The following is a 56,513-nucleotide window of genomic DNA, read 5'->3' as shown; positions in this document are numbered from 1 at the left end:
GGGTCATATTCTTTCAGAAAAAAATTCAATTTTTAGATAAATTCAAATTATTAAATTCTTGTTCTTCTGTCATTTAGGAATATTTTTGTGTATTTTTGAAGTTGCCACTTGGTGGTGCCAAACAACAAGTCAAAGCAATCTGCTAAAATATGAGTATAGGGACAACTAAGATGTATTCATATGCTTTGAAATTCAGGCATCAAATACCTGTATTTCTCATCTCAAACAGCTGTGTGTTTGGAGAGTTATATAACAAAGAGAAACAGCTTTTCTGCTATCTGGAGGAGATCCTGTTTTCTGTGCCCAGCAATGAGTTTTTATTGAAAAAATAGGAAAAAATCTACAGTAGTTTTACTAAAGAAAATTGTACAATGTAAATAATGCTCATAGTTTTAATGGAAGCTGCTATTCAAAATACATGATGAGGCTTAACATGAAAGCTATACTGCTTTTATGAAACGTGAAATGTTTATAATGAAAGCTATAAAAGGTTTCCAATAAAATGGTCTTAAGTATGCCCATCAGCCTTTTCTCTGGGTTTTCCATTGTTTTTCCTAATATTCTGACATTATGATTTCCTAATGTTCTGACAATATTCAGAATTTATTTAGGCTGTCTTATTCTGTGGCATGTGCAGCCTCAACAAACGGACACAATTGGGCCTGTTGGATTGATTTCTTGTTTCTGGCTGCCCAAACAGAGAGGCTATACTTCATACATGTCAAGCTCAAGGCCTGTGAGCCATATCCAGCCATGATGTGTTTAGATCTGGCCCACAAGCAGACTAGTAGGAGGAGGTAATTGAGTAGTTACCTCCTCACTTCTTCCGGTGTCTTATCAGTGGCAGCAGCGCTAGCAGATGGGCAGTGGGAGCCTCTCCAATGCATGGAGCTGTGTGCCAACGGTAAATGCAGGAGTGGGCAGGCATGGCCAAAGAGCCCTCTGCCTGAGAGCAAGTGGCTGGCAAGGGAAGGAAAGAGAAAAGATGGATGGTGCTCGGGTCATGTGTGTCTTCAGTTCTCACTCCTCCCTGCCTCTCCGCCTATCTGTCCTCTTCCTTCGTCTGTGCTGCACTTTCCCACAAGTAGCTGCTTGCCTCAGACTTTTCCCCCCAAAATGTGAGGAAATGTTCGATGGGGCTCTCGCATGCCGGGCCTGAGCCAAAGCTAGTCAAGACACCTGAGTCACACGCTGCTGAAATGCACACGCTTCCTTCAAAGCTACTGCTGCCCCTCCAGGTGAGAGATCTGCTGGCCCTTTGAGGGCAATCATAATGCTAATGCGGGTCTCAATGGAATTGAGTTTGATACCCCTGCTATACTTGAAGTAGAGAGTGGATTAATCTAATACAGGGGTGGACAATTAATTTTCCCAAGAGGACACGTGAGAAATGGACTGTAGTGGAGGTCCGAATCACACATGCACACAAATAGTTGTGTTCAAAATAAAAGCAATGCAGTTGTATTTCTGCATGGTGTACACTTATTTATATTTGATTTCTAATTGCCGATTGACCTCATGTGGGCCAGATAGGGACAGCCAAAGGGCTAGATATAAAATGTCCAGGTCTGGTCTAGTGTTTGGGGATATTTTTGCTACCAAAATGGAAAGCCTTCAATTTTTACCATCCCTTCCTGCCATATCACTTATTAGGTGGGTTCATCTTCACAAGTCTGGGAAGACTGCAGGAAATTTGAATCCAATGGATAGGTAACTGGTTATATTCTCTCTGTTGCCCAAGCAAACAGATTGGACTAAACCTTCTGTGCACGTTTTATAATGTTTCCCTATCTGTATTGCTGTATGTTTAGTTATAATTGAAGTCAAAAGAATTTTAAAAAATCAGAACCAGAAATCTTAACCTAATATATTGGCAGCTGTTAACAGGCTGCTGGATAACTGTTGAGTTTTTCCAATAATAATAATAATAATAATAATAATAATAATAATAATAATAATAGTAGTAGTAGCAGTAGTAGTAGTAGTAGTAGTAGTAGTAGTAGTAGTAGGAACTGCTTCCATCCTGCGACGATATCTGTAATATCATCAAACATCCACATCCTTGGTAAGGACTCGATAGGTAGACAAAAATGCCAAATCCAGTCTGAACATCTGGCTGACTGTGCGATGATTAATAATAATAATAGTAGTAGTAGTAGTAGTAGTAGTAGTACTAGTAGTAGTAGTAGTAGTAAAGTTGGAAGGGACCTTAGAGGTCATCTAGCCCAACCCCCTGCTCAGGCAGGACACTCCATACCATTTCAGACAAATGGCTGTCCAGTCTATTCTTAAAAATTTCCAGTGTTGGAGCATTCACAACTTCTGGAGGCAGGTTGTTCCACTGGTTAATTGTTCTAACTGTCAGGAAGTTTCTCCTTAGTTCTAGGTTGCTTCTCTCCTTGATTAGTTTCCATCCATTGTTTCTTGTCCTGCCTTCAGGCGCTTTGGAGAATAGCTTGACTCCCTCTTCTTTGTGGCAGCCCCTGAGATATTGGAATACTGTTATCATGTCCCCCCCCCCCGTCCTTCTCTTCATTAGACTAGACATACCCAATTCCAGCAACCGTTCCTTATATGTTGTAGCCTTCAGTCCTCTAATCAAATAGGCATCTGATGCATGAATTAGACATTAATGTCGTGGCTTGACAGTCGCCACAATCTAAAACCCAACTGTCTGCTTACTGCTGCAGTAATAGTAATGCATCACATGCACATTCTCCCNGGGTCATATTCTTTCAGAAAAAAATTCAATTTTTAGATAAATTCAAATTATTAAATTCTTGTTCTTCTGTCATTTAGGAATATTTTTGTGTATTTTTGAAGTTGCCACTTGGTGGTGCCAAACAACAAGTCAAAGCAATCTGCTAAAATATGAGTATAGGGACAACTAAGATGTATTCATATGCTTTGAAATTCAGGCAGCAAATACCTGTATTTCTCATCTCAAACAGCTGTGTGTTTGGAGAGTTATATAACAAAGAGAAACAGCTTTTCTGCTATCTGGAGGAGATCCTGTTTTCTGTGCCCAGCAATGAGTTTTTATTGAAAAAATAGGAAAAAATCTACAGTAGTTTTACTAAAGAAAATTGTACAACGTAAATAATGCTCATAGTTTTAATGGAAGCTGCTATTCAAAATACATGATGAGGCTTAACATGAAAGCTATACTGCTTTTATGAAACGTGAAATGTTTATAATGAAAGCTATAAAAGGTTTCCAATAAAATGGTCTTAAGTATGCCCGTCAGCCTTTTCTCTGGGTTTTCCATTGCTTTTCCTAATATTCTGACATGATTTCCTAATGTTCTGACAATATTCAGAATTTATTTAGGCTGTCTTATTCTGTGGACACAATTGGGCCTGTTGGATTGATTTCTTGTTTCTGGCTGCCCAAACAGAGAGGCTATACTTCATACATGTCAAGCTCAAGGCCTGTGAGCCATATCCGGCATGTGATGTGTTTAGATCTGGCCCACAAGCAGACTAGTAGGAGGAGGTAATTGAGTAGTTACCTCCTCACTTCTTCCGGTGTCTTATCAGTGGCAGCAGCGCTAGCCTCTCCAATGCATGGAGCTGTGTGCCAACGGTAAACGCAGGAGTGGGCAGGCATGGCCAAAGAGCCCTCTGCCTGAGAGCAAGTGGCTGGCAAGGGAAGGAAAGAGAAAAGATGGATGGTGCTCGGGTCATGTGTGTCTTCAGTTCTCACCCCTCCCTGCCTCTCCGCCTATCTGTCCTCTTCCTTCGTCTGTGCTGCACTTTCCCACAAGTAGCTGCTTGCCTCAGACTTTTCCCCCCAAAATGTGAGGAAATGTTGGATGGGGCTCTCGCATGCTGGGCCTGAGCCAAAGCTAGTCAAGACACCTGAGTCACACGCTGCTGAAATGCACACGCTTCCTTCAAAGCTACTGCTGCCCCTCCAGGTGAGAGATCTGCTGGCCCTTTGAGGGCAATCATAATGCTAATGCGGGTCTCAATGGAATTGAGTTTGATACCCCTGCTATACTTGAAGTAGAGAGTGGATTAATCTAATACAGGGGTGGACAATTAATTTTCCCAAGAGGCCACGTGAGAAATGGACTAATGGAGGTCCGAACCACACATGCACACAAATAGTTGTGTTCAAAATAAAAGCAATGCAGTTGTATTTCTGCATGGTGTACGCTTATTTATATTTGATTTCTAATTGCCGATTGACCTCATGTGGGCCAGATAGGGACAGCCAAAGGGCTAGATATAAAATGTCCAGGTCTGGTCTAGTGTTTGGGGATATTTTTGCTCCCAAAATGGAAAGCCTTCAATTTTTACCATCCCTTCCTGCCATATCACTTATTAGGTGGGTTCATCTTCACAAGTCTGGGAAGACTGCAGGAAATTTGAATCCAATGGATAGGTAACTGGTTATATTCTCTCTGTTGCCCAAGCAAAAAGATTGGACTAAACCTTCTGTGCACGTTTTATAATGTTTCCCTATCTGTATTGCTGTATGTTTAGTTATAATTGAAGTCAAAAGAATTTTAAAAAATCAGAACCAGAAATCTTAACCTAATATATTGGCAGCTGTTAACAGGCTGCTGGATAACTGTTGAGTTTTTCCAATAATAATAATAATAATAATAATAATAATAATAATAATGATGATAGTAGTAGTAGTAGTAGTAGTAGTAGTAGGAACTGCTTCCATCCTGCGACGATATCTGTAATATCATCAAACATCCACATCCTTGGTAAGGACTCGATAGGTAGAGAAAAATGCCAAATCCAGTCTGAACATCTGGCTGACTGTGCGATGATTAATAGTAGTAGTAGTAGTAGTAGTAGTAGTAGTAGTAGTAGTAGTAGTAAAGTTGGAAGGGACCTTAGAGGTCATCTAGTCCAACCCCCTGCTCAGGCAGGACACTCCATACCATTTCAGACAAATGGCTGTCCAGTCTATTCTTAAAAATTTCCAGTGTTGGAGCATTCACAACTTCTGGAGGCAGGTTGTTCCACTGGTTAATTGTTCTAACTGTCAGGAAGTTTCTCCTTAGTTCTAGGTTGCTTCTCTCCTTGATTAGTTTCCATCCATTGCTTCTTGTCCTGCCTTCAGGCGCTTTGGAGAATAGCTTGACTCCCTCTTCTTTGTGGCAGCCCCTGAGATATTGGAACACTGCTATCATGTCCCCCCTNGTCCTTCTCTTCATTAGACTAGACATACCCAATTCCAGCAACCGTTCCTTATATGTTGTAGCCTTCAGTCCTCTAATCAAATAGGCATCTGATGCATGAATTAGACATTAATGTCGTGGCTTGACAGTCGCCACAATCTAAAACCCAACTGTCTGCTTACTGCTGCAGTAATAGTAATGCATCACATGCACATTCTCCCACCCTCATGACAACCACCAGTTGATTGGAAAGAATGTTTTAACAATGCTACACATTTTCTGCATTATTAGAGGGGCAGGAAAGAAAGGAAGAACTAGTAGTAAGCAGTAAGCAAACATCCTCTAGTTCTCGCACATAAAACTACTGACAATAAATTTGAAGTTGTCAGTCTGTACATGACAAGAAAGGATAACAAATGTTTCCATATAAAAGAAAGCCACGGAGTTGAAAACAGGACACACGATAAATTGATATGCTTTGCCTGGTCTAAGATCCCAACTTTTTTCAACCACACCCTCAAATTACTATTTTTTCCAAAATTGATAGAATGTCAAAATTACCTTTCTATGAATTTTTCCCTTTGTGCTACTTCAAGTACTCATAAGAGTTGGTTAAATCATTGCTGATGTGGTTCATTCAAATATATATATTTTCCATCCTGATAATCACTGTCATAACTTATGTATTTATGTTTTGTTTTAAATATGTTGTGCGCCGCCCTGAGTCCCGCTGGGAGAAGGGCGGCATATAAATTAAATTTATTATTATTATTATTATTATGTCTTCAGTTTACATCTATCTTTGAAAATCAGACAATCTGAGCATATCCTAGTGTGACTTGGCATCTAAACAGGATCTAAAACAGTGGGGAGAGGAAATTTCTCTGGGTTTGGAGTCACAATTTGCATCAACCCCTCTATTACCGACCAGATGAATAGGAGTGGATCATTGTTTTAAAAAGCTTTTTTCAGTGAAATGCTAGATTTTTATGCCTGTAAAAATCTATTATCCATCAATCAAAATTTTAAAATATAGGATACAATGGAACACAGCTGCATCTAAGAGTTAATACAACTTTATTTTGAGGCTTTAAAAAAATGAAAAAAGTTAGTGCACTATAAAAGGCCCTTACAGAAAGGCTAACCAACTTAATTTATAACATGGAAGAGAGGGGAAATGCTACTTTAACATGTTTTAATTAACTATAGACATAACATTTTTGACAGACATGTAAGCTTGTGTCCCTGTTCTCTTTCCATCAGAAGAAAAGAATGATACCCTTCCTAATTGAACCAAAAGAACATTAATTGGTATTTATAATTTACTCTTATAAATATTACATTTACTTAAGTTTGCTTTCTATTCCTGGGAAGATTATTTAGTCATGATGAGATCAGAATTGCATGTAGCAATGGTGTATTCCCTATATGCTCTTAAAATGCCCAAATAACCATTAATACATCCTTTTCAATCTAAAGAGTCTACTGACAGAGTCCCTAAAGTTTCTGGGTTAATATAGTGCTGTTTAGCAAACGTTTAAGTAGCAGTGCTGGCTGCGGAGGATCAGAGACGAAGTCTCACACATTTAAAGAGCATTTAGAAACAGCTGTCCTATAACAAGTATCAAACCATTCTGAGATATCAGTTTAGGTCCAAATCTGTCTATATCACAACTGGAATTGTGACCATTACTTCATGTATTGAAAAAAAACATTCCTAGCCATTATTTCATTTTTCACTAAAAAGGTTTGGAGGCAAGATTTACCCTAATATATTACCAAATGAAAACGACAGGGAGAATATCTTGAGGACTGGTCTGTAATCCACAGAATGGTATGTGATGTTTATCATTTAGATGTGACTATGTATTGTTGTTTTTGCCTCAGTTGTCCTGCTGCTACTAGTGGAGTTAAATGAACAATGGCAGGAGGGTTGACCCTCTCTCCTTTCTTGGTCTGCTGGCTTGTCTGGTTTGCAAAAAAACCCAAAGAAACGAGGTTAACTGTATTTAATGCTTTGTCTTTTTCAGGCACTTTGCTGGTATACAGGCTTTTGGACTGATTGCTCTAATGATCCATCAGAAAATTGCTGAACTACAAATCCCAGTACCCCAAAATGGCCACATTGGGCTTGTAGCTTTGTAGCACTTACTTATTTTTTAAACATTGTCCTAGATAAAATATTCTTGCTGGAACTGAATGGCCTTAATTTGGGTGGGAATTTAAGAAAAAATGTAGCATTTTATCTTTAGAAGCTGCATGAGAATCAAGATAGCTGACTTGTATACCTATTCTATGAATTTTATATATTATATAGTAGGATTAGATGATCCTTGTGATCTCTTCCAACCGCATGATTCTAAGAGTGCTGACACTGCATTAAGATTTAAATCCAAGTAACAAATAGCTGAAAAACTGGGCAAAAGCTGGGTTAGAGGGCCCAGATGAAATATAGACAAATTTTGAGTGACTGAAGATTGCCTTTTACATTTAAGGAGGGCATGGGATCACAATGGGCAGAACAATTGTGTGAACCATACAATGGAACCACAACATGTATATAGGAAGGGTCAAGATTTTCTGTCCCCCCCCCACAAATGTTTTAGGATGTGCACTAAAGTTTTGTGCGTTTTGTGCTGCTTAATGGTGGGAACTCCACTGTTTTTCATTAAGATTTTGTTCCATTTCAGCTGCAAGGGGCCAAGTCCCAGGCCAGATATTCTTCTTTAAAAATAACTACCCTTTTTTAAAAAAGGAAAGAAAGAGTATCTGAAGTGATCAACAATGCCCTGATCCTTCAGTCTGGTTCAGCAGGCCAGACAGAATGATAGTGGCAAGATAGAACTTGAGGATCATTGCTTAGCTATCTGTTTATATGGGATGAGAAAAGCTACAATACAGGAAGAATCTAGTTATTGAGCTTATTAAATTATAAGCCTAAATGAACAACTGTGCATTTTTCCCCCATTTGCAGGGCAGCAGATTTACCTGTTTTAAGCAATCTGGAGAAAAGAGGTCTTCCATCACCTTTTGCTACCCTTTGCATTCAGATAAACTATTTTTTTGTAGAGGAAATTTTCAAAGACGACCAGGATTAAAACAATGCAGAAAGCATCCACTGACCCAATTGCTTGCTGGCCTATCCCAGTAGACACATAATCTATCCATGTTTTCTTCTTAATGATAATGCACACCAGGTGGACATAATCCATTCATTTTTCTTTGGAAATCAAAGAGATTGTATTGGTTGAGAATGCTTTTACATTTTGTACAGAGAATGCAACAGAGAATCAAAAATCACTAGATAGCAAGTGACCTCACAGTGCTTTTTCGATTCAAACTACAAACAGGATTAGAAAAGATTTTAGCTTGACTATGTACAATAATTGTCAATGTAATTTCCTACATCCATTACATTAGCCAGTCTTTTGTCTACCAATGTTGTATCTGGGGAAGAAAGAACATGGAAAGGAGGACTAAGAGGACTAGAATCATAAAGCAAAGCAAGCTTAGGTCAAACATAAAATTGGTTCCCATAAAGAATTATGCTTAACCTTGGGTACTTGTAACATTGATATACTCTTTTCTAGCCAATTTCCAACAACCTGAATTTTTGCTGTCTCTTCCCAACTACATATAATAATAAACTGTTCTTTACAGTACAAAGTTAATAGTTTGTCATTAACTGTACCAAGCATCTATTGATCCTAAGAGCCATCAATGGTCTTTTACCAAATGACCATCACAGCTAATATTTCTTTATAATAGTTGCAGACTTAAATATTTTTAATGATTGCCATCTATCCCTTGCAAGAAAAGGAATTACTCCTTGCACATACTAGTGAATTCTACTTATAAAATGGCCCTAATGAATTTATCTTGATTTGAATGTCCCATTGTTCCATTTCCTGGTTCACATAGTGCACACACAGACCAAGTTGTAGATATATTGGTTATATTCTTAAGAACTACTTTATTTAAAGGTACCAATAAGTGGAAAACTCCCAAAGCAAAAATATTATTTCCTCTTATTCTGTGTCTGTGATATATTGGATATAGTCAGTTATACGTATTTAAAAATTGATTTTTCATTTTGAAGTCTATTACGGTCTAAGGCAGAGTTGCAATTCGGCTCTATTTTTTTATTTTTTTATTGAAAACTTCTAAGAAAATGTGGTGCTGCCCCCTCTAGCAGACCTGCAAAAACCTCTTTCCCATAGGCACTGGATTTAACCCAATTATCAGCAACCTTGACATTTTACCAATAAAAATTATACCTACAAAGTGAACTTAACCTTTCCCTATTTGGAGTGCCTTTTATACAGTAAAGAGCATACTCTTTCCTGTTAATGGTCAAGTGGCTTAAAAAATAAGCAGGCATAAAGGGTGACAATCTGGGCCTTAAGTAGCTCTGCAAGATTGTAGGCCACAAGTCCTTATGGTGGGAAGAGAGACCCAGCATCTAGCCTCAAGGTTCCTTAGCAAGGTATCTGCCTTATCTTGAAAGCAGTGTGCAATTTTATCTGCTAAGCTCCATGAGCTAAAGTAAAAGCCTGCCCTTTCGGTAGCAGCACCTGAGTGAAAACTACATTGATCTTAAAGATTATTATTTTGGTCATCTTCTTCCTCGTTGTCTTTGGTTTGTGTCACCGTCAAGTTCTCCTGCATTTTGTTATGTTCTTGTCGTGCCCTAAAATGTATATAAGAGAAACCAAAGTCCATGATCAGGTAGCAATAAAGTCCAGCAGTTCCCCAAAAGCTTACCATCTGCATTGGGGGGGGGGGGGTGCCTTCGAGTTAGTCTGGACCAGTCCCTTCAGTTTCTTGGCAAAACTTCAGAAGTGATTTGCCCGTGCCTTCTTCCTAGTACTCCCAAGCTGGCTTTATGCCTAAGGCAGGACTACAACTCACAGTCTCCTGGTTTCTAGCCTGGTATCTTAACCAGTATTCCAAACTTCTGCATTAGCCAAGATACAATCAGTTCTCCTTTTATTAGGCTTGTTATGATTCCAGTTATAAAGGCTATATACCATCCATTTCAAGAACATATTGCTTGTTACAAATCTCTGTTAACTGAATTTCTTAAGCCACCAATCAATACTTAAAGATCCAACCTATAACACTGTAACTTCCATACATTATGCAATAAAAAATTCACTATGCTGGAAAGTGGATAAAAAAGCAGGAATGGTTAAAAATAACAATAACCACACAATGTATTGCTGGCTATGCTATGTTTGTAAGAATGGTCTCAGAAAGTCAAGAAATGGAATTATGGGAGACCTCGACTTATGACCAAAATTGAAACCAGAACCTCTGTCACTAAGTAACGCATTAAATGAGTTGTGCCCAATTTTATGACCTTTTTCACCCTAGTTGTTAAGCAAATCGCATTAAGCAAATCTGACTTCTCCCATTGACTTTGTTTGTCAGAAGTTCCCCTGGGAAATTCATAAGTGGTGATTATATGACCCTGGGATGCTGCAACCATTGTAATACGTTCCAGTTGCCAAGCATCCAAATGTTGATTGTGTGACCTCAGAGACTCTGACATAAGTGTGAGGACTGGTTGTACGTTAATTCTATCGGCACTGTTGTAACTTTTAATGGTTAAACAAACTGCTGTAAGTCAAGGACTACCTATATATTGGGGGAAATAGCTACTGTTTGAAAATCTGTCTTTGTTATTGCTCAATTTCTACTATCTAACTATAGCAGATACAATTTCTTTCTGGAAGGAGAACAAGGCAGAAAAAAGGAAAATAAACCCATTTCATATTTTTGTCAGAAAGATATTCAAAATTTAAATTCAGTGGGCTTGCCTACCTTAGTGAAATAGTTTGAGCAACTGCCAAGTGAGAGTGTACAGCAATGCCAGGCTTCAAATGCTTTTCTATGGATTTTGTGCCAAAATCACTACCTAATTATCTGAGGAACAGTAATCAGATTTCCTTAGTTCTAAGTAATCTTATTGATGTGCTAAGCTTAAAGTTTATATTTTCAGGTCAGTGCTTACTTTTCTCTGTTGAAAATCATGAAGTCCCTTTGTATTGACTCCAGGTTTTTCTGCAGCTGGCAGGCCTTATATTAAGAAAGAAAAAAGATCAGTTAATGAGAATTCATCATTGTAGTATTTGATGCAAGAAGACACTAAACTTATCAAGAAAGACATTTCACAGGAATTCAAACAATTGATCCATACACTAAATTATTAGCTGATTCAGTGGTGCATCTCTCTTAACAGAAACTAAATTCGTCTACCAACCTGGATCAAATGCATCAAATTTGATCAAGCATTATTTCTAGGTTATTTTCCTCAGTAGTTCACAATCCAATTTTTAGCATTCAACCTGATTTCTCTAGATCTTGGTTTACCTGAACAGAGGGCTCTAGTAGTAATAGACTAAGGATAATGCCCTTCCTCAATACATCTTGCTTTGTGAAAATAACTGACTTAGTAGCAGTGATAATGAAGATAGTATCTCTTGGAAGCAGCTAGAGTCAAAATCTATGAGCACTGATTCTATTCTTTCTCTCCTTCTTAATATCTAATCTTTCTGGCTTTGTTGGCATCCAGTATTGGGGTAGAAAGGGGGAGAAAGGAGATACAAATCTGAAACAAGAAAGTTCTATTTCTTGATTTCTTTCTTTTTCACAAAAAAGGATGTGTTTTCCCTGCTTTGCTACAGTTTTCAGCCCCGCTCTGCAAAGCTAATAAACCTAGAAAAAATTGCCAACATCACTGTACACTTATTATTTCTACTATCCCCAGGGTTTTCCTTTCTATTCACCTCACCAAATCTAAAGGTCGCTAAAAAAATAGAAAATTCTATTCTATTCTATTCTGTTCTGTTCTGTTCTGTTCTGTTCTGTTCTGTTCTGTTCTATTCTATGCTGTCACAATCTTAATGTAAGGTATTGCTCATAGAATTTAAAATAATCTAAATCTGGTATTTAAAAAAAATCTAAAACTGGTATATCTATGGCCATTCCTCAATTTTGCAAAGGTTTCAAAAGGTGCTCTAATATTTTAAAAAATATTATAAATATACTGTAGCACCAGTTAATCATTTAAATGCCAAGAATGAGAAAGCACAGAGGGTTATAGACTGCACATTTTGGCTGCTGTCCTATTCATTTGGGACATTGCCATTAAAGTCAGTGTGATTTAGATGTGAGATTTCTGTCTTTTAGATCAATATACCTAATGAAACTGGAAGATATTAAAATGCCGGCACCCTCACATCAGCCAAAAGCATCCTTTGGATAATTCAACCATTCAACTCTATTGTACCTCACCTCTGAGGATTCATTTTTGTTGCTTTCCTTCTCCTTCTTAGCCAAGCGCTTCTTCTTTTTATGAAGTGGCTTGGACTCCAGGATCATTTCCTCAAGTTCAAAAGTTGGGTCACAGTTTAACTTCCCTTTCTAGGGAGGAAGGCAGACACAGAGAGAAATTGTTACCCTTTCCCCCAAATAAACTAAACTAAAAGAAAGACATTTGCATGGACAAAGCTCTTCAATCATACCATAGACACGAGCCAAAACAGTTTTCCCAATTAAAACTATTAGGACTCTCTGGAATTTCAAAATAGATTAATATAAAGGAGAGCTTGAATTGGACAGCTAGGGTCAATAATTATAAGAGTATAAAAGCCTTTAACTCCACAAATACAAAATCCCTCATGCTCCAGTAAAGAAAGCACACTTTAGGTCAGTGGTGGCGAACCTATGGCATGCGTGCCAGAGGTGGCACTTGAAGCTCTCTCTGTGGACACACATGCCATTGCCCCAGCCTCGCCTCCCCCGCGATCCCCTCCTCACCAGCAGCCCCCCTGGAGAGTCGCCCCTGAGCATGGCCCACACAGAGCAGAGCAGCCAAGGACATGGCAGCCAGGCAGTGTAGACAAGACTCTGCCCTCATGCTGCGGGGCACGGGCAGAGGGCGTGGCCGCCATGGTGCTGCTGGGCTGCCTGAGCGATCTGCGGTGGGCCCTGCGGGCAGGTGGGGTGGGGGCAGGGCGGGGCAGGGGCAGGGCAAGGGGTGGGGCCAGTTTTTGGACACTCGGTCTCTAAAAGTTTCGCCATCACTGCTTTAGGTTCTCTCATCAAGCCATCTAGTGGGACCCCAAGAACATGTTTTCTTGAAGGCAACTCTCCTCCCCCCCAAAATATATGCCTGGCTCCTGCAGGCCTGGAATCCCAATTGACTGAGTTGCTATATATTACCGTGTTTCCACAAAAGTAAGACCTACCCCGGAAATAAGTCCTAGCTTGATTTTGGGGGGTAGGCCTAATATAAGCCCTATCCCACAAATAAGCCCTAGTTTTGGGGAAAGGCACACACTTAAAAATCAAGCTAGGGTGGGGGTGGATGGGGTGGAGCTGCCCCACATGCCCCGCAACCACTTACCTTGCAGCCAGGCCTCTCCTCGCTGGCCCATTTCTTTTGCAGCATCCCCCGGCCTGCTTGGTTATCGGCTGCAGTGGCCTTCTAGAAAGACTGAGAAATGCAGAAAGAAGCTGCTCCTTCGGCTGCAGAAGAAGTGGGCTGGCTGGGTGGGGCTGTTGATGCCGGAGGTGAGTGGAAAAAACAATACCCCCCCCCAAAAAAAATAAGACCTGGTGCCTCTTTTGGAGGCAAGAAAAAAAATAAAAGACCGGGTCTCATTTTCGGGGAAACACGGTATAATCTTCTTGTCATTTCATTGTTTTAGATGGTTTTTAATATATTGTGTTGCTTTGAGGAGGGGAGAGGTACTTGTTGCTGAGTTTTGGGCAGCCCTAGAAATGCTATAAATACATGAATGAATAAATAAACTAATTGTTGTGCCATTTGATTGATCTTAATTTAATGATTAAACCTAAATTATTGATTTGGGGTTTTAAGAAGTTTATGTTTCTCTTCGGACTTTACCCTGTTGGTGTGTGACATATGCATCGTGATAGTTTATTGCTTTATACATTAAGAAACATGCCAGAGTGTCAGCATCATTATAACTCTAGTTTCAAAATTAAGAAAACATTCAAAATAAAATTCTTACATTAGGAAGAAATCCAGGCAATACTGTCTTCTGTAAAACAGCATCCCAATTGATATCAGCCAAGTAAGGAAACTCCTGGATATGACTCAGTTGAAAAAATCTTTCCTCTGAATTTATTTCCACTAACTAGAAATTAGAATGAAAGCAATTTATTAAAAAAAACATCAGAATAGAAGACAATTGCAGACTGAATACAGGAAAGGATGATACATGCCTCTTTATCTATCTCAGACATAATAGGGAATCTCCAGCCCATGAATTTTTACTGTTCAAGATTTTCCATGCAGCCCATAGGTTGTTTGTGAATATCCTGCTCTGACTTTTCCTCAAATTCTGAGCTCCTGTACAGCACTTCTAAACTCTTTAAAAGATTGCAACAACCGTTACTGTTGTTTCAGACAGAAATATTTGGATAAATAAACTAACTGAAGGAGGATCAAGCAAGAAAAACATATAAGGAACGGTTGCTGGAATTGGGTATGTCTAGTTTAATGAAGAGAAGGACGAGGGGGGACATGATAGCAGTGTTCCAATATCTCAGGGGCTGCCACAAAGAAGAGGGAGTCAAGCTATTCTCCAAGGCGCCTGAAGGCAGGACGAGAAGCAACAGGTGGAAACTGATCAAGGAGAGAACTAACTTAGAACTAAGGAGAAACTTCCTGACAGTTAGAACAATTAACCAGTGGAACAACCTGCCTCCAGAAGCGGTGAATGCTCCAACGCTGGAAGTTTTTAAGAATAGACTGGACAGCCATTTGTCTGAAATGGTGTAGGGTTCCTGCCTGAGCAGGGGGTTGGACTCGATGACCTCCAAGGTCCCTTCCAACTTTATTATTATTATTATTATTATTATTATTATTATTATTATTATTATTATTATTATTATTATTATTATTATTATTATATGTCCAATGCAGTGTATAGTAAAAGAGTTTCCTATGTTCCTAAAAGGATCTTGTAGTTTAGGTTTTCCTGAATTCCTAAAACCGGAGCCAATCAAGTGCTGTGGGTGCATGGAACTGTGTGATGGTATAAAATAACAACCCACTTAGGTGTTAAAATGCATTCCATGGAAGAAAAAGGTAGAATGGCTCATATAGCTTCCATATCTAGCAGCAGCCCTGTATCTCCAGTAATGTCCTATTCCTGGTGGAATGAGCTCCCATTCAGTCAAAAGGCTGGGAAGGCTGAGCATCTTAACCAACATCTGGTTCACTCACCTTTTTAATCAATGAGATCATATCCTGTGACCAAGCAGCAGGATACATGATGGTGGCCGTCTTATACACATGCAAAATTTCATTGGCAGAATTACTCGAGCGAATGTGGTATGGTCTCTGCAAGGAGAGAAGAAGGCAAGGACACTGAAACAAAGCCCCCATCCAACAAGAACAGAGTAATGAATTCTCTGTTTTAGGTTAAAGGAGTTTTTTAGAGGGGGGGGGAAAGTCTCATTGCATTGTAATGGGTTGACAACTTCTCCAAGGGACTTTACTCTCCCCCCTCCTTCCTTAGTGTCCACTAATGTTCTTAGTTAAGGCATTGTGGACACTGGGCAATTTTTTGAAGTGAACAGATCAACACAGGAGAGGAAGACAACAGAAAAGTTACACTTAAAAAGCTGCATGTAAGCAACAGCAAAAGATCAAGGATTGTCCAGTTGGTGTTTCACTCAATGCAAATTGAGTTCAAGGAAAATCACTTTAGTGGCATGTGTGTGATAGGTGTGAATTCTTTCAATATTCCTAGAAATACTTAAAACTGTATTCTTTTTTTCTGAATTGAAATATATTCTCTTTTTGAAATAAGACAAAAGAGAAGTCAAACTGACATGGTTTCAAATACGCTCTCAAAATGTTTTGTAATAAATCCTCTGGACATAAATGCAATCAGTTAAATTAAGGAGCATATTTTCCCAGCATGCCTGCAGTAGTGTGGCTAATCCGTTCAACTTTGAAAAGAAAATTAAACAGCGGAAGAGCATTTCCAGCCTGTTCTTGCATTGTACTAAAGAGCAGCACAAATGGTGACAATTTGTGCAAATATTGGGAGCTACAAGCTCACCTGGTATCTTTGCTTATGCCTTCCTTAGGAATTAAAAGCAAAACCTTTAGCCACCCCTGAGCTCCAAATCTTTTGTAAAAAGCAACCCTGTCAAATTCTAGTCTCAATTTGCTGTCTGCTACTACCATTACACCAGAATGACGAGTGATAATGAAAGAAAATGTGCCATAGGCATGTAGGGGAAAATGGAAATGTTATTATTTCAGAATCATAAGCGACTTCAATTCCCAACATTCTCAAGGTGGAGTTTGGCATCGTCTCTTTATGGAGCAGTTCAGGGCATAGCTTCTCACTTCAATCATCTGACAACGTTGGAATTTGCACCCTTGGAATATGCAAGCTTTTGAATAACATTTTTTTTAATAGTAACCAAGATTTTGCATTTCAGGTAACAGCTTTATCCAGAACCTATTTAATATTAGTTATGTGCTACAGAAAACAACCTGATAAATGTAGAATTCTATTAAGAAAAACAGGTCAGATACAATGGGGAGAGGATAGAAAGAGGAAGATCTGAAAACCATTAATCTAGGCACACATTCAGTAATGCTTAACTTTGGTGTAATTTGCTTTGTGTGTACACAAAACAGCAGCAAAGAATACAGAAAATATAAGGCACCATGTATTTGAGAAAACCTTTTGCTTTTAAGGCCTTTTAAAAAAATACAACCTTTTGATTGAATCGTAATAATTCAGTTTCATTTTGAAAATCAAACAACTATTTAAGAAGTAATTACAAAAGAAATTAGTTTTTTTCCCTCTGCATAAGATGTAACTGGCATTAACAGATTAGTACTTTAAACAAACATTACCGTAAAACAAAAGAAAACAAATGTGTTGTGCTTTAGAAATTTTAACTACCTCCAATAATCAGACAAGCAACATATTATTAACTTGGAATTGTCCCGCATACTCAGCTCCCAAAAAATAATCCTACCCCCATTCCAGGATTACGTCTAATGTGATCATATATGCCTAAATAAATTTTAAAAATTGGCACAAATGCACTTGAATAGGAAGTTATACATGTGATGCCATATTATTTCTAAGTTAAAGAACAGAACAAATGAGAACTTGCATATTTCCACTATAATAAATTTCCCACTTTACTCAAATATTTCATAAAATGCCTACTGACTTCTATACAATCCGCTGCAAACTTTGAAAATATGTTATGACCCAATAAGCCAATAAGGCATGTTGCAGCATGAAATGTGTTGGGTTACTAATTCACACACAGCAGTCCACTCCTTCAGACTGCATCCTTGGTCCATAATTATGAAAGGTCTTTTGAAGTATAGTTCCATTTTGTTCTTTATAGTTTTTGAATCGATGATATTTTTATGATAACCTTTACAGCAGACATTAACATTTATCACTAAATTAATTTCTTTAAGCAGGCCAGCTTCCCTTTAGAATTTTAATGACTCTACTACAGGTAGTCCTCAACTTACAACAGTTCATTTAGTGATCGAAGTTACAACAGCACCGAAAAAAGTGACTTCTGACCATTTTCCACACTTATGACTGTTGCAGCATCCCCATGGTCACATGATCAAAATTCAGATGCTTGGCAGCTGACTTACATTTATGACGGATGCAGTGTTCTGGGTCACGTGATCCCTTTTTGCGACTTTGACATACAAAGTCAATGGGAAAGCCAGATTCTCTTAACAGCCATGTTATTAACTTAACAACGGCAGTGATTTAAATTAACATCTGTGGCAAGAAAGGTTGTAAAATGGGGCAAAACTCACTTAGCAAATGTCTCACTTAGCAACAGAAATATTGGGCTCAGTTGTGGACTCTTGTTTACAGTGAATGTAAATCTGGAAAGTAATTGTTCCTGAATAGTCTAAACATGGTGAAATCATGAATAGATGGATAGGTAAATGGATGGATGGTCCAATAATACATATACATTATCCGTACCATACCCGGCCTCTGAGGAGTTCATAGGCTGTAATTCCTAATGACCACCAATCAACAGCATAGGAATAGCCTTCAGTTTTTGTAGCAGTAAACATCTCGGGTGCTGTAAAAAAAGAGAAATTTAAGATTTGCCTTAAGATGGAATATTCCACAAGGTGATTGACTTTTCTTTCTCTAGTGCAGGGATAGGCATGGCTGGCTCAGGAATTCTGGGAGTTGAAGTCCACGAGTCATAAAAGAGCCAAGGTTGCCTACCTCTGCTCTAGTGTAATGCAAGTTCTCGTAAGAAATTCTCTCTAGTGTTATGCAATAAGCAACTCCGGAACATCTTCAGTTGCTGGGGAATAGAAGTCAGTGTGAACTTCTTCATTTATGCCCTTGTTGACTTCCCTAAGATGGCTGTGTGATCTGCGTGAGAACAAAATGCTGGGGTAGATCATTTTTTGTCATACCCTCTTTCTTATGTGTGAATTATTAGAAAGTAAGGAGAAACCATTGTGCCCTTTGCCTCTTTTTTCAGCTGATTTTAATCTGGACCATCATGTTGTTGTTGTTAGTTGTGAAGTCGTGTCTGACCCATCGCAACCCCATGGACAATGTTCCTCCAGGTCTTCCTATCCTCTACCATCTTCTGGAGTCTATTTAAGCTCACGCCTACTGCTTCAGTGACTCCATCCAGTCACCTCATTCTCTGTCATCCCCTTCTTCTATTGCCATCAATCTTTCCCAGCATTAGGCCCTTCTCCAGTGAGTCCTTCCTTCTCATTAGGTGGCCAAAGTATTTGAGTTTCAACTTCAGGATCTGGCTTTCTAAAGAGCAGTCAGGGTTGATCTCCTCTAGGACTGACCGGTTTGATTGCCTTGCAGTCCAGGGGACTCGCAAGAGTCTTCTCCAGCACCATAGTTCAAAGGCCTCAATTCTTTGTCGCTCAGCCTTTCTTATGGTCCAACTTTCACATCCATACATTGCAGCTGGGAAAACCATGGCCTTGACTATACGCACTTTCGTTGGCAGGGTGATGTCTCTGCTTTTTAGTATGCTGTCTAGATTTGCCATAGCTTTCCTCCCCAGGAGCAAGCGTCTTTTAATTTCTTGGCTGCAGTCCCCATCTGTGGTGATCCTGGAGCCCAGGAAGATAAAATCTGTCACTACCTCCATTTCTTCCCCATATATTTGTCAGGAATTGAGAGGGTCGGATGCCATGATTTTGGTTTTCTTAATGTTGAGTTTCAAGCCAACTTTTGCACTCTCCTTCTTCACCCGCATCAAGAGACTCTTTAGTTCCTCTTCACTTTCTGCCATTAGAGTGGTATCATCTGCATATCTTAGGTTGTTGATATTTCTCCCGGCAATCTTAATTCCAACTTTTGATTCATCTAGCCCTGCCTTTCTCATGATGTGCTCTGCATATAAGTTAAATAGGCAGGGCGACAGTATACAGCCTTGCTGGACTCCTTTCCAAATTTTGAACCAATCAGTGGTTCCGTGTCCAGTTCTCACTGTTGCTTCTGGACCTGCATATAGGTTTCTCAAGAGACAAATAAGATGGTCTGGTACTCCCATCTCTTTAAGAACTTGCCACAATTTGTTGTGATTTACACAATCAAAGGCTTTAGCATAGTCAATGAAGCAGAAGTAGATGTTTTTCTGAAACTCCCTAGCTTTCTCCATGATCCAGCGTATGTTGGCAATTTGATCTCTAGTTCATCTGCCTCTTCGAAATCCTGCCTGTACTTCTGGTAGTTCTCGATCCACATACTGCTGGAGTCTAGCTTGTAGGATTTTAAGCATAACTTTACTAGCATGTGAAATGAGTGCAATGGTGCAATAGTTTGAACATGCTTTGGCATTGCCTTTCTTTGGAACTGGAATATAAACTGACCTTTTCCAATCCTGTGGCCACTGTTGAGTTTTCCAAATTTGCTGGCAAATTGAGTGTAGCATTTTTACTGCATCGTCTTTTAAGATTTTGAATAGCTCAGCTGGAATACTGTCACCTCCACTAGCTTTGTTGTTGCTCAGATTTGCTAAGACCCATTACACTTCACATTCTAGGATGTCTGGCTCGAGGTCAGTGACCACCCCATCATGGTTATCAGGGACGTTAAGCTTGTTCTTGTATAGTTCTTCTGTGTAGTTTTGCCACCTCTTCTTAATCTCTTCTGCCTCTGTTAGGTCCCTGTCATTTTGGTCCTTTATTTTAATCTGGACCATCATACTGCTGGACCATACTGCTAACTCCTTAATCAGAATCATGCTATTCTAATAATGGCCTTTGGAGGAGATCCGGTCAGACCTAGGGCTAAATTGCATCTTCTAATAATTAAAAGAGGAAGTTTACTTTGTCTTACTAAAATTAAAAAAGAATATGAGAACTAAGAGACTTTCCCAAGTTCTTCAAATAACATAGCTGTTCAAAAGGTCACTGCACAATGTATTTTGTGCTCGAACTCTTCGCTCTTATTCTCTCAGATCCTGCATAAAGCTTTTCACACCTCTTTCTCACAACCTCCGGGTTACATTTTGACTAACTTACTGGCTATTTCATATAGAAACAAAAGCATGAAAATGGCTGCCTTTACTATGTTGTTGTTGTTGTTGTTGAAGAAGAAGAAGAGCACATTTTGAACCTGCTTAATAAGTGCAAGCATAATAAGATGAAGCCCGAACATAATTCAAATCATCATATTTTAAATGATTATTACTTTGAGTAAAATACTAGCTCTATCCTCTAGCCCATTGAAATATTACAACACACCTTAAAGTGAAATATAATAAATAAAGAGCAAATGGAAGTGAGCAGGCAACTGACACTGACTATATATAGTTTTAATGCAAGGTTAGGTATTATCACTGCTCTTCTCCCCCAGACACATTGCTGGCAAGTGCATTGAGCAGAAATTAGCTCCAATTAATACTTTTTTGATTCTAAGAATATTTGGTGAATTGGTTAAAATATTCAGTAATTAACAAGGATAGAGGAAATAACAGTGGTTCAAGAGGAAGCATCAATAAGTCTAATTAATGTCAGTAAGATATGCAATCATATATACAGTCCATTTAGTATAATTTGGTATAACCTGTCAAAAGTAATATTTTGGCACCATGTATGCCTTAACATCAATGTGGGATGGTCGATCTAATTATGACTCACATGGAGAAACCCAAGAACTCTATCTATAGTTTTGAATTAGACTTGTAGGATTTCATATAGGTAAACTGAGGTCAGATCAGCCATCCATGCAAGGACCTTTTAAGGTTTGCAGAACTGAAGCCATTCCAAATCTATCACATGTAAGGCCAGATCAGCTTTGAATTATTTTCTGAATCATGCCCACTTTGCTTCTTAAAACTGTTTTAATATTTACTAAGAAGGAAGCTTAAAATGTCCATGAAAAACAAATCAATGTCATACAAATAACTTGGATCCATTGACTACTCACCCATATATGGTTTCGTGCCAGCAATGTTGGTAATCTGTGTATCTTTAGTTAGCACTGTAGCAATATTGAAATCTGTTACATGAACATGCCCTATGAATGAGATAAAAAGATAAATTACCAGTAGAAAGTTCCACTTTTATTTAATGTTCCATTCCAGTGTGGCAATTAATTCTACTGCTATAATTATAACAGCAGAGGGAAGAAAAGAATTTTATGTGGATTATGTGCTATATTCCAAACAATGAATAAACTTTCTTTAAAGTTTCCCATAAAACATTATGGAATCAATCTAGCAACATTTTGCATACGCAAACCCCTTAGAGAAAATCTAAGAAAGGGAAAAGGAAAGGGACATAGGAAATCCTTATACTTCCAAGTCACCCACAATACACATACTAATCTGCCATGATTAATCATTATTCCAAGCCATAATTTTGACAATCACATGAAACAGTTTGAGAATATTGATCTGCTCCTATCTGAACCACTAGCTCAGCATAAAGTTCATTCATTAGGTCGTACATAAAAACTAGTGAAAGGAGCGTTATAGGGCTTTCCTTTAGGAAAGACAATGATTATATACAGTAGCATGGGAGTAATTTCAATATGGATCTCTACGTAATATCTCAAGTGGAGTCTGTGACCAGACTGCTTTTTAATCAATTTCAATTGTTTTGCCAAAAGCACCTTTTCCTAGTAAGTAACAACAGTGATCCATCTACTAATTAAATACTTGATTTTTGTAATGTGCTCCAACTAGGGCTACCCTCTATAGTAGAAAACATTTTGATTTTGATTTTACTCTCCTAATGGACTTAAGCCCAATCATATCTTGGCTGCAGAATTCCCATTTTCTGTTCAAATTGTTTGGGATTATCTACCTCTAACAGCAACTGGTTTATCTGTCTACTACTTCAGGCCTGAATTTTTTTCATGTTGAGACTTCTCAATGGAATACTGAGGCTCTATTGTGCACAAGCCTTTAAGAAGGCTTTAAGACAGTGATGGCGAACCTTTTAAAGACCGAGTGCCCAAACTGCAACCCAAAACCCACTTATGCAGCGTTGGGTGCCGGGTGGGTGTGGCCCATTGGGTGGGTGTGGCCCATTGGGTGGCTGTGGCTGTGGTGGTAACGGCAGACTTGGTGGGACTAAAAAGTTCAATCAATCAATTCCAACTTTGCAAGATCTTTTTTTTTCCTGCGTGAAGTTGAAATTGACTGATTGATTGAACCTTTTTTTTTTTTTTTGCACACGGCGGCAGAGGCCTAAAGCGAAAAGGATTTATAAAACCCAGCTGAAGGCCTAGGACTGGGGCAACGGTGTGCGTGCCCACAGAGAGCGCTCTGAGTGCCGCCTCTGGCACCCGTGCCATAGGATCGCCACCACTGCTTTAAGAGAACAGCTTTTTAAATCGGCTTTCATCAATGTGTAGTGTAATTGAAACTTTAAGTTTATTTTTAACATGTTAAATAGCAATATAATAATTTTAATTTCAACACGCTTGAATTTTATAGCTAATAAGACTTTGGTAGTGAAATACCCTAGAAATCTAATAAATAACATCACATAAATTTAAAAAAAACTACAGAAGATTGTGCTGGAGCTTAAAATATGATCCTCCAAGGAAGGAAAGTCACTGGAAAACAGGCAGCCTTAACAGTCTAAATATAGGTACATAGGCTGCAAAAACAATGTCTCGAGGGGAAAAACTGAACAATAGGTAAAAGGCTTTTTGCACACATGAATGGAATTACACACCTCTCTTGCCATGGTTGGTGAAACACAGATAAATTGCAAAGAGGAAATAGTCAGAATGACCTCAATTTCAAGGACAATCAGAGAAAAGACAATTCCAAACAAATTCTAAAATAACCAGCTAAAACGCATTAAACTGAAAGCCTTCGCAAAAATACAATGGTCCCCTTTAAACCCATATCTTGGTTGCAACATTGTCACAACAATAGCACTGATTAAAACACTGGGGCCTGCAAATGTCACTGGGATTGTTGATTCCTACTCTTTGACTAGTTGTTAAGATAAACACAAATTATCGCAAAGTAGACTATCCCTGCACATCATTTCATTTCATGTAGAATAGGCAAGAAAATTATGCTAAGATATAAAATAAAATACTTTTGTGAAACTTTTTCAGAAGAACCTAAATATTTTTCCAAAGGAAAAGTACTTCCATATTTAATCACAATACTATGTAGAAATAAGTTTGTTATCCAATACACATTTACCTGGAACTACGTTCCACTGAATTTATTAAATATATATTGGATATCACCTTATTAAATCTACATACATCCATGGGGGCTAAAACAGAGTAACAAAAGACAAAACACATAATGTTGTCTATCCCTGTTATCTCTTATTGCATAATATCACATTGCCTTTGGTTTAAACATGACCCAGTGTGCCCCACAATAATAATAATAGAATATTGTATAGTTCTCGTAAGTAGAGCAATAGCTGGATTACTTGAACTTAAAAAAAAAATAAAACCTATGATACACTATGAAATCCGTAGAAATTTGTCCTTTGTATCTTTAGTCAGCAAAAACCCCAGAGCTAGGATAAAGGTTTGCCTCAACTTGTTTTCCATCTCACTAGACGATGGCTTCATAAAATCTGTTGTGATCCTACAGAAAACATTATATTTTGCTGTACAATTGCAAGCATATACATGTTCTTGCAGCCAGATATAATTGTCACTTACCCTGCTCATCCATCAAGATGTTATCAGGCTTTATGTCCCTAAAATAGAAATTTTAAAAAAGAGAGAAAATACATCAATAAGAACAAAATTTTGACAGTAAAGCTCTAGGGTAGGATATAAAAGCTTCATAATCCCCAATTGTTCTCTGTTCTGCAAATGTTATCAATGAGTTCATGCAGTTGTAAGTAGTTAAATTATTGGGATCATGAGTTCTAATTAAAACTAGAAACATAGTTTTTGTTTTTGTTTTAATTCATTTGTAGGCACTGAATTTCTTATAGTTTCCATGTTTAATGATTTTCTATCATTCTCTGACAGCAATATTTTTTATCCCTGCCTCTCGTCTTCTCTTGCCACAATCATCAGTTCTGTATGTAGTACTGCTAAATAACAGAAAACTATGCTAGTTCGCTCTTTAGTAAAGTTAACACAGTTTTATTGATGTATTGATTTAAAATATTTTCTACTTCCACATAATTGATAAAGTTTCACAAACTGTAAGTCTGTTTTTAAAACAAAGAGACCCCCAAATATTTTTTGTTTCTGATTCAACCAAGTGAATTTTAGTTTTAAAGTGTTACTGTTAATTAATATAAAATAATGCCATACACACACAGGCTCTCTTGAAGTCTATTTTGTTAGTTTAACTGGGAGCCACTTGCATTTTGCAATCATATTTTTACATTTGTTCAGTTTGAGCCATTCGATCCTCATCTTACTGGATCATTAGTCAAAATCTGGCAGCCTGACTCAGATCATGGGTATTGTGAGAATAAAATACACGTGGGAAGAAGGAGTAGGGAGAGAATCCATATTCAGTTTCACTTTCAATTTATTATAGACAAAAAGCCCTAATAGCAAGTTACAAATATAAAGTTTTGCATCAGATAAAACAGTTTAACTAATAAAATATTTCTTAATTATTACATAAAACACTTCAAACCCTTTAATAAAATTTGTTAATGGGTTACTAAAGACTTTGTTTTTATACCCATAGTCAGGGCTTTTTTTTCTCATAGAACGCCCAGAACGGAGTTCCGACACCTTTTTTGGATGGAACCTTGTAGGGTAGGCAAGGCGGGTTGTATGAAGTGTGTGAGTTCCAGCACCTTTTTTTTTTTTTTTTAGAAAAAAAGCACTGCCCATAGTTAAATATATGTCTGCTGCCTCTGTAATTTTAGGATTTTCATCTGCAAATAAAATTGTAACATACTCAGAAGTATCTCTGGTTTATTTCTGGTTTTGATTTAAAAATATGCCGGATAACCACCTTATAAAATTTACAATAGAATAATATATGATTCACCGTTCAAGAACAATACCAATACAGGCAAAAAAACTTTGAGAGATGTGGATTTTTTTAAAAAATCTACCATATTGAATATTTGATGAAAACACATTTAATTTGGCTTTTGAAAAAAGCTATTCTGTAAGCTGAAAAATATATCGGTAACAAACTCCAAAAGTTACAGGGGAACACATGTCATAAGACTTTGGCTGTAGCCATTAATTCCTCTACTGAATTATGCACTGTTAAATTTTGGTTGCAAATATACATTTTTAAAAACAAAGAAGGATTGCTTCAAGAATTTATAAATGAAGTTTTTGAGACACGTGATTTAAATAGACAGCCCAAAAGATTAGTCAGATTGGAATTAATCTTGATTATTTATTTTTCAGAGGTACGACATCAACATTTCATTGTATTAAAAAACAATTATGAAGGTAATTCCGAGAAATCATGTTAAGATAATGCAAAAAACTCCAGGATATAAAGGGAATACTAAAATAATATATGAGAAGGTCTTTATTCCCTAAGTAAGTAAGATCAATAATGTAGAAGACTTCAATATTAGCTGGCACTAAAAAAAAATGGTATTGAACTGAGACACTCCCTTCAAATGAGCTGATTCATTTTGTACATATAAAGTAAATATAACGTACCTCTCTATTTTGATTAGATGTTGTCAAGATGGGTTCTACATGGATACAAGTATGAAGCTTTTTTGGCAATATTATACAAGTGGCCTACCATTTACTTTTCTGGCAATAATTCTAATTCTACTTTCTAGATTCCAGCTCTGGTATTCTCCACTGGTGTCCTTAGTACTTGTACTAAGAAGGTCCAACCTTGTATAGCTTCTGAACCCAAACAAAAAATAGCATGCTATATGCACATGCTTGGTATAAATGTGGTTAAAATGTTAGACTAGAAATTGGGGAATTATGGGTGTTAGCCTTCCCTTAGACCAGTGATGGCAAACCTTTAAGAAACTGAGTGCCCAAACTGCAACCCAAAACCCACTTATGCATCGTCGAGTGCTGGGTGGGTGTGGCCCATTAGCTGGTTGTGGCCAATTGGGTGGGCGTGGCTGCGGTGATAATGGCAGACTGGGTGGGACTAAAAAATTCAATCAATCAATTCCAACTTTGCAAGATCTTTTTTTTCCCGCGAGAAGTTGAAATTGACTGATTGAACATTTTTTTTTTTTGCACAGGCCTAAAGCGAAAAGATTTTATAAAACCCAGCTGAAGGCCTAGGACTGGGGCGACGGTGCGCGTGCCTAGGACTGGGGCGACGGCTCTGCCGCCTCTGGCATCCATGCCATAGGTTCGCCACCATTGCCTTAGTCCCTCACTCTCTCACCCGAAGCCACCTCACACCTTTCACCTTATTATTGTGGTGAAAATAGAAAGTAGAGGCATTTTATATATATAATCTGGAGTTGTAAAAATATAAAGGTGGAACATAAATATAATAATTATTATTATAAGATTATAATAGGAAAACAAATGTCAACAACATCAAAATTCAATTTTATATCCTGAGAGACAAAGGAGCCAGATATAAATGTTTATTTTTGAGATAATTGTAAGCAGAAAATTCAATTGAAAGTTTAGTTATGTTAATCACACAAACAGGTATTGTATAACACCAAGATTTCATGACAGCAAAGAAAAGAAGGGAGGGGGAGGGAGGGAGGGAGGGAAGGAAGGAGGGAGGGAGGAAAGAAGGAAGGAAGGAAGGAGAGAAAAATTTTAAAAATGTTTTTAAATAAAATATTAAATGTATATATATATAATTATATATAATCATAAAACTATCATATATATAATTCATATATACATGAACTATATTACTGTCCACCATATATTTTTGATTACTAATATAGACAGTGACGTGCCTTTTATTCAGACATTGTTAATTTTTAACAAGAAGACAATTGCTGGTCCCAGTAGTGGTTGTTAAACAAGGACTGCCTGTAATTGTCTTAAGCAAAGCAGCTGCTAAGTGAAACCATGACTATGCTTATTATCTTTCTTTCAGTTATCCTTTGCTTTACAGACCTGCAAAGATTGTAAATGTGAGGAGGATTGCTTGCAAAGTTACTTTTTCATCTTTCAATACTTTCTGTGAGAGTACATTTAGAAAGATGTGTTGTGTTTGTAGCCTAGGTAATATTTTTTCAGTTTTTCAAGATATAAGTGAGAACATTCTCAGAAAAAAAAATCAATAACACCACTTACATTCTGCAACAATATGGGGAAAATGGCTTCAGGTAAGATTCTTTAATTTGGCTTTTATACAAATTCTTCCTAACCATAGACACACACAACAACCTATGTCAGGAGGAAACTCAGATTGCAGTTTGAATGGTGCTGCTAAGATCCTTCCAGATGTGAATACCCTCATCCTATTTTTCTTGCAGAATCTAACCTATTCCTCAAAGAATGTGAACTAGGAATATTTTGTCACAAAGGTACCTCAGTATCAGTAAACACAGAGACGCTTATTCATTTTCTCTGTAGCGTAAGGACTTTAAAATGTTTGTAAAAGGACATGGCTGGTTCATGTGACCAATGAGGTGAGGCCTGGGTTTCATAATGAGAGGCAAGCAAAAATACAGCATTAGTCTTGAAAAAAGGGTAACAATGCTTGGCTGTTCTGAAACTGCAAGGCCTGAGGCTGTGGAAAGTCCAACCTTGCCCCACTGCGTCAGTTCCAGAAGTACATCACAGGGTGTACGGACTGAGTGACTCATACAGTATGGAGCTACATGTACTGAAACGGCGTAATGCCTCCCCTGCAAATGGGTGGATTTCCTCATAGGATATATCAACAGTGTTTCCTCTCGCCTGTTCCAATTTACTATCAAGGCTACTTGGGGACTGCTCACACATTTCAATTAAGAGCCCTGTAGTGTTTCAGATTTGCCCTAACTTAAGTTTTCATGTTATCAGCAAAGACACTGTGACTAATGTCAGAAAAAGAACATACTGTACCTGTTCAGTGCTGGGCTTCAAGGAAACCAAAGTCTTGCTTTAGGCATGGGAGCCAACCGGGTGACCTTGGACCAGCCTTTCCTTCTCAGCCCTAGGAAGAAGAAGGCTATGGCATAGCCTTTCTAAATACTGCTGCCAAAACTCTGCATGGGCTTGTTCTGCTAGGAGTGAAACTAACTTTAATGAGCCATGCACAAAAAGTGTATATTTCAGTGACATCTGATTTCCAACTCGGTAAGCTCTGTTGTCATAAAATGTATGGTTGGGATTTCTATTCTCAAATGACAATGAAAGTAAACTCTCAGTATCCAAACAGAAGACAATTTCATCTCAGGATAATTCTTAGGGATCTCTGTTAGGAATAAAATGTACAAATAAACCTTTCCTTTCTTTTTTAGAGGCTGAAAAAAATCATGATTTTTTTTTTTTTAAAGAATACTCATATGGAACCTTTTGATCACAAATATATTTTTTCAAATGCTAGCATATTTCACTACTAGTGAAATCTTACCAAGAAAAGTCCAGGAACTAGTCCATGTACAATAGTTGGCAAAACTCAAGTTAGGAGGAGGAGGAGGAGGAGGAGGAGGAAGAGGAGTGAATTGAATATATTACAGTGAAACACCAGAGCTCCTTTCTAAACATATTTGTATTTCTTTATATTTTAACTGAGTGTAAATCATTTGCTAAGTCTTTCTCAAGTAACATTTCAGTACAATTATTGTTCTTAAAGAACTGCCTACAGATTGTCTGTGCAGGAATATATGTTTTTATGTGTTTGCATGTATTTGTATGTGCGCATGCATGTATATATTTAAGTTTCTAATTCAGCTGGATTGTTGTTGTTTTTTAATTAGATAAAGAGGGTTTCCACTGGGTCTGACTTTAAGCTATTTTTCCCCTTTTAAAACCAAGGCAACTGTGGCAAAGCAGATACTTTCACAAGAGAGGAAAACTCCTATCTTGTAAGGAACAGTTCTGGGAACACAGTAAGCACAAAGAAGCTTATTTCAGAACTTGCTGTTTGCTATGAAAACCTGGAATATCTAGTGGTTAAGGCGCCAATGTAGAAACCAGGAGACTGTAATTTCTAATCCCACCTTAAGCATGAAAGCTAGTTGGATGAGTTTGGGCCAATAATTCTCTCTCAGCCCAACCTACCTCCCAGAATTCTTGTGGGGAAAATAGGGGGATGAAGGAATATTATGTATGTTAAAGCCTTGAATTATTTATCAAAATAATAAAGGTGGAATATAAATAAATAAATAAATAAATAAATAAATAAATAAATAAATAAATAAATAAATAAATAAATAAATAAATAAATAAATAAATAAGGAAGGAAGGAAGGAAGGAAGGAAGGAAGGAAGGAAGGAAGGAAGGAATGAAAGAATAAAGAAATAAACTGTAACTTGGTTTCTTGCCTTTTATTTTTGTTCCTTTAGATTTTATTTTGCTTTAATGACTTTTTACTCACTATTGCACATACTATCACAGGACAACTCCTATGCCAAACAAAAGTCTATTCTGAGCAGATTCACTTAGCACAAAAAGCTAGCATTTTCACTATATTTTATCATTTCTTTCACATAGTATTCCTCAGTTGAAGACTGCCTATTAAAATCCACCTCATCTTGACTATAACCACCTTCTTTTAATCTTTCTTTCTTTCTTTCTTTCTTTCTTTCTTTCTTTCTTTCTTTCTTTCTTTCTTTCTTTCTTTCTTTCTTTCTTTCTTTCTTTCTTTCTTTCTTTCTTTCTTTCTTGTCCCTTTCATGTGGCCCCTTGCATCACTTTCATCTGCACAGAGTGGCTAGATTGATGTAAGATGTAAGGCAAGGGAGGGGAAGGTTGGTTATGCGGATGCAGATTACATGATAAAATACAACTGCCTTACCAATTAACAATTATAATGTGTTAGAAACCCGTTTTGTTAAGCTCTTCTGAGCTTAACAGTTGCAATACACTACACTGTATGCACTGAATAAAATGAGCTGCAGTTCACAAAAGCTTATACAGGTAATCCTTGCCTTACAACAGTTCATTTAGTGACCATTCAAAGTTATAATGGCACTGAAAAAAAATGACTTATGACCGTTTTTCACATTTACGACCATTGCAGTGTCCCCATGGTCATGTGATCAAAATTCAGACACTTGGCAACTACTTATATTTATGACAGTTGCAGTGTCACGTGATCCCCTTCTGTGATCTTCTGATAAGCAAAGCCAATAGGGAAGCCAGATTCATTTAACAACTGTGTTACTAACTTAACCACTGCAGTGATTCACTAAGCAACTATGGCAAGAAAGGTCATAAAATGGGGCAAAGCCCACTTAACAAATGTCTTACTTAGCAACAGAAATTTGGGGCTTAATTGTGGTTGTAAGTCGAGGACTACCTATACTTTTTAATTAAAAGCACTGCTAGACTTTTCCTCATTCTTTTCTCTGAGAGAATATTTTAGATAAAAGGCTGAGCATCTTTTCAAGTTTTGAAGATTCCGTCCGAATGCAAATAGCAATTTAAAGTTTCATAGTCCATGATGAACAGACACTTTCTACCTTCCCTTCAAACATAATCTCTGTAACCACTGCTTTCTTTTCTAAAATGTTTAAAATTTTGCACGTGTATTATCATACATAGACTGAACCACTGTTTTTCCTGCAGCAGAGAGATGTAGCACCAGTGAGAATATTTTTCTACCCAAATCAACTTCAAACTTTCTTTCCACAAGTATCCTGTCCTGCTGTCCTAATCAATTCTTGCCTCTGTCTATTCACACAAAATAAGTCACTTACAAGCATTAAAAACATGCCCTTGTTTTCAAGCTCTTCCTTCCCCAATGTTCTAGCTAATTTGTTAATTGGTATCACTTGGATACATATTTTTCAAGCCACAAAAATACGTTCCAGATCAAGCAAACTTGACATTTTCCACATGTTTTGGAATCTCTAGACCAAGACTTATTTTTTTCCTATAGCTAGGGGAGAAAGAATAATTTCCAAAAACTGTGGAGGAAGGCAAACATCTTTTTTGCTGGACTAAAGTGACAACTGATCTGTCTGCTCTGTGCACTTGATTGACTTTACAAGAAATTACCTGAGCTTAATAGGCTAATTACATTGCTTCCAAGTGCCTGCCATGGGAATTAGTCGAGCACCTTGTAATTTAATACACACTATACAGAGAACATGGAAAACACCATGCATACAGATAAATACCCATTCACTGAGAAAAAAAGGGAGTCTGCTGTTTTCTCTTTCACCAATGTATTTTTACTTGCCAACTAAGTAAAAGCCTGTATCATGAATCCGGGTTATTTAGCCATTTTCTCCCATGTTCCCTTCATCAATTCTTCTGATATTTTAAAACCATGGATTGGCTTACAACCGTCCCCACAGAGCAGAGTAAACACTGACATGCCCATCTCTTGAGGATTTCAAGGAGAGAAGTTGTATTCTACAGATAAGAGGCTGTTTTATCAATTTAATGTCAGCTCATTTGGGAATAAGGTTAATTACATGACTAGTAAAATCTTCCAGACGCCAAAACTATTTCATCATGTTACATTCATCTCATTTATATAACCTGTTTTCCACACTGTGCTAAAGTTTTCAAAAGGCTTGTGATTCTCTCCCAGGCTTGCCAAAAACTTTTGGATTTCGTCATTTTGATCAGGCACCCACAAGTTAATTGAAACCAACAGGCTTAAACTCTGAATTAATATGTGTCTTGAAAGCATGACACATATTGCTTGCCAATCCAAATAGCCATCTCATTCTCTAAATGTTCTTAAAATGCCAAATGATTGGGGATAGGGGGCTTAAATGACAGAGATATGATTTACTATATCGTAACCTACATGCATTGGGAATTGAATCATTAACCTGAGTTTTTATATTTATAACTTTTAACAATCAACATCCAAGTATTCTACAGGTAGAATCGGGGCAAATAAATTGTTCTAGAGTGAGAATTCTGGGAGGATGCTCACTAGCCTTCTTGTGATAGCTTTAATCCCACTGGTTAAATTTATAATTAGGAAAAAAGAAGAAAATTGTGACTTATCACATAGTTGCGACTTGTCCAAACAATACCCAATGCACTCTAGCAGTTCTCAGTTCTTTTGCATCTATTTCCCACCAATTATTCTGGCATCAAACCTGGAATCCACCATAACAAGAACAAAAAGTTTACTTTTCCAATGTTTGCTGGCATTTTGTCATCTTGTTTATCATATAAAGTAAGTTTTAAGAACTTAAATAAAGTTTCAACAAGCTTCCCTAGGGCTCTTTTGAGTCTCCCTTATGGTGTAGGCACCGCCAGTTAAGAATTATTTTACTAGCAGATAGAAAATAGTATGAAATTATAATGGAATTCAGTAAACTTTAACCTATACTATATCCAAGTTTCGAAATTTATGCAGGACATGTGTTTCTTGCACAAAACTATCAAAGAATCACATAACTGTAGAATTAACAGAATAATAGACCTTGGAGGTCTTCTAGTCCAATCCCATGCTCAGGCAGGAAACCCTATACCATTTCAGACAAATGATTGTCCAATCTCTTCTTTAAAACTTCCAGTGTTGGAGGCAGGTTGTTTCACTGATTAATTGTTCTAACTGTCAGGAAATTTCTCCTTAGTTCTAGGTTGCTTCCTTCCTTGATTAGTTTCCATCCGTTGCTTCTTGTCCTGCCTTCAGGTGCTTTGGAAAATAGCTTGACTCCCTCTTCTTTGTGGCAGCCTCTGAGATATTGGAACACTGCTATCATGTCACCCCTCGCCCTTCTCTTCATTAAACTAGACATACCCAATTCCAGCAACCGTTCTTTATATGTTTTAACTTAGAGTCCCCTAATAATCTTTGTTGGAATTGGAAATGGAAATAGCAACAAGGCTAATCTAATTCAATCTTCTGCAATGTCCAGGAAGACCAATTAAACCAGGTTTTTACGCAATCTCAACTACTAAAAAAGGGGGGGGGAAACCCTCCTGGGATGAGAACCCATAGTTTCTATTGGTAGACTGTTCCACTCTTGTACAAACTTTATGGTCAGGAATCTTATCCTTGAGTTTAAATGGAATCTAGATACATGAGTTTATGTGGCCCTGGAAAATAGATCTTAATCATTTTCCTTGTAGTTGGCCTTTATGCATCTGAATGTAGCAATCATCTACAGATATAAGGGGGAAATTCTGTCTTCAAATGACATTTAACACAATGGAAATTACCATTTGCAATGGAGCAGGTGTCCTCCAATAACAGATTTACTGCAATAACAAGTGCATGATCAAAAGGCCATAACGTTAAACAACAGGTTGCCTGAATACACACTAAGCTGCAGGGAAGCACTTGTACATGCACACATAGCCCACAGGGAAAACATATCCCCTGAGACAAGGAAAAAAAAGGTCACTGGAGGGAGGGAGGAAAAGAGGAAATAAAAAGAAATTACCTACATCCTTTTTGGAAGTCACCCAATTGAGCCTTTAAACGTTTAAACTTTACCTTTGACAAAATTGCTGTAAATGTTTAATTTCTCAACCACCTCTTCCATGAAAAAATAAAATAGAACATCACAATAGCAACAGATGTGGAGAGAAAAAAGCCTCAGTCATTTGCTGTCACCAATCATCAATGAAACTGGGAGACATGTACAACTTTAAGAAGCAATTTGGTGGTCAAATTTGCAAAGCTATTAGCAGATAAGCAAAGAATAAGTAAAGTATATCCAGCACTTACAGCTGATCCATTTGAAAAGAAAATATCGTTATACAAATATTTAAAACTGTTTTTATATTATTTAAATATTTGTATAACAATATTTCAGGTGGGTCAACTATAAGTGTGGCTATACTTATACCTAAACAAGCACACCTAAATAATATAGGTTGCAACATACGAACTGTGCATTAAGGTTTATAAAATTTAAAATGTTTCCTTCCTCAAAGCAGTCAATAATATCTTGATGTTAATGTAACTAAATTCTAACCAAATCAAAAGTCTATTTTATGAATTTAAAGAGCATTTTAGTCACATCCTATCTTCATAAAGAATACATTTCAGAAATCATATTTAACATTGTTAAATGTTGAAAGGTTTAATTTACTTTCATCGAGCGTTAATAGTTTCTACTTCCTATTGTATAACTACCACTGTACTTGGCTATTATCTGTATTCTATAAAGTAATAAAACAACTAATTAACTACTTCCTCACAAAAAAACAGAAATAAAGAAAGAAGAAAAAACTACCTAAAAGAAAAAAAACTACCTAAAAGAAAAAAACAACAACCAACAAAAGTAGAAGCATTTTAACAGGTCTGGCAAAGATCACATCCGGAGCATACTGAAAACTGCCTCAGCACATCAAGAAGCATGACTGTTGTTTTCACCGTCATGGTAAAAACATTAGCAAACATGTGAGATGTGACAAGGCTGTAGTGCTGCCAAAGGATACTAAGACTGGTGTGTCGCCTTCAAAGCATGGTGGGTCTACAGAGCACTCACATCAACACAACGGCAGCACTCACTGGGGCTGGCTTCTCTGTTCTTCCTAGCGCAGCTCTGAGAAAAAATATTCCGGAAATGTTTTGCAGTGCCAAAAAACATTAAAAAAAACTGATCCCACAATAAATGGGAGAAAGGAGAAGGTGGCTGCTCTTGTGTTACACCCATTTCAAGCCCTGATTGTCCAGCAGTCTGACCTTTGTGTTATCTTTACCCCCAAATTACCTTCTGGACTTATATTTTCAACCCCTTTCCCTCTTTTCCTAGTAATCTTTGGTGCACATTAGAAACTGAACCTAGAATGAAATAACATTCAATCACATTGTTTTACATTTGGACTATTTCACAACATCCCCCTAATCAACTTAGTTTTTTACTATTCAGCCCAAAGAACAAGTCAGAAGAATTTTAAATTTGATCAGCACTTTATAATATTTCAGTGGATTCTGAAAAGCAAAACCCTGCAGTCATTGTAAGGAAATGAAGAGTTTAGTGGTACTGGGAATAAAGTGTTCATGTGTGTATGTGAGAAAGAGAAAGGGCCTGGGTTACACAGTAATAACAAGCATGTACTGAACAGAGAATTCAGTACCTTTCCTAATTATATAACTATTTCGCTCCAATTCATAGCAAAACAGTTGTGCAATCAGTCACATGCATTTGACAGAATTTCATTTAGTTAGAATCCAGTCTTATTTTAGCCTACGGAGTCTTTCTTTGCAAAGCAGTATTGTATTGTATTTTATCATATTTCGTTATACAACTAGGCTTGTGAAAGAATTCAGTTTTAGGAATCAGTGAGAAAGGTTGTCAAACATTAATTTTGTCAGTTATCAACCCAAGGAAATAAAGATCTCAAAGCATCTGATTATTTAGCTCTATACTCAAATGGTCCACTAACTCCTTATGAAAAAAGACAACATATGGCTGGCACCAAATTCTTTGAATACAGCCACACCTCTTGCTAATAACAGTGAAGTAAAGAGTAAAGTAAAGAGTAAAGTAACAGTAAAGTAAACAGTATGGTATAAAACAGGCAAGCAATAAACTGAATTATTTATTTATCAAGCTTGTTTATATTTTAAATGAAACCATCACTCTTTTGGCCAGTTTCCAATGTCAAACCTTGTGCTAAATAACTGGAATCTTTCTGTCTCGCCAAGTGTAATTTATCCTCATTCATTATTTGTTGGCTGTGTGAACAGGTGCACAGCAGAAAAAGTTAATCTTATACCTTCATTACCAGCCTACTTGGCTTTGAAGCACCTCTGACTTTGAAGGTGCAACACAAGCAACTGGATTTGTCCAGGTAGGACAGTTAAATACAGCAGAATGGAACTCAACTCTGTTGTTTTTAAAATGTGTACCTACAGACAAAGCTCCTGAGAAACATACAAACTGCACCAAGACAATTCTAACTCTGCCCAGAAGTCTGACAGACATTTCAGTATGGAAACTGCAAAGACATCACTTCAAGTGCTTTTTAGGTTACATTTTAAAAATGTAACCTAATTTAAACCTGTCTGTTCAACCTGATCACTTGCTAACTTCGTTGAGTAAATATGATTGTCAACCTTGCAACGGATTTGGCCGAAGCCATTTTCCTCGTTTCCTGGGATGTGTATGGAATGGGACTTTTTCTATTAGGCTAAACATTTTTCTGTCCCGGAGGAACCAAGGTCATTTCTGTTTCCTCAGCTGGGGAGGATACTTCTAATGTTAGAAAGCCCACCTGGATGTGTTATTGGAGAACGTAGTTGATTGCACAGCCAGTGGGGTGGGACTGTAACTTTGTATTACTGTTGCTTTTGGGAGGGGATTTTAGTCTTGGTTTCACTTTTGACTGTGCCAATACTTTGTATCCAGTAAACATGTTCTCAGAGGAAAACTCAAGCCTCCGAGTTCTGTTTTACTTGGCCTCATCTATCGGAACCATGACAATGATATTTTGAAAGATAATGCATGAAATGTTTCATCTTTTTTAAAGAATACCTACAATCTTTTTTATTTTTGTTGTGCAAATCCTGCCCGATAAAGAAAACTTTTATCTAAAAATAGATAATTCATGTAAGCCCTCCAAAAATTCTAACCAATTGCATCTGTCTAGAAAGTTTCTCAAAATGTGGTCTTCAGGCATTGAGGATTATATCTTCATTCTTCCTAACCAGCATGTCCATCCTTTGAGGGGAGGATGGAAATGGTGATTAAACACATCTAGAGGACAGCAACTTGGAGAATGTTGTACAAATGCAAAGCACGGAGATTTAACTTGGATTCAGTATCACTCTATGCATTCTACTTCTAGAGTATACCAAACATCATAACAACATTGATCAGCAATGTATTACTATATTCAAAGGCATATATTTCTGTACTGTATTTAAGAAACAAACTGAGCGATCAATGGTAAAGCAAAGAGAACAATGATTGTAAAGTCATCCAAATAGACAATATTTCCGGGTTAAGTTTTGGAAGCTTTTTAAAATATTGTATTTTGTATGTGTGTGTGTATATATATATATACCCTTTTATGAAATCCCCAGAATTTATGCCAGTAAATTTTAATAGGAAGGCAATATAAAATGGAGAAATCAAATACATACATGCAATTATCTAAAAGGAGGTATATATTGCTTTCCTATTAAAATTCACTGGCATGAATTCTGGAGATTGCATAAAAATATTTAGGAGACTTCCTGAAGTTTCTTGATACTAATCCCAGTTAGTCAGTTTTGAAGACTGGCAAAATATAAGGCTATGCATACAAAATTGTACCTTCTGCTATAGCTTTTAAAGGCATGGGAATATTGCTTTAAATATGAATGGTCCTCTTTTGACATTTATTCATTTCCTTTAGAAACATGCAAGCACTTGATTGCTTTAAATCAAGTGATGTACACACCTATAGAGGAAAGAAGGAAATGTGTAAAATGAGCATAATGTTCATTCATTCTCAATCACATATTCTCCAATTTTTACATAAATATAAATATATACAAATATATACACACATACATATACACACACATACCAGCCAAGTTAGAAGATAAACACATACATGAGTGTATGCATTCTTAGAATATGTATTAGTTAGTCTGCCAAAAGCCTTTTCTAAATAGTATACTTTTTTCTAAAAAGTATATTGTCTAATAAGGACATAACTATTTGTTTGTTTTACCAAATACTTGAACATTACAAAGTATTATTTTGGAATTCGTGTATTTTTATGGATCATATTAAAATAGCCAGTTTGGTTTAGTAGTTAAGGTGCTGGACTAGGAGTGGGGAAACCTGAATTCTAGTCCTGTCTTGGGCATTATTATTATTATTGTTATTGTTGTTGTTGTTGTTGTTGTTGTTGTTGTTGTTGTTGTTGTTATTATTATTATTATTATTATTATTATTATTATTATTATTATTATTATTATTATTATTATTATTAAAGTCATCTGGGAGATTTTGTGCCAGTCTCTCTCTCTTAATCATAGGAAGGCCCTGGCAAACCACTTTGGAACATGTTCCCAAGAAAACTGCATAGACATTCTGTTTTTTATAAGACGGTAAATAATCTATTCATGAATTAGAAATACTCTATATGTTTATCTACCATCAGTTGCAGGACAAATAGATTATATAAGATTTATGTATGTATTGCAGAATGAGATGGTCAGTTATAAAAGAAGATATAAAAGAAAATATATTGTTGGTTCAAATCTGTTTGTTTCAGAGAATACAGTCACAAATGTTACCTAGAAGAGAGACATATAGGCTTGCATCTTACTAGTGAAATTCAATCTATCTCAGTTTCAGTGGCCCAGCAAGCTATTGTTTGATGCTTATTGAAAACATTAATGTAACTCTCCAGCCCATAACTCACCTGTGGATGATGTTCCTGCTTTGGAGATAATCAAGTGCCAGGGCTAGCTCACAGATGAATAGTTTCACAGTCTCCTCTTCAAAACGGACATTTTGCTGCAGGTGGTAACGTAAATCTCCTCCAAGAAGCAGATCCACCACCATAAACATGTCTTCTTCATCCTGGAATGAGTACCTGGAAAAGGATACACAATACGTAAGAGAAATACTTAAAGGGGCCTATTGGCTAGAATGTTGGATTGCCAGGATTCTGCTTCAGGACAACACTTTGTGGATGAAAGCATAGCATAATAAACCATAAAAAAGGAACAGTTTCAAAGCAAAAAAAAAAAAAGCAGTCAGAAATCTGTAATCTAAAAAAGTGTTACCTCACACTATATTGTTATGACTCATCTGGCTCTTAATCTTTGTTGAAATAATACTTTTATAAAAAAAAGATGCCCTGATTAATTATACGGCATTTCTTGTTTTGAAGGCTACCATGATGAATTGTTGTTGGAATAGTTTTGCCTTATTTGATAACTCTCTAAGTTGCGTGATAACATGAAAAATATAGTGCAAACATATGAGTATATATTACTGTTTTGCATATTTCCAAGGTAAGCCTCACTAGACAGAATTGTAGAACTGAAGTCTTGCTATAAATTCAGTCCTGTTGCTAATTTTTCATACCCCCTTTCATACGTTCTCCCAAAGTTTCCTCTCAAGATCTACTTTACATCTTTAAAAAAACCCAGCAAATTACATGTAGTCAAAATAAAAAAAATCAATACATTTTAGTCTTGGAACAGTCACTGTTTTTGAACACAGAGAGGAAAGTTAGCTGCTGCCAAGCCAAGAGATTCCCTAAGGAGCCATATAATTAAATACAAGGTAACTACATCATCTCTAAGTCAATGGATAAGCAAGATTCATGAGAATGAGAAGCAAAGCAAAATACTATACTAGATTTGGCATGCTATCTGAAAATTCTGAGTATGGTCATCCAACACATCTTGTTAGCACAAAATGGTGAAGAACTGCTCTAAAAATCATCTCTTCAGAATCAGAAAGATCACATAAACTAGCCCAGTGTATTGGTCTTATATTTCTCCCTCAGGACAGGTCAGTAATCCAAAATTCCTCAAAATGTTGAAACCCCCCTGAAATGATAAACAAGTTTATGTACCTCCTCCCATGAATAAAACTGATCAGTTCATTTAAGTTAGGATTGGGCTAGAAATAGATATGATAAATAGTTTTAATAATTATAGTATAATTATGCTTCTCAAACTTTGCAGGACCACAGTCACCTGGTGCATATTTTTGACAATCCTGTCAAAACGTAATCTTGTTTTCTGGGCAAGCCTATAGCCAGTTTATGCAAACAAAGCAAGCAGCATTCCCAAAGCTGGGAATGAATTTTAAAATTGCTTTTAATTTGTAACTTGAATAGAACAGAGCTGAAAGCGACCTTGGAGGTCTTCTAGTCCAGCCCCCTGCTCAAGCAGGAGAACCTATACCATCTCAGACAGGTGACTGTCTAGTCTCTTCTTAAAAACCTCCAGTGATGGAGCACCCACAATTTCTGGAGGCAAGCCGTTCCACTGGTTGATTTCCTCACTGTCAGGAAGTTTCTCCTTAATACCAGGTTGCTTCTCTCTTTGATCAGTTTCTAACCATTGTTTCTCGCCCTTCCCTCTGGTGCTCTGGTGCCTTTACAAATCTATATCGTGTTTTAACAAAACTCATAACCTCCCCTCTTACATATCCCCACAGAGACATGATCCACAATTTGAGAAACCATAATGTAACTCAACAATAAAAAAAACATTTCCCAGATTCAGTGCTGGCCATTTCCAGTCCTGGAACTTTTTTTAAAGCCTAAAATCCTGTAAAACATGGACCAATTTTAACCTAGATTGAGATAAGCTAATCAGTCTAACTCTGATATGTTTTATGTTAATGTTATATATACTGTATATTGTCAGTTTTCTACAAATATACACTTGCTAGTGGAAAATTTGTATATGATGTTGATAATTGTTGAAGGAAAAGTCTTCATCAATGTTGTAGATTCCAGCCACTGCTGCCCATGCACTCCATGACAAGATCAGTTTTGGGGGATCAGGTTAATTCATTCTCATTGCAAATCACAGCAGATTTTATTTTTTGCATCCTTAGAAATAGATCAACCATTGGCTGGACTAAGAGAAAAGCCGCTTCCAATAGCAAAACAGTAATCATGCATAGTTGAAGTATATATTTACATTTAAAAATAATATTTGCAACTTAATGAACTTCTAGATTCAAAAATACTTGTGCATCATGGCAAAAGAAACACCAAAGTTATTTCCTTACTATATAGGCAGTGAGCATAGGACTGCAGTGTGTGAACCTTTTCAAACCATAGTTCATTGTATTTGTTTTGCAAATAAATATGGTTCTACTGTAGAAAACAGACTGTAAAAGTAAAAACCAAGAAATGTATTTGCTTGTTTATACTATTTGCTTATAACAAGAGAGTTGTTATAAAAACTGTCTCAAAAAGTATCAGGGATTTTTTTTTTTTGCTCTGCTGTGTCAAGATTAAACAATTGGATTAACTATTTGGGTGGTAATGCTACAATGTTTGAGTACAAATAGTGCAGCATTATTACAACCCTTGGAATTGGTATCACAGTAAATTGATAGTGTGGTTTTAATATCCTGTTCAACAGAGAAGGATACAAGAAATCAATCTAGTACTCAGTTGAGTTGTTACATGGTCATAATGTTCTCTACAGGGATCTCCATCAACCTAGATGTTTTAGGTTGCTTTTCTTTTAAAACAGGAAAGAGAGAAAGAGCAAACAATTCCTTAAAGTGCAGCCTGCCAACTCCAAAATAATTCTTTCCATTACATGCAGGACTGAAAGACTGCTGAGCATCAAATGTTCTAAGGTCAGAAAATCAGATACTTTACTAGTGCATAATCACAGTAGATCGTTTCTCCCTAGGTTGTCTCTTTGTATTCATCAATATCACACAGATAAAAGCAACTTCTTGAATCTCTATTTACTTATTTGTTTGTGTAATAAATGTACCTGCCACCCATCTCACTCTGAAAGCAGAAAAAAAAGTCTTTGGCATATTTATGTGTCTTTAATTCTGGAAAATTCTTACAGCTCTTTTGAACTTTATGACCAGTTTATGTAGATAGCCAACAGTTGTGCAAGTCCTCAGCATACTACCGGTATTACCTAAGAGAGAAAATTATCTGTTTTCTTGTAAATATAATCCATGTGATCTTTTAAATAGCCTTGGAAGATTTAACAACAGCAGCAACAACAACAACAACATTGATAATAATACAATTGTCAGGAAAACAAGACAACCAAAGGAGAGAGAGTTGCAAAAAAATAAACTATAAAGAAAACAACAGTAAACAGGGTTACTGATGATCACTATAGACAAAAGAGAATATTTGTAGCTCAGGGATGACCTGAGGGAGTCTTTGGTGCTCTCTGAGCTTGGTTGATGATATTATCTGCACTGATGATGTTACTTAGTTTGGGTAATGAAAAGTAAGGTTCTACATTTAGGCAAGAAAAACCAAATGTACAGGTATAGTATAGGGGGTACCTTGCTCGGTAGTAGTAACTGTGAGAGGGATCTCGGAGTCCCAGTGGACAATCACTTAAATATGAGCCAGCAGTGTGCTGCAGCTGCCAAAAAAGCCAACACAGTGCTAGGCTGCATTAACAGAGGGATAGAATCAAGATCACGTGAAGTGTTAATACCACATTACAATGCCTTGGTAAGACCACACTTGGAATACTGCATCCAGTTTTGGTCACCACGATGTAAAAAAGACGTTGAGACTCTAGAAAGAGTGCAGAGAAGAGCAACAAAGATGATTAGAGGACTGGAGGCTAAAACATATAAGGAACGGTTGCTGGAATTGGGTATGTCTAGTTTAATGAAGAGAAGGACGAGGGGGGACATGATAGCAGTGTTCCAATATCTCAGGGGCTGCCACAAAGAAGAGGGAGTCAGGCTATTCTCCAAAGCACCTGAAGGCAGGACAAGAAGCAACGGATGGAAACTAATCAAGTAGAGAAGCAATCTAGAACTAAGGAGAAACTTCCTGACAGTTAGAACAATTAACCAGTGGAACAACCTGCCTCCAGAAGTGGTGAATGCTCCAACACTGGAAGTTTTTAAGAAGAGACTGGACAGCCATTTGTCTGAAATGGTATAGGGTTTCCTGCCTGAGCAGGGGATTGGACTCGATGACCTCCAAGGTCCCTTCCAACTTCATTATTATTATTATTATTATTATTATTATTATTATTATTATTATTATTATTATTATTATTATTATTATTATTATTATTATTATTATTATTATTATTATTATTAAATGTCTTCAATAAAACAACCAAGCTCAGCTGATCACTATGTATGTAGAGTTGTAAATAACAAATCAAGTCTCCTTTTGGTCCAGCTTCTTTTCTGGAATTCATGGGCACATCTAGGTGGTTCTTAACAATAATAGAGAAGTACATTGCCTTCTTCTGGGATGATGATGATATTTGTTATTTCCTACTGTAGCTTATAGTCCAAAGCTTTCCTGGAGATCTTCTACCCAAATATTAACCAGGCATGATCCTGGACTAGATGCTCACATTGGCTGAAAGATAAACCACCAATTCAGTTACATTAATGAGGCTTGATAACCAAGCAGCAACTAGCAGTAGCTACATTCTCTGAGTCATTATTCCATCTTCAGAACAGATCCAGGAAATGTTTTCATTAGAAAACAGATTAACTCAAGAAGATGCTTCATGGAAATGTGCACTACAAGGTGACATCACTGCCACGGTGTTCAATTTCTTTAAGCTTAGGCTCTGAATCCTTCCAGAAACTGAAGAAAACCTAGAATTCTAAAACATGGTTGATAAATTCAGATCATAATACTAAGTGAAAAGCATTCTTTAAAGGCATTTATTTCAACCAATGCTCTAAACAAAACATTCTAGTACTGGGACTCATTCTATTACCTTACTTTTTTAAATATTGCAAACTACTTACGGTAATTATGTTTATATGAAGGATAATAACAAATAAGAGCAATAGTAATACAAGTTCTGATTCAATTCTGTAAAATTGCTTTGAATTCAGCCCAGCATTCAAAGAGAGTAGAAAACCTCAACTATTTTTTTTAATGATTGTGCCATTCAGAACTGCTTGTTTGGAAATCTCCCTTCCTAAAGAAGAGCAATATGTAGCTCCGGGAGGAACTGTGGAGTCCTGGGAGCTCTCTGATTGGGATTGTTTGCTTGCAGATGTTTCATGACTCAACTAGTTAACATCATTAGTGTGAGAGTGTGCGACCTTTACTTCCTATTTCTATACAGTGGCATGTCCTGCCAGGGAATTAACACCAGACACACAATCAAATAGAAAACAATACCCTAATTAAGGAACTACCAAGGAGAAAGCCATATCCTCACCAATACTGGTAGGGCAAGCCACTGTATATAATATACACTTGACTCGTGAGACACCACCACTTCTGTGTGAAGAGTCAGAAAAAGGGGGAGTGCAACAGTGCTCATCTATTCAGCGATGCAATTGGCAAGTCTATACAGAGGAATGGAAATCCAGACTGATCAGTACTAGCTGCGTGTGGGGAGAGACTAAACCTCTTCCCTCTCCATAAGGTTCCACCTAACTGCAATCCTCCTGGAATAATTTCTTTTGATAACCTGACTGTCAAAGCTGCTAACATTGGATGTTTTGCATTGACAACAGATGGAAATGTAGCCATCTTTTTCCCTTTTGCTTTTAGAGTTAGATGATGCTGGAAGGGGGGGCTGTGAATGAGAGTCTAGCTAGACATAACAACACTAAACTTAGCATGAGAATCAAGGTTATTGAGCCAAGAGCTGATAAAGAATTGGCGGGCTGGAGAACTGGAGAGGAAGCCCGCCTTTCAAGCTAATTGGGGAGTGTGATTTATGACTGTTAATTGGAAGAGGGAATTGTGCTTTGATACTATGTGCCCAGGGGAGAGGAATTCAGTTTTTGGCTTCGATTATGAAGTGTCAATATTATGCTACTTGAATAAAAGATTCTTTAAGGTAAACAATGCCTTGAAGTTCTTTTGAAGAGTTTCATCTCTCGGAACCATGACACCGACCTTGCAGGTTGTATATTGCTTTAACCTGAGCATCTTTTGTAACTGGCTCTCACTGTGAAGGTTTCTTAGAAATCTCAACCTTTGCTTGACTCTGACAATGAACACTGCCTTGCTCAATGAAAACAGTGTTTGCAACCCACAGGAACCCAATTCCTTTTGAATTCAAAATGCATTTACAACAGTAACACAGTCTGATGGATTTACAGCCTTGACCTGCTAGTTAAGTAACTCCAGCCCAAGGGGCCAGGCAATAAATTCTCACCAAGGCAGACATAGAAGCATTGACCTAAGAAGATCCATGATTCAATATTTTTCACATCTATGACAAAAGAAAATCCAGTTTGAATGAAGGTTTAACTCTGTAACTTCTGCTTAAAGAGGATGGCCTGGCATAATGACAGAAAATCCGTTTAAATACTAACACAAGTGAGTTACAAGCTGGGCTTCTCTCCAAAGAATGCTTGTGTTTTAAGGTGATCTGTGCAGGTATGCCCAAAGTATCAGTTCAACATCCATGTCTTTGAGGCTACTTGCTCAGGGAAATTAATTTACCTTCTTTTTGGTATCGACTGCCAAAAACATATTATTTATAGTCAATGGCCAATAGCTCAGAGAAGCAGGGATGGCAGGTGTTATTTATTGCTCCAGCTAAAGAGCATCATAAGATGCCCTCATTTATCATGTTGTCTGTTTTCTTCACTGAGCATTCAATGAGCACTTGTGGACAGGGTCTCTCTAGTGACAGGCTACTGCTTTCTGCTTTATATAGACTAGATGGGCTAAACAGGGAAAAATACGCACTAAGAAAATTAACACCAGAAGAGACAAATTGTTGAAACCTTTTACATGCCAAGAAGGCTCATGAAAAGGAACAGAGGCACCTGGGGATATAGCTAAATAGAATGATAGCACCACTTACTATGTGCCAATTTCTTCTCAAGCGGTGCATATGGGAAATTCAACAGCAAAAAAAAATTGATAGGGGAGAGCTGCCATAGGGCTCTTCCATCTCAATTTTCTGTATGAAAAAAAACTGCTAAGGGGAAACAGGTTTGAAGGTAGGAGTGTGGATACAGTGAAAGGGGAAATGGGCGAGCAACACCAAATTTATGTGTATGTATTTATTTTATTTTATTAAAAGTATCTGATAGATAAGAATGTAAAAAGAATGTATGTTAACACGTGATAAATATTGCAGTATATGTTTAGAGGAGAGTTGGGAAAAATAAAAAAGTTTTTTTAAAAAAAACTTCCTTCCCCTTCTGACTTTAACCCCCACTTTGGATGAATCTTGTAGAGATGCTGTTCGCCTTGGAAGAACATTCTCCCTTTGAATTAAAAAAACAAATGGGAGATAAGGGAATTGGATTCTAAATCAGGATAGTTAAAATTCCATCATTCTTCTTTGTCTGTGTTACAATTCAGATTAAAAACAAAAAAATGAAGGCATTCCTGAAATCGTCTAAGACTTGACTGGTTTGTTGTACGAAATGCTGGAGTCTTTGACCAAAAATATAAAAGTACCTAGCTGTCATTCTTACTTATTTAGGGCATTCCAATGCTATCTTCAGAACAGCTTTGGAAGAGCATAAGTGAGGATAAAACTCCAGTTTACTCCTGAGTAGGTGTCCATAGGGTTGCTAGATTCAAGGAGCATTTGGCTGTCCATAGTGCAATACAGCAGCTAGGATCCCTTTCTATTTCCAAAGCCCAGTCTCCCCAGATTTCAAAGGATCACATTCCCAACTACAACAATTTTTTTGGATAGTAGCATTCAAAGTTAAATGTCCAGTGGCAAAAGAGGGACCAAGCGAGTCTGCTATGATTGCTGATTATTGCTTTTGTAATTACAGCGTAGTGATTTCTTTTCAGTAGCTGTAACAACGATCAATTGGAGCAAGCTTTTTGTCCATTCCAGGAAGCAGGATGATTGAATTCATTTGGACTTTAATGAGAATCTACAGGGTGACTGTGATTCTTTTCTCACTGCCAGTTTAGAAAGGGACTGTCCTGTGCAGAACACAGGAAATTTATTTTTAATCCTCCTGCAGAGACTACTACAACTTAAACAAAAAGTCATCTGAACAAAAGGCCAAAAGCTTTTGCATGGCTGCAGTCAAAGAAAGCCTGACAATTCCTTTTGGACATGGCTTTAACATCATTCCATAACAGCAATATTCTATCATGCCTTTTGAATGTACTCACCCAAAACACTTGCACAAAAACTGAGCAAAGTTTGAGACATTGCTAAGCCACTAAGCCAGATATCTATCAAAATTTCTCTCCCTCCATCCCTGCCCACAATAAGGAGAGCAATTGGCAGGAGTTTTTTCCCGCCAGCTGGTGGTGTTTGGAAGGCAAATGAAACCAGAGGAAACCACCAATCACTTTTCCTTAATTTAACCCACATTAAAGCTATAAAGACAACACCATCCCTGCTTCATTATTTAGACAAAACAGGGCAAAGTATCCTGGCTACTTCATGTTCAAGGATCAGAAGAAACCATTTTAATGTGGCCACAGGTTTCCATTATGGACCAGAAGAAAATATTATGCCTGGCAAGACTGAGAAAAGTAGAAGAAAGAGAAAACTATATATAAGATGGATAGACATGATTTATGAAATGAAGGAATGCCCTTAGAAGGGCCATAAGTTATTACTGAAGCCATGTCAAGACACCGGGATTCAAACCAAACTCAGTGACACCTAATTATGCTTTCCATTGCATTTCATTGTAAAGTACTATTGTTCTTGCTCTTTTTATTGTTGTCATACAGCATATTAGTTAACTAGCCAGATTATTAGAACTGTTAAGGTTACCCAATTCCCCAAAGACGCTGGGCAGCTTACAGTATATGACCGTCCAGACTAAACAGCATTCCCAATACTAGGAAAAAATGTTGCATTCAACAAGACAAAGCTATGTGTAAATGCATTAGAACAAATCAAACATGATTTTTGATCTAATGTACACTATGTAGTAACAAAGATTTTGTCTCTCTTAATGCCAATGTAGTAATTGGTTTTCCAGATGCAGCCACTTCATGGATTTCTTGGAGCTGAAGTTCAACAAAAGAGATTTTGATGTATGAGAGAGAGGTAATCAGTTGTGGAATATTTGGGGTAGATCCACATAGTTTCTATCCTCAGCTGAAAATGCAAATGAAGGTCAAGCACAGAGTGAAAAAAATGTAATTGAAATTAAAGAGGGCCAAACTAATGCCAACAGTTACAGTCTTAGAATTGACAATGAAGATACTGAAGTGGTAGACAGTTTCTTTCTTTTAGACTATCAATAGTACAGAAGCAGTAGTCAAGAAACACATTGCCAACTGGCACTTATTAGAGCAGCAATGAAAACTTTGGAAAAGATATCCATATGGCAGGATTTGTCTGTATCTTCCAAGATCAGAATTGGGCAGACAATGGTTTTCCCTGTGACACTCTGTAGAAGTGACTTTGAAACATCTGAAACAAGGATGTTAGGTCCAATAACAAAAGGTGGACAATTTGCCAGAGAAGGAAAGAAGCCCAAGATAGATTAACATCATGATTAATTTCTTGCAACATTTGATAGAGAGTTTTTTTCTTCTCTCAATTTTAAATTTTAAAGAATTCACAAGATCCAATACTTAAAACAGTTAATGCCTTTAAAATTGTTTTTTTAACTTCAATTTTAAATATTTCTACGTCACTTTGAAATCTGGAGACCTCGCCAAGTGACAAAAAATGCCAGATATTATCATCCTTGCACAAAATATCCAGTATTAATCATAAATATATTTAAAGGGATTGGTAATAATCAGGATAATCATTATCCCTATTGTATTATTAATGTTCAATATCATTATAACTCACTATGACAATATATTAGTTCATAAAAATTACTCAATCAGTACTGAAGCTTGCTTTGTCTACCACATCAGCATAGAAACCAACAAACTGAACTAAGATTCTAATTAATAAGCCTTCTGCTGAAATATGTGAATTTTTGCTAATTTCAATATTGGACCATTTCTGAGCCTAATTAAGGTCTTCTTTTACAACATTAATCTGTCCAAAAAGATCCCCTGCTAGATCCAGCACCATTGAAGAAAACATTACAATTCCTTCTTTTGAACAACAATAACAACAAATCAAACATACAGCAATTTGCAGCCTGAGGTTAGCAATAACTTAATAATAGAAGGAGATGAAAGGGGGGGGCTCTATTATGAAGGTCCTGCTTAAAGTATTAGTTTGAAACACAGGTAGCTTTAGAATGAATCTCTTGTTGTTCTCAGAGTCCGCTCAGAAAACTGGGTTATTTGAACAAAAAAAGGAAACCAATAAACACTGAAAAACAGCAGGGATGAATAATAGTCATGCAGTTAGAAAAAAACAAACAAAACTAGGCTTTACAGAGAAGCCGAGGCAACATAATCTCGGAAAAATAATGGAAGCTGCAGTACTCTGATTGGTGGATGCTGATAACTTACCACAAGTTCACAAGGAAAGGATGTTCCAGCCCCTGCATGATCTGTAACTCTTTGAAGACATTTCGCACTTCATTCCGTTCCACACATTTTTGTTTGTTCATGTACTTCATTGCATACATTTTCTTGGTATCTTTCTTCTGAACAATGCATACCTAAAGGAATAAGGCAAAGTATTGTGTTCCATAAAATGGAATGTGTAGAACGAATATAGTTAATGGAAATGCAGGTTCTTCTATAATCTGTCCTCGGGTAAAAGTTAACATTTCAGTGCTGCAACTTCATTTCCCTAGTGTGTATTCTTAGGTGTAAGAAGTATGATTGCCTCTGTGAAGACCATCTGCGGGGAAATTAGTAGATTTCTTATGCAGTTGGTTGGCCATGGTGAGAACAGAAGGCTGGATTAGATGGGCCAGGGGTCCAATCCAGCAGGGCATTGCTGATTTATTATTTATTTATTTTATTAATCAAATTGTAGAGCCATCCATCTCACCAAAAGTGAGTCTGGACGATATACAACAATCAAATAAAAAAAACACAAATATCAAAATGACATATATAACATGTCTATATTAAGAAATAAATAGTATAAAAAAGAAAATATTCAAACCCCTAGGTAAAGAGAGGATAAAAATAGTCACTTCAACAATGGAGCCATCTAAGCACACCTCCAGTTTCCTGGGAGCCACAGGAATGATAACACAACCAGGCCTTAAGGGCCTTTTGGAATGTCAAAAGGGATGGGGCTAATCTCATTTTGGAGAAATTATGCTTTCCTACATTAATATTTCCATCAAGACTGCTAAATTGCTAATACTGAAGCCCATACTTTGCATGGGAAATATGATGCATAGGAATAAGGTGAAAATATTCCATTGTTTAAAAGAGGTCCTTCTAATTCAGTGGTTCTCAACCTGTGGGTCGGGACCCCATTTGGGGTCGATCGACCATTTCATGGGGGTCGCCAAGCAAGGCTGTCCGCCATTTTTTTTGTCTGCCATTTTTTTTGTCCGCCATTTTTTTTCCCCTTTTCTGGCGGGTGCCTTACCTCCCTTGGGCTGGGCCAGCTGGTGGTCGGCCTGCTCCATCTCTGCCGCTTGCCAGCTACGCCTCGGCCGGCGCAGGGGGCGGAACCATGCATGCATGGCGCTCCCGGGCAGGGAAAGTCCTCGACTTACGACCAGTTGGGTAGTCCTCGACTTATGACCGGTTTAGTCCTCGATGTACAACCTGTTTAGTCCTCGACTTACGACTGGTTGGGGTCGCGGCATTAAAAAGGTTGAGAACCACTGTTCTAATTAGTAATCTGATCCCCAGTTGAATTAACCCAGAGGTAGTCAGAGCCTTTATTTCTCTGTTTCTTAGGTTTCACCATTGTCCAACCACTTGTCTTTGAAACAGCATACAGTACTTTTTAGCATTTGGGGCAAGATCTCTATCATTTTTCACGAGTCAATTCTGACATGAAATGGAGAGCAAATGAAAATACAAGGCTATAGACCACCTCTCCTCAATTACATCTACCCAGCCCACCAGAAGGTAGGGCATGTTGCGAGCCCCAACTATCAAGGAAGTACATCTGGTGGGACCTAGAAAAATGGTCTCCTCTGTGGTGGCTCTCTTCCTTTGGAATATCATTCTCCCACAGGTATGACTGGTTCCACCTTGTTGCTTTTCTGCAAGACCTTGAAGACATTTTGTCAGGGATCCCATTTAGAGCCCATCAAATGTTTGTCTGATTCTCTTGTTACTGCTACACAGAGGGTTGGGGGGGAGGTTAAGTTGTGAATTTTAATTGTGATTTTTAATGTTTTGACTATAAAAATGTGTTAAAATAAATAAATGCCACTCAACGTCCCCCCCCCAAGTTGTGCTCTGGTGAAACTATAGAATAGGGCTGGACAATGTTTTATGTTAGATGTAGCAACAATCCTTAGCTCCATGGCTTGCAGGCTAGAATAAGTTTTCCTTTTTCCATGGAGGAGATTAAACTGCTGAATTTCTGATGCCTTCGACAACAGACAAATTGATATCCACCCTCTTTCTTTGTTTTGCAGCCTGAGACTATGTAGGAGATATGATAAGGGATCCATTCTGTGAAGGAATCCACAGGTGGTCACATTACTGACTTAGATGTGTCCTGCAGATAGTATCTGATACGTTCACTCAGAATAATACAACCCAAGAGATTCATGAATGCTCATATCTAATATGATGGCTAAAAACAGACTTAAAGTGGACATTTTTTTTCATATAAATCCTCTACAAAAACAACATGATGGGAATTGGAAAAGCAAAATGAAGCAGAATGCAGCATGTCTGAATTTGCTCTACTAGAAGGTTTGCATTTACTAGAAATACATATACACATACATATACATACATTCAGAAGCTTGGGAAGATTTTACGTATGCAAGGAGTAGGGCTCCAGTTGTTAGTTCTTTAGAAAATAAGATTTAGCATGCAATATTTTGGACAATATTTTATGCCTATTTGGTAAGAAGGAACCAAATAGTTCCATAGTATATGGTTTGCAAAAACATACCTTTCCAAAGCTGCCTTTTCCAATGGCTCTGAGAATTTCAAAATGATCAAAGGTAACTATAAAAAAGAACAAAATATAAATAATAAATACAAGCTCAGCAATTTAACATTAAAATCAACAACTTCCAAATTATTATTTCAAAGATCCACCTATGGATCATCATGGCTAAAACTTAGCTATTTGCTCCTATAATGTGTCTGAAGCAATATTATTACCCTGTTATTTCATAATGATAGCTGTATTATGAATAAGTGCTCACTTAATCTGCTCTCATTAATATTTAAATTATGGCCGTATTAACTATAAAAGCTTTTCTTATGTTTAACCTTTTCCACCCACCTCAAAAAAGGAGGCGATATTAAACAGATATATTTTTTTTATTTTCTCTGAAACCAGGTTTGATCAGGTGAAATGATGCAAACTATGAAGTGATGCAAACTTTGAAAGGCTAACAGTAAGTGGTCAGTTGCAATAAGTCCCAGGCTGCAGCAATCTCTATGACCAATAAATGTCAGTAAATGGTTAAATGTTTTCTGTATCTTTTTGCTGCTCTCTAGTAATGCATCTGCATTTTTGGAGGCAAGATGTGGTAGATCTAGTCTAGTGGGAAAATAGTCATTGTATTTACTCCTTATTATTTTGAATTGAAGCTTTGAACAAAACATAGCACCTGGGATTTCATCAGTGCTCCATCTGTCAGGATTAAGCAATTCAGAAGAAACATTTACTTGCAAATACAACTCAGGAGCCAGTTTGTGGCAGTGGTTTTAAGGCACTAGGCTAGAAATGGGGAGTTCATGAGTTCTAGTCCCAACTTAGGCCTAAAGCCAGCTGGGTGACCTTGGGCTAGTCACTCACATTCAGCTGTAATAAACAGGCTATGGCAAACCATTCCTGAAATTTTGCCAAGAAAACTGCAGCGACTAGTCTAGGAGTCAGTACTGACTTGAAGGCACCAAAAGAAAAAGAGGAAGGAGAAGGAGCAGCTCAGGAGATATGTTTGGGGTTTTTTTTTGTTCTGTTTTGTTTTGGAAATGCACTGAGCCTTTAAACCTGAATCCACAAGGAACCTGTGTGTGTTAGGTGAAGACCTGCTACTTCATAATAGTCAGAGTTGTACCTCAACTTCCTGAACCCACAGCCTTTCTGAGTTATTCAAGCATGCTTAATTGTCATTCTTTCAAAGATTCCTCCTGAGGAGACATGTATTTCTGTATTCCAAGTGTTTTTCATGCCCTGGAAGAATTTACCACAATGGCATCAGGTACAATTTCTTAAATCACCAACTTTGAATTCTGTTCATACCAGGCCTTTTGATGAGAGGGAAATCAGGCAGTAATACAGAAGGGAGGGAGGGGGGGGAGGAAGGGAGGGAAGGAAGGAAGGAAGGAAGGATCATGAGAGCAGCCTATTCCTCATACTGGGCATATGTTAAACAGCACTTAAATTTCATTAGGAGGCTGATTAAAAAGACTAAATTGTAGCACTTTATGTCACATCCATCCCACCAATTAAGAAGCTGGGCAAACCATATATCTAACCTGCTTTTTGCCTAGGATAGCAAGAGGAAAAATAGTGAACAGGTCTGTAAACAGCTCCCCAAAAAGGCAAGTGAATTATGGGTTAAAGTAACATTGAATGTGGGATAATGCCAATTGTACCATGCAGTTTAAAATCTTTATCAGATCATAAACAAAATGACTGCACCAGAATTGTACAAAGTCAGTTACGATTTGGACAAAGCTGTCTTCCCAGAATTGTGAACTGCCATGCTGGCTGACTATTCTGGGAACTGTAGTCACACCACATGTGTGGGTGGATAAAACCACCTGTGGGTTGGGTAAAAGCGGGTAATAGGTTTTGAGAAGCAAGTTGCAAGTCATAAGAGAATTCTAATGCAAAGACATTTGTGCCTCACAAACATTCCACACTACAAACAAAAGTCTACTTAACAATATGGAGAGGGGAAAAACCCTCAATTTCTTTCTCTGTGGTCTTAATAACCTGGAATATGGCTCAATGCCTCAGACACGGCCAATAGCCAGGACTCTGGCACAGAGAAGAAGGCAGATCTTTCAGCTTCAAGAAATTGGCAGCTATGAATCAAGGAAACCCAAGTTCTGAAGAACAGCATGTCAGAATAGCTGTCCTTTGAAATATTGATTCTTAGACTATACCTTGCTTCCTCCCTTCATCGCCACATCCTTGGAATATACATAATATGGGAAATTGATTGGGAAATGGCAAAATACTAGCAGAGATTACTTCAGAGAAGTTGGCTGCTTGGACTTAGCCAAGGTCCTATAATTCCTGCCCATCCTGATGCTCCAGTCCCCACCTGGTTAGGATAGATAACTAATTGTTAAGGCCCCCAGATTTAAACAAAATTAAATTGTTTCCTTTCCACAAAATATGTGGAGTCAACCACCACCAATTATAGTTCCCATTTCACAACGGGAACAGTGGGATAGAATTTTTTTCCCATTTCTGTGTTGATCTAATAATTATAAATTTCAGTTTCTGTATTACTCACAAAGATTGTATCAAAAGGAGCAACATTTGCAATACAAACAAGTAACCCTACCCTTGTGTGCTATCAAAATGAGAAAAGCATTTTACTTAGAAAGAACAGAACTAAGACTCCATATTTGCTAACAAAAAATTAAATACAGTCTTAGAAGTACAGTATTCGCTGTCATGGTATAAACACAAAAATAGTCATATGTATAAGATATTCATAATACCTTCTTCCAACTATTTTTAAAACTTTCCAGTCTATAACTCTGAGATTTTCTGGTAATATCCCATTGAAGTATTAACCACGACTGAGCCTGTTTAGCTTTTTCAAGTTATATCCAAGAAATTTGAGGATTGAATAATTTGCTCACAGTGAAATAATATCTAGGCTGTATCACTGCAACTAATTTTAATTTAAAATTTTAAAAAATGAAAAAGTGTTTTAAAAAAATCTCTACATATTAAAAAGAAATGTTCCAATTTTTCTTCATTTGAATTTTTCTATTTGAAGGAATCTTTTTTCTATGAAAAAATGTTCTGCTGCAATATAACATAGTATAGTTCAAATTCTTCGTTGTAAACAGTTTCAATGGATCTAGAGAAAGAACGGTGTTGATTATGCATTAATAATTGGAACAAGTTTCGTTATACCACAGTATCTGAAATAAAACAAAGTACAAAGAACTCATTTTCATATTATATTAGCAATTCTAACAAATTCCATCAAGAAAGAGAACTTTTCTTAATCCAGGCAAATTAGGGGACGAAACTAGTATGTTCCAGCAAACAACTTTTGTTTTTAAACTTTCCATAATCAGCAGCTGTGCCTTCTCTGAGTACATACTGTGGAAAAATAATGCCATCATTGTTTTCCTACCTGTACATAAAATCTCTAGAGAAAACTGTTTAAAGGAAAGCAATTGTCATTTTCAAGAGTTGTAGCACTATATATTCTGGAATATGTTCTAGATAAATATTATCTAACTATACACTAAGCTTGAGAAAAGGTTTGTGTAGGAAGGAAGACACTGTCCTAATTCTCTTTGGTGAATAGTAATGTTCTTCTACATTAGGCATGTGTGTGTGTGTGTGTCTGTGTGTGTGTTTAGCATTCTACCACACTAGACAGAACCTGAAGTGCAGACTGTGCAGAAGTCCTCAGAGACAGTCCAATAGATAGAGGCAGGTTGTAAAATGCAAGCATATACTGTCTGGCACAAAACCAAGTAGCTAACACAGTGTGTGTGTACAAGAACATTTGCACAGTTGTATGGGTTAGACTCTCCCAAGTCCAAAGAGGAGATTCCACAGAAGGTCATAGAGAATAAAAGGGCTAAGATCCTGTGGGATTTCTACATCATCACTGACAGGCAGGTAGTGGCCAATCAACCAGACATTGTGGTAGTAGATATGGACCAGAAGATAGATTGTAATAGATGTAGCAGTACCAAGTGATAGCAACATCAGAAAGAAGTATGAAAAAAAGTAGAAGTACCAGGACTCTAGTATTATTATTATTATTATTATTATTATTATTATTATTATTATTATTATTATTATTATTATTATTATTATTATTATTAATATTAATTTAATTTATATCCCGCCCTTCTCCTTACGGACTCAGGGCGGCTAACAACCAGATAAAACACTAATCCCCAAAAACTACAATTTAAAAACATAAGTAAAAACAAATATTAGTAATTTGGTCAAGTTAATATAAAATTGCTTTAAGACCCCATTAAAATTTTCCCCTAGGCCAGTCCTGCAAGTTGGAATAGCC

The 56,513-nt window shown here is 37.2% G+C and overlaps 1 protein-coding gene across 1 annotated transcript; it reads right to left on the bottom strand.

Annotated features, from left to right (window-relative positions):
* Positions 1-9,285: 9,285 nt before the first annotated feature.
* Positions 9,286-49,805, bottom strand: STK32A (serine/threonine kinase 32A). Its single transcript, XM_015821142.1, has 10 exons — positions 49,672-49,805; positions 39,028-39,201; positions 24,352-24,389; positions 21,628-21,717; positions 18,189-18,286; positions 15,408-15,524; positions 14,188-14,313; positions 12,443-12,571; positions 11,160-11,224; positions 9,286-9,833 (listed from the first exon to the last, which is right to left on the bottom strand). The coding sequence occupies exons 1-10, from the start codon at positions 49,788-49,790 to the stop codon at positions 9,740-9,742; spliced, it is 1,050 nt and encodes a 349-aa protein (XP_015676628.1). The 5' UTR covers positions 49,791-49,805; the 3' UTR covers positions 9,286-9,739.
* Positions 49,806-56,513: the final 6,708 nt, after the last annotated feature.

This window comes from Protobothrops mucrosquamatus, unplaced genomic scaffold, assembly GCF_001527695.2.
Source record: "Protobothrops mucrosquamatus isolate PMUCROS unplaced genomic scaffold, P.Mucros_1.0 scaffold_159, whole genome shotgun sequence".
In the NCBI taxonomy this organism is placed as follows: domain Eukaryota; kingdom Metazoa; phylum Chordata; class Lepidosauria; order Squamata; family Viperidae; genus Protobothrops; species Protobothrops mucrosquamatus.
Note: the sequence above shows the minus strand (reverse complement) of the source record. Positions and strands in the feature narration are given on the sequence as shown.

Bases quoted from the DNA above. Each gene is read 5' to 3' on its own strand.
- STK32A (XM_015821142.1), bottom strand. From the start codon at position 49,790: ATGTATGCAATGAAGTACATGAACAAACAAAAATGTGTGGAACGGAAT. The intron at 24,390-39,027 runs GTGAGTTATGGG...TTTCTATTTTAG, and splicing joins AGCAGGAACATCATCCACAG to GGACATAAAGCCTGATAACA. The intron at 9,834-11,159 runs GTAAGCACTGAC...TATACATTTTAG, and splicing joins ATGATTTTCAACAGAGAAAA to GGCACGACAAGAACATAACA.